The sequence below is a fragment of the Cyrtonyx montezumae genome, unplaced genomic scaffold, assembly GCF_038088225.1.
Source record: "Cyrtonyx montezumae isolate F1298 unplaced genomic scaffold, pur_monq_1.0 scaffold_9, whole genome shotgun sequence".
In the NCBI taxonomy this organism is placed as follows: Eukaryota; Metazoa; Chordata; class Aves; order Galliformes; family Odontophoridae; genus Cyrtonyx; species Cyrtonyx montezumae.
This window is the reverse complement of record NW_027072100.1, coordinates 9,407,457-9,469,571: the sequence shown is the minus strand read 5'-3', so window position 1 is coordinate 9,469,571 and position 62,115 is coordinate 9,407,457. Positions and strand designations below refer to the sequence as shown.

The window sequence follows — 62,115 nt, the reverse complement described above, 5'->3', positions numbered from 1 at the left end:
TCCTGAAACACATATGCAGCCACAGGTGTCCACCAGCAGTTTTTCCTCTCTGCTGGGTGTCTGCAAGCTGCAGGCTCTGGAGGGTCCTTCGTAGAGCACAATGATTGGCAGGGCTTAGGACAGGCTCATGGGGATCGTGGAGGAGAGGACATGTCCGCTGGAGCTGCAATGGTGCTTCTGCCTCATGCGGGTAGACTTACAGGGTGTTAGAAGAGAGGATGTCCTTCCTGGAGCTTTGTAGGCATGAGACAGAGCTAAAGGGTTAATAGCAATTAACTCTGCAAGGGACAATAGAGCATGATTCCCAAGAGCAAGGTCTCTTTGAGGCTTCGCTGGACACCTCATAGAGCTTACAGGGTCCTATCCCCTTCAGAAAGGGCTGCATATCTTAAATGGGGGAAGCACGCACACCCGTGTGATGGTTCACCCAAACTGACTGGCATGGTTTAATTCTGAAGGGCACATCATTGGGGGGTTGATAGACTTTGTACCACCTAGCAGTTCGTTGTGCCAGTATTTGATTATGATGATAGAGCTAACAGGCACGCTCGCTTGTCCTTTCCTAACGAATTAGCTGTGCTGCATAATAGAGCGGTTAGATTCATGTTAAATGGCAGCTTTGGGAGCCATCACTGTGAGATGTTATCTTCTCTGAACTGGCGTCCTTTATTGCAGGGAAGGGAATTGAATGGGTTTAAGATGGTATACTGTAAGTTTATAGGTGTGCTTAGGAGAGCTCTTCAGCCTCCTCCAGCAAGTGGAGAGTGAGAGCTGCGCAGCGGAGTAGAGCAGGACTTTCACCTCAAGGTTGTGAGAGGAAAGATACTTGGGTTGGGTTGTTTCTATAAATCATGGTTGTTGTATAAATCACTGACCAATGTGAGTGTCATTTGGCCTTGTGTGATACCGCTGTTAATTGTTAAAAGCTGCTAATGACCCATCCCTCCATTCTTCTGCTCAAGTGGTGCCTTCCTCTTGCCAGAATTCACTCATCTGCTCCTGGAGAGCCATGGGCTGCAATGAGGGTTTGCAGGGGGGAGCAGGGAGGGGATTCTTTGTCAGACTCATTCTTTCTTCCTGTTTGTCTTCCCCCTTCTCATAGAGCTCCTCTGGGTGATGTCTCAGGGCTGGGTCATTCTCGCTGTGGGGACACCTCTTTCTCCATTTGTTTCTCTACTGGAGGCAGAAGGCAACCATGCTCTACAGAGCTGCCATTTGGAGTTGAATTAACTGCTCAGGCCCTAGAAGATGGAGATGAGATCAGGGAGCAACTCAGTGTGCTGTGGAGGCAGTATGAAGGGCTCTGCCTTGCACTTGTTAAGTACTTGCTTCTCCTACACTTTTATGAGAAGATATATCCTGAAACAACCTCCCGCTTTGTGCAGAAGGACTCGTGGGACCAGGGCTGCATTCTTCAGACAAATAGCTCTCGTTATTCCAGATGCCTTCATCCCCTTCCTTCAATGGGATGAATAAATCACCAATTGTAAAAATGGTAGTATCAGATTTAAAGATGTTTTCATCCCTGTCAACAAGGAAGTATAACAACCATTAAAGTCTGCATTCATTTATATAACTGCAACACTCTTTTGTTTGAATGTCAGTGGTTGTCTGGGATGCTCTGCAGATCTGTGAGCCATGAAGGGACAGAGGAAGGACACACAGTCTGCTCAGCTCCAGGGCCAGCACAAAGGCTCAGAGCACACCATGAGAAGCCTGATCACACTGACATTTGAAGTCTGACCCTACAGCCCATATTGAAGCCAGGATGTGTCAAAGCTTTTCTATTCATCTTTCTACTCACAGAGAGTCCTGGGGTCCACCCCAACTAACATAAGTAGTGACCAACCATAGACTCAAACAGGAGATAACATGGACTTTGCTCCAGCTCAATGGCACTGGCCTCAGGGGACCTGATTTTGGCTTCAACCAGCACAAGCTGAAGCTCCTTAGATTTTGCCATTTGCCAGAGCACTCCTTCTTGGGCTTCAGTATATAATAATCCAGCCCAACCACGCTGAGAGTGTTTAGCAATTAAATAACATAAATCCAGAAGCTAGATTAATAAACAGTCTAGGCTGTCTAGAGCAGTCTGCAGTTTGGAGAGAGAAAACTGTAAAATATTTATTACTGGTTTGGGGATGAAGTCGTTAATTTAATAACTACATGTTGCTTTCTTCTTACAGTTGTTAGTAGTCTGGAGGTTACAGAAGATTAGGTGAGAAACTCACTGTCTCCCACTGAGAGGAGCCTTTCCCATGAAAGCCAGAGCCCAGCTCCCATCTGTCACCCCATTACATTTGGAGGTGGTGAATATATTACCGTGCCGTTCAGAGAACTAAAACAAAACCAAATTTCTTCTGGCCACATGGCAACCCTCCACGAAATTTAATGAGGACGCTGCCCATTGTGTGCTGGGCCACTTCCAACAGCTGTAGAGATAAAGGCAGGAAGATCTTGGCTGTCGCTCACAGTGGTGATGTCTTTGAGCACCAGAGCTTTGCTGCCTGAGATCCTGTGACAGCAAAAGCAATGTCAGTGCCTCCCTTCCCTCTGATTTCTCAGTGTGTCTTCACATTTTCAGGAGAGGGAACATGAGCATTATTTGTGTTCCTGCTGTGATCTGATATTGGGGAGCTTCCAGACCTGAACATCAGCATCCTCCTTAGAATGATTATAAATGGAGCTCTCTGATGAGCTTGCTCCCACCACTGACAACTGCAATTCACTGTGGTATTGCAGAGAAAGTCAGGCGAGGGGTGAGAGAAGGCACCTGTTGGTACATCCATGGCAGAATTTGTCATCATTTCACTGGGGGAAAAGCAGAGCTCCCATCTCCATGCAGTGCCTGGGGGGATGCAGGATGCGATGCTGCTGCCAGCTGCTAATGCTCCTGTGCTGACTGCAGAGGTAACCAAATCGCCTACATAATGGAATGGAATCATTAGCCTGCTTTGGAAAACAAATAAAATACAAATAGGCATATTCCATGAGCATGCAATGCAGAACAGAGGCTGAGCACACACACAGACATGGGGGCAGGCACCCAGTCCAGCTGCAGCCTCCTTGGGAGGACCTGCTCCAGCAGGACTGGGTATCTATCCCTGACCTGTCCTTGTCGTTGGGGGAGGCAGATGCCAAAGGGCACAACAGGTACTGCAGGGCTCCTGTCCAGCTCTGTCCCAGGCAAAGCATTGCCAAAGTAGAAATGAGTGGGAGTCCTGAGTGAGCATCTCCAAGAAGAATGAGAGGTCAACAGGAAGATATGGGAGCCACTGCTGAAAGGTAATGAAGGTGAAAGGCAGCCACGTGCTCTTGAGCAAGGACAGGCATCTGCAGACAGAGTGACGGACAGTGACTTTCAGCTTGCACCATTTGGTGTGACTGTCTTTCTGCTAGGACTGCTGTGAGGACTAAGTCACTTTGTTTTCAGGTCACTTGCAGGTAATCTGTTTGACTCAAATTCTCCTTGGTGACCACCCAGGGGAGAAAGAAAAATAACATCCTTGAAATAAATGTTTTGGCTTCTCCACAGAGGAGGTGCTCACCTGACGTTTGTGAGTGGTTCAGGTCTGAAATTGAGTTTCAAGGCATTGTAGATGGGAAGCTCTGGACGGATGTATCAGCTGCAGCATCTTGGCCACGATGTAATGCTATGCTATGTTATGCTATGGCTTACTGACATCAGGCTGTGCTTTAGCAGAAGCAGGAGGGGACAGGGATAGAGAAGGAAAAGGTTTGTCCATCAGACAGGCTGCTGTAGTGCTGAACAGCAGGGCAGACCTGTAAGATATTCCCACTGTCACACACACACACACAAAAAGTAACAGGAACACTTCTGCAGAGTGCTAATCTCAGTTTTCTCCCCACAACAGACTGATTTGCAACTGCCAGCACAAGCATCTTTCTCCTGACCATCCTGTACTCTGGTCCACATTCTACACAGGCTGGGCAAATGCAGACACCCTACCCCAGGATCATGTCACTGCATTTCCCTTTCATTTCTCTTATCAGTGCTGCCATTCAGTTCCGCTCCTTATTGCCAGCCATTATCACAGTGAGCCAAGAAAGTGCACAGGAGGAAAAAAAAGAACAGGTGAAATTCTGATGTTGTCAGCTAAAATAGCCTCCAGATGAGCTCTGCCCACAAAGAAGCTGCATCAGAGTGAGTTAGTTGCTAAATTTTGCATTTGCTCCTCATCCTTCCTCTCAGCTTCTAGCTCAAAGTGGAGTCCTGACATTGCAACGCGCTGATAGAATTAGTCCCCTACAAACTGCTCACTGGGGCTTGTTAGCTCAATTGTTAATGCTAAATTCTTATCAGAGCCACCTAAAAGAACATTAATCAAGAAAGGCTGAACTCCTTGCCTGGGTCACAGAAATTTAATTAAACCCCAAATAAAACAGGAAAATCATTTTGAAAAGAGATGAATGCAAAATGGTTTTCATCATTTAACTCTACATCTTCACAGTTCAAACCCTCACCCATGATTTCAAAGAGAGTTTTGCTAGTCCAAACGCTGGAGGAAAGACAGCTGAGATTCATGCTCATCCAATACTGGGAAATGGAAAGCAGAAAACCACCAATGACGGCCTGCTAAGCACCAGGACCCGCAAATGTAAAGGAGCACAATGCCCTTCCAAGTTAAACACTAATCTTCTAGAGTAAGTCTGTGTTGTGGATTTGTGGATTTGTATCCGTTTTCCTTTTGTTGTGCAAAAGGACTCATGCAACCTTCAAGCCATTTGTTCTGAAGACACAAGTATTGGTGTCAGCTATAGGGTGCCACAAGACTTGGTGGGGATGCTGTGGGCAGTTCTGGGATCTGTCTTTGGGAAAACAAATGATGTATTCATCCTTGAACAGGTGCAGGGAAGGACTGGTGAGGTGATTAGCAGAACAGAGAACCTGTCTTAGGAGAGAAGATTAAAAGAGCTTGGCTTGTTTAGCCTAGAAAAACAAAGGTTAAGAGGGGATATGATTACTCTTCATAAATACATTCAGGGTAGGAGGAATGGGAACGATTTAAGTTAGAGGATAATGCTTGTAAGAGATCAAATAAGCTGCACCTTGGCCAGGAATAAATTCCCCTCAGAAACGTGAAGATGTTTTCCTATTGCTGGAGGATGGAGAAAGGTCTGGGGAAGGTCTGACAGCTGGGCAGCCCACAGGGTTTGTGAGGGATCAAGCACTTAGCTGCTCTGTGTTCCCAGATGTAGGGAATTCAGTGATGCATTTTCACCACCAAACATAGTGCAGCCAGGAAGCTGCTGGCTGCTCTCTTTCCTTCAAACACGCAGGATTACCCAGCAGCTCTCCTCCTTTCAGTTCTGACATCTCAGCTAAGTGAGATGAATCCAGGTCTTTATGGGTCCTTTTTCCAAGAGGCAATGGTTATGCACAGGGCAACACAGTGGAAATCAAGACATACGTTCTTCCTCCTGGCCCAGCAATTACTCACAGAATCTTTTGATGAAGTGAGGCTAGAGGGAAGCTCTAGGATACACACATGCACATATACCTTCTACATAGGCAGGAGGATCCAAGGTGATCTGCTGCTGCTGTGCTCATAATAATAGTGTAAATTTGTATGTCTGCATGATTTACATGTATGCATACACATGTGTGTGTTATATATGGAAAATCATCTGAACACGGCACAGTGCCAAGGTGACTAGAAAAGGCAACAGAACACACTTGGCAAAATCAAAAAAAGGGAAATGATGAAAACATAACCCTATGATTTAATGCTCCTCCAACTTTCTGATTTATGGTCCCGTTGACTTAAACAGCAATCTGCATTGCAAAGCTATAGGTCAGTACAGCTGAAGCTCAGCCTGACGTCCCCTGGCTTGCATTCTAAAAGCCATTTTTACTGTTTGCTCTTTCAAATGGATGAAAACATCCCGTTTTAACCGATCATCGCCGGAGTGGAATTCTCGAAGTTAAATCACCGATCCCACTGGTGAGGCTCACAGCCGTGCCCGTTCTGCTGGAGACACCTGGCGGTGTGAGGCTGGCAGATGCTCTGTGTGCCTGCCCAGCGAACACAGGCACTGCCTTCTCCACCCCACTTGGACCAGAAGCATCTGGGGCTGTGCAAGCCAGGGGAGCTGCCCACGAGCCTTAGATTTACTCTCCAGTTTGCTGCATAGCAAAGGCCCCGGTGAGCTGTAAGGACGGAGGGAAGGTCCTTAAAAAGCACAGGGAAGGGAGTAGCACAAGGCATCAGCAATTGCAGCAGACTCATTAAGCCACTAAGGAGCTAAAGAGCTGCATCAAGGGAAGGCCAGGTCGGGTATCAGTGCACTCCAGCAGGCTCCCCATGGCAGTTTTTACCCAGCTTTTAACAGTTATTTGTGCGAAAAAAAAAGGGAAAAAGCTGCTGTCTTTCAGGCAGCTCTGCTGGGAAGAGGAGTAGATGCTCAATGGAAGTGCTGGAACCATTTTTGTGTCGAGTTTGTCTGTTCTGCATTTGCAGATTTCAACCGTGTTGCTATTATGCTTGAGTGCTTTTCTTATTAAACAAGACGAGGCAAGCACAGTCAAAATGTCCTGTTTTGGTTGAATCAGCAAGGAGGAGTTTCAGTGCTCACTCTCCACAAATAATCCCATTCTCCCAGGCAGCTCTCTCCTGTGAAATGAAAGTGCAGACATCTACAGTATTACCCCGTTAGCATGGAGTCTGCTGTTATCCTGTTAATGAAGCGAGCTGAGATAATCACCTTAATGCATAAATACATCTCTGATGCTGATTCACTTTCTTCCTATTTGAGTCTCATTTACCAGGGCATTCTCTTTTTTTCCCCACTGTAGTCTTGTTGTGTCTGGAAGGATGGCTTCCCCCCATCCCCCATAAGAAATTTCCTCTCTAATGTGGTTAACCCTTCTTGTTTTGCAGCCATATACAGGACCAAATCTTGGATCGAGGGCCAAGGAATGCAATTTTGTTCGATCTGCAGCCTTGGAGGTCACACATCCTAAAACCTCAGCTGACACTGTATAGGCCACTTGTATATGAAGAGACACACACTATTAGAAGATAACATGTCTTATCCTGAGGTGGGTGATAGAAACAACCTCTCACCAGTGTCTTCCTGGACCTTGCCATATTGGTTACAACCAGTGAAGCAGCCTGCATGGCTGGGTATAATCCAAATCAGGTGTGTCATGCTCAGGAAGATTATGTTAGGGAACAGGGACCTCTCTACTGCACAGATGGTGAGTCAGATATGTGGCAACCTTGTGATGACACTCTGTGGTCACAATATCAACTAGCCTTTGGTAACACTTTCTTCCAGGTTCCCATGATTTTTTCCCAAGTCTGGCAGATGACAGCAGGACATCTGGTGTCGGCCAGGCTTCATGCAGGACACTCAGCAAGGGCACAAAGACCACATGTGCCAGCTGGGGATGGCCATGTCCCCACACTGCTGCTCCTAACACCGAGCTGTGCCCTGGGGACCCCCGTCCTGTCCCATTCCAAGAAAAAATTCCTCCTGATTTGCAACCTAACCCTCCCCTGGAGGGACCCAAAGCCATCAGCTCTCGTCCTGTAGCTGCTACCTGGGCACAGAGGCCAAGCCCCACCTCGCTCCAAATTCCCTGCAGGATCTGTAGGGCACAATGAGGTCTCCAGTAAGGACTGGGAGGTGTGCCCGCAGGCTGTGCAAAGGGAAAAAGTGGAAAAAAGAGTGTCTCGGTCTGTATTTAAATCTGGCGCACGCTTAGGCCATGTCTGTAGTTGCAGGGCGCAGTCCCTATTTACACCTGGCCTGCACTTCAGCCGGGCTGCTATCCGCACTCTGCTGACCCTACCAGCCTGCCGCCCTCATCCCTACTTACACCCGCTCTGCACGCAGGCCTGCTCCCTTCAGCCACAACCCCCAGCTCTGGCGCGACGACCTATTCTCCAAGGCCCCGTATGTACACCCCATATACCCACTCAGCCCCCGCCCTATACACCCTCCCCCGCCAGTCCTCAGTGGTACCGCCCAGGCCGCCCCCTCCCCCATAGCACTCAGCGGTGCGCTCCCCTTCCTCACCCCCCCTCCCCTTCCCGGCGCGGTGGTGCGTGCCGCGCATGCGCAGTGCGCGGCCTGCGCTCGGCGGGGCAGTGTTTACAGCTGCGGAGCGCAGCGGGACGGCCGGGCCTGGAGGGAGCGGGCAGAGCCGGGCCGTGCTGCCGCCCAGGTACGGCTCAGCCGGGCGAGGACCCTCGTGCAGTGCGTGATGTCAAAGCGAGGGCTGCCCCGGAAGGCGAAGAGCTGCGTTGTGTGCGTTGTTCTGAGCGCTGGTTGCGTTGGAACGGACGGCTTTGTTTTTGGGGTTGCGTTTCAGGCGTCTGAGCGCAGATTCTGGCGTCGGGGTGGGGAGGAGGAGGATGAAGATGAGGATGAGGGCGGCAGCTTGCCGGTGGATGGCTGTGGTGCTGGAGGGCGGCTTGGTGCCTGTGTTGTGATTTGCTCGTGCTTTGCTCCATCACTAAGTGCCTCGCAGGGCGTGCGGGAGCAGCCGTTGCTCGGAAAGCTGAGCTGAAAGCGGGTCAGACCAGTTGTCCCACTGGGATTGCACGCATCGGCAGCCATTTGTTTGGGATCCAAAGTGCGGTGCTGTTAAAAGGCTTTATTTCTATGCTTGGAATCTGTATTTGTCTAACAAAGACCGCTTAAGTGAAAAAGAGAAACAAGCACGTATGCTTAATGCACTAAACAACAAAAAAAAAAGGGAAGAGAATTAACCATCAGGGAAGAGCATTTCAGTGCAGAGTGGTCCAGAGTGTGTAGTGCCCAGAGACAGACCCGACCCTCCGAGTGTGGCTGCAGTGTGTATGGAAGAAGAGAAGGAGGGATTACATAGGCTGATGGAGCCCCTGAAGTCTTAAATTTGTTGTGACATCGATACAGTTCTTTGTGTAGAGAAACTGAAGGGGTTCCTATAGAAATGAAAGAGGTGTCTTTTATTTTTTTCACTGCAAGTCTTACCAGTGGTCTGAAATGGGGTTGGTGTGTTTCAGACTGTGTTAAAAGAGTGTATTAAAATTTGGCTCCGATTCCCTGCACAAGTATGTCTTATTTTCTGTCTCTCTGTGGGTGATCAGGCTGGTATGTTATTTGGATAACTGGAGCTTTCTTGGGCCCTTGCAGGTTTTTTGTTTCCTCTGAAAATGAAAGTGTGTGATTTTCACTTTGCTGAATGTAACAAACCCCAACAATTTAGCTGTAGGCAGATCTTCTGATCCCTGGAATGAATTCTAAAGCTGCTGCTTCTGTGGTTATTGTGAGCAGAGTAAATAAATGCATTTAAAAAAAGAAGTTGTGTTTTCTGAAGAGGGTTGCCTTTTTTTCCTTTTTCTTTTTTTAAGATGGGGGCAGGGGAAAGAAGGCTAGAATAATTTGGAGTAATCAGTTCAATGTCCTTTTCCCACCTCCCCCATGTTTTCCTCTTTAGAACCTACTGATATTTTACATCCTGAAGTATGCAGTCACACACGGTCTCTTGCATAGCCAAGGAGACTGCTCACTTCTCTTTACCCACACCTCAGGGTCTGAGTTTACTGCTGGTGATCATAGTGAAATCAGAAGCATTTGTAATTCTTAAATCTGTGCTGCTGGAGTGTTCTCAGATTGGGGGTTAGCTCACTTGAGACTTAGGAGGACCTAAGAAATTCCATTGGCTTCAGTGAAAACTCTCTCTGAGGTTGCAGTCATGGTCCTTCACTGGTGATGCCCTGAGTTCTGACCTTGAGCTGTGTGAAAGTGTATTTGTGAAGGAAAGCAAGCTGTACCTATATTTAGGCCAGAGATTGTGACCTCTGCAAACACCCACTCCTCATGTTTTCTTTCAGCGTGCAGCTTGTGGTTTTCTGATTCTCTCAGCCTGTTTCTTAATTTCCTCTTGATGCATTAGAAATAGACTGCATATGGCAGGAGTTCTGGCTGACAGACTTAACTTATTGCTTGGATTTGCAATGAAGAATGACCTATGAGCATAGCAGCTAGAGTAATCCCCTGTTTAAAGGGTTCAGTGAAACAGCTGACATGCTGGTACTATGTCCAGTATTGTTTGAAAGCAAACATCTAAGTTACTGTTCTAGTTTTCCTTACTGGTGTCAGGTACTAGATGCCCAGTCTCATCTTATCTTCTTCATGGCTTGATTGGCTGGGGTGGTGTGGGTGTTTGACCTTAGGTACGTACGGATCTCTCACAAAGAATATGCAGCAGCATAGCTCAGCTCAGATGCATTCTCTGTACCTCACCTCTTTATTCTTCTTCAGTTTTAGTGCTTACACAAAGGTTGAAGATGGGAGGTGCAGTGAGTGCAGGAGAAGACAACGATGAGTTAATTGATAACCTGAAGGAAGCACAGTATATCCGGACAGAGCTGGTGGAGCAGGCGTTCCGTGCCATTGATCGAGCAGACTACTACTTGGAAGAGTTCAAAGACAATGCCTACAAGGACTTGGCGTGGAAGCATGGAAATATTCATCTTTCAGCACCCTGCATTTACTCTGAGGTGATGGAAGCTTTGGATCTGCAGCCAGGGCTGTCATTTTTGAATCTTGGCAGTGGCACTGGCTATCTGAGTTCTATGGTTGGACTCATCTTGGGTAAATAACTTTTCAATCATGCTAACTATTTTCATTTGGTTATTTTTGTTGTTGTTTTTTTTTTTTTAAGAAAGCTTTGAGATTAGGAAAGAAGCATTCCTCAAGTAATGAAATGATATCTAGCAAAGTAAAGACTGTATTGATTCATCTGGCCAATTGATCAGGATTTCATGCAGCCATCTTTCTGGAGCTGGATGGTGTCCAGATTTCTGTGGCAAGTTGGAGCAGGTGACAGTGCAGTTATACAGGTGATTCTCATGGATTCCTGCAGAACTGGGCACAATCTTTAGTTTATTGCTGCTTAAGCAAGAGCCTAGCTCAAGAATTCAGGAGCAGGAATGCTGTGTTGTTTTAACTAGGTTCGAGCATGCCCAGAGAAACCTCTGACTATAGCTGCTCAGTGCCTTGTTGGTTTTTTTTTTCATGCTATCCTGTCTAGACTATAACATGTCCATAACATTTAAGCTGCTGGAATGTTTCTTGTCAGGATAGAGCCCCACTCCTACATCCCAAGGCCTTCTATGGCATCATGTTTGTGGTTTTCTGCTAGGTTTGTTAGATTACTTTGGATGCCAGTGTGTTACTCTAGTAGTTGTTTAAATCTTCCTCTGGGAAAAGTTATCAATCAGTTATGAATAAAATTCATGAGTGGTGAATAGCATCTGTATCTTCCTAATTTATTGTTGTTATTATTTGAGGTACAAATTTCTTTGATGAGGAGCTTTTTAGCTTATTGAGAAGAGGGTATAAAACAGTGAAAAGATTTCAGAGGGATTTATTAAAATATGTGCTCTATTGTTCTACTCTTTGAGAGTTTTCCCTATGTGATCAGCTTTAGAGCAACAGTATTTCTTTACTGTGAGTGTTTCCCTTCTGCAGTAGACTTTCCTGCATAGTTAAGCCCAAAGATTCAAAGTGGATGGTGCACAGCACCTTTATTCACTGCCAGAAGTGTAGGGTTGTACTTCCCACTGTATTAATAAGATACCTGACTCTACACAAACACTGGCTGCCTCTCAGGGAGTAATCTGATATGGGAAGTAACCAAAACTGTGGTCAACTCTGCTGGATTTTGTGTTGCTGCCTGTTAGCATTACCTGTTGCCTGTTCTTTTAAATTTTCAGGTCCTTTTGGTGTTAACCATGGTGTGGAGCTTCATTCTGATGTGATTGAATATGCAAAGCAGAAATTGGACTTCTTCATCAAAACAAGTGACAGCTTTGACAAGTAAGAGTTTTGAATGGCCACTTAGTTCCATCCTTTGTGCTTGGCTTCAGCCGTGGCAGCTCTGGATTCAGGGTAATCTGAGGATTCTGGCTCCTTAGGCTTGTTGAGCTGCAGTGTGTGACCTCCTAAGCTCATATGTGTTGTGGGGGAGTTTTAGAAATTGTTGTAGTGTTCCTGATGGCAGTTCTGATGTGGCAGAGCTTGGGAGAAGCTGAGAACAGTTACTTATTTTACCATGCAATTACAGATAACAACTTGGAAACTGCAATTGGCAGTGATAATTATGCTTGTGATCTGTGAGTTATCAGAAGAAAATGAACTGATTTTGGTAGTGACCTTATATGTTTAGTCTCAAAAGAAGAAAAATGATATTTAAAACAAGAAGGTATTTTTATAATGATGAAGTTAGTACTAGAGCTGCTTGGGAGTTGATTTACGTTCTCCCTTACAACATCTACTCTGCTGCTGTCAAAATTAATAACTTTCTAGCAGGATAACTGTTGCCAAAAGCAACCTCAGCAGTAAAAGTTGTAGCTGTCTCATTTTTGGATCTGTCTCACAGTTCCTTCAAATATTGAAGGAAAGCATCTCTGGCTACCTGAAAGTCATGATCCTGTTGTGGGAGGAATTGAAGTCTTCAGTGATGGAATTCAGACTAGTCAGTTCTGTGCTGTTACTGCAGCACTGGAAAGCTGCTGATAAGAGCCATCTCTTCTTGATGTTGGCAGCAGACTGAAATTGTTCTGCCTGGGAAGTGCTCACACACAGATGACTCCCTGCTTCCCAGAGCCACACTGCTGCTGTTTGAACAGGAGTTTTAGGGAAGGCTTTTCCTCTCTTTCTGGGCAGATAGTCATAAAGCTTAAGTCAGCTGAATTCAGAAGTCACCATGACTAGAAAGCTGGCATTGCTGGGAGGAATGGCTGCTGGGTTAATAGACTGTTAGAGCACCACGTGTAGGGACTGTTAGCCAGCTGCTGTGATATCTAGAGTGACTGCCAGAGACAAGAGCTTGAAGTATGTAGGAATAAGTAGGTACTATATTGAGGTACTGGTAGAAGAATGTGTATAGCTCTAAAATGTAGGCCTTAAAGCTTTACATAGCTTTTAGAGCATGTAAGAAAAACAAAAGCATTGTAGAGTTACTCAACTTGATTCTAAACTAAATAAAAAATGCAACAGACAAAAATTGTATTTCGTGAAGAGTGAAATCATGGCTCTTTGGAAGTGAATAGCAAAACTCCCATTGTCTTCAGTACGTGTTTCTGAAGCATCAGAGTTCCCCTGAGCACCTGAAAAAGTATTTAAGAGCTTCTGAAAATGTTGGAGGAACCTGGTGCAGCAGTTTCAGGACTCTACGTGTAGAACTACAGGTCTAATGCTTATATTTGGATATTGTAACTGAAAGAGCAGTAGGTAACTTATAACTTCAAGACTACCTAATTTTATGCAAATCGGGTATGAAATTATGCATTGATACCCTTCAGAAATGTTCATCTGAGAGTTCTCACCTCGCTGCTTTTGTGGTTTTGAAACTTCAGCTGTGGTTTGTTTTGATCATCTCTAGAATACAAAGGCTTGGGAGGAGGAACACCATGGAATATTTCTCAAGTACTTTTCATTCTCCTCATTCTTTCAGAACCACAGAAGGAATTCATTTGATAGATTTTAATATTCTTGTGTGATATGCATTTTCTTGTTTTTTAGATTTGAATTTTGTGAGCCATCTTTTGTTACTGGAAACTGTTTAGAGATTTCCCCGGACTGCACTCAGTATGACCGTGTTTACTGTGGTGCAGGAGTTCAGAAGGAGCATGAGGACTACATGAAGAACCTCTTGAAAGTTGGGGGAATTCTTGTCATGCCCCTTGAAGAGAAGGTTGTGTACCTTTCTACCTGTTTTTCAGTTATTTTTAATTCTGGTTTCAGCGTAGCCAATAACTCTTCCTTTGGTTTGCACTTCTGTTCAGCAGTGATCTGGCAAATTGGAGGGAGCATAAAGTGTGCTGGTTTTCATTCAGAATTGAAGCAGTGCTCTGCCTGCTTTGTAGTGTTTAAATTCGACCATAATATTCATAGTGAGTGCTGATCTTCTGTTGTTAGTTGCAACTTTATTTCCATGCTGCAGGAAAGTGTAAGAGGGCTTTGTTCAAGTTATATAACCTAGCATTGTGCTTATGACAAAGTACAAAATTGCTTTTAGAAGGTTTTGTGCTCTGACTGGCTTATGAATGAGCTTATAAGGTGTCCCTATTTACAAGTGCTGATGGCTTTTAGTAAAGAGTGGGTAACTGCTCAGTCTGCAAACTCAAGATTGTAATTCAGATGATCAATTTTGGTGTAAAGTTGGGTTTACTTAATAAACTTGGATAGTCCAGGTGTAGGTATCTGGTGTTCTACTTCTTGTAAGGTAGCTGGTCTTAACAGTGCAGAACTTGTTAAAATGCATTAGTGGAAGATTTAACAGAAATCCAATGTGTTGTGGACTTCCTTCAAGAGTGGGTGTTTGTCAGAGACTGATGCTTTTTCTCACTGGTTGGATGTAGCTGTTCTGATTCAGAACTGGGGAAGAACTGGAAAGCAAACTGCCAGTGCACATATTCTCTTGCATTGGGCAGGGCTACCTGGGGCTAATTCCATCAGGAGGCTTGAATTTTCTAGAGGGAAAAAAAAGCAATTCCTGTTATTACCTACCATTCTGCTGTTGCAGCTTCTAGTACTGTAGCCACTGGTAGAGGCAGAGGAGTTGTTGGTTTGTTTTCTGTTTAGAAATCTTAGTGTATTTCACGCTAAGGACAATGATCTCCTTGTTTTGCTTTAGCTAACTAAGATAACTCGTACTGGTCCTTCTGCCTGGGAAACCAAGAAGATTCTTGCTGTTTCTTTTGCACCTTTGATTCAGCCCAACCATGCTGATTCAGGAAAATCAAGGCTTGTTCACTTGCGTGAGTACAAACATTTTTGGCTATGGGGGGGATTTTGTCTTCTATTTGATTGTAATATTTAATATTTCTTCCTTAGTCGTGACATTGCTATGCATTTTTCCATAAACATTACTCCAGCTGGTTTCCTTCTTGGAACAGTTGTCCATTTAAGACTCTTGGTTTGGAACTCAGTCCGTCTTTGATCCTAGCAGCAGGCAGACTCAGAATTTCTTAGTCTAAAATCTAAATATGAATTTTCTGTTAAGAAATTATACCCAAGCTTTATGGAGTGATTGGTCATTATTTTTGCCTGTTCGGACATCAGTTTCAACCCCAGATCACCTTTTTCCACAGTTTGTGGGTACTGTGCTGTGGTGATGGAGAACACACAAATGGTACCTGTGAACAAATGTTATCCTACCCAAAGCAAGTCAGAATTATCCTCAGCCTGGAATGCTCGAGGGATCTAAATTGTGCCATTTTTGGGTAGCTGCTCCAAGTGCAGTTGTATGCCATGGCCCCAATCTTCAGATTAAGACTTTGGTGTAAAGCGGCCTCTTAAGAACATGCAAAGACAAAGATACTCATAAAGAGATTAGTCAGGCTTTGTTCTTATTCTGGAAAGGTGTCTTTGTGTGACAAAAAGCAGCTCAATAAGCAATCTGTACAGTACCATAAAGTCCCCTGAGTCTGCATTTAAGTGTGCTTTGTATGGTGCCTTTGTAGGCAGATCTGCATTGATGCTATATGAGTTGTACTGTGAATTTACATACTGGCAGCAAATATTCATAGAAGAATGAAGTCTTCCAAACCCTTAATGTGGGAGGGTTTTTTTTAAACACAGTAAGTTATTGTATGTTTCTAAAATTACTTTTACCAAGTGGTTTCCAGCCAGTCTTCACCCGCTAAGTCTGAAACAGTTTTTGATGAGCATAAATAGTACTCATGTTTTATAAATGAAGAACTTGGCAAAGCTGAAATAATTTCACAATAGGCAAATCATTTGTGGAAGAATTGAATAGACTTCAGGTCTAGATATTATACAGCAGGAAAATATCTGGGTTATTAAATAGTCACAGCATCAGTAACTAAGTCTGCATTCTTATAATCTGTAAGATGTGCATCTTAAAATAATAGTGAGGACTTGACATCAAAATGTGAAACTCTCCTTTCATCCTGTTTTTTTCTGTCTGGTTAATGAGAGAAATGCATAATTAAATTTAGTTTGGAAAGTTACACTACAGTTTACCGGAGTTGACAGGAATTGAATAGAGCTGTTTTTGTAATCGCAGCAGGGAATTCAAGTGGCCTGATTTAATCTGAGCAAATGCAGCTTTTCCTGGGAGTGCTCTTGGGCTGAGTTCCTCCGTATCTGTTCACGATTTTCGTTTTGTTTTAGCCCCTGTGGCAGTTCGTAGCCTCCAGGATCTGGCTCGCATAGCCATCCGAGGAACCATTAAGAAAATTATCCATCAAGAAACAATGAGCAAAAATGGGAACGGCCTGAAGAACCCCCCTCGGTTCAAACGAAGACGTGTGCGTCGCCGTCGCATGGAGACTATTGTGTTCTTGGACAAAGAGGTCTTTGCTAGTCGGATCTCCAACCCATCAGATGATAACAACAACTGTGAGGAGACTGAGGATGAGAGACGGGAAGAGGAAGAAACGAAACCCTCTGAACTAAAGCCAGATCCCCCTGTAAACTTCCTGAGAGAAAAAGTCTTGAGTCTGCCTTTGCCTGATCCCTTGAAATATTACCTGCTTTATTACAGGGAAAAGTAATTTCCTTCTAGAGTATGGGAAGTAGGCAGAAAATTAAATACTACTTAGGGCTTGACAAATGTGTACCACTTGCTTGCCTGCTAATACGACCACCCAAGGCAGTAGGCTGATTGGGGAATGTGGCTGCTGTATACTTAAACATTATAGCTTTTTTTTTGTTTCCTCTTTCTTCTTGGTTGTTTGCTATAGTTTTATTCTACAGCAGGGGTTCCTTAGGTAGCAAGTTGGTGAAGTGCTTGACTGCTTACTGAAAGGAGGATTTAATTCCCCAAAACTAACTGCACGGAGATGGCTGCTCTACTGAATTGCAGTTTGTAGATGTTCTTACATTCTTAAGCAGTTCCCCAAAGACCTTTGCTGTCTGTGCTCTTTCCCACTCTACCTGCCATGTGTTTACCATGGTGTGTATTCAATGGAGGATGAAGATGATTAGTAAAAACTGACCTGGCAAATCTTTTTCTTCCAGAAACGTGAAAAAGCACAACTTTTACAGAAAAGAAGTTTTGGTGTTACTCTTGAGTCATCCAGAATTTGAATGCAGAAGGAAGGCATCAGCTCCCCTTTGATTGGTCTCAGCTTTGCTTTTAAATTACAATACTGATTGACAGAACATTGGTTTTCTTGATGGGAAACACCTGTTTTAGAGTGCCACATGTGAAGTTTTGTTTTGTTTTTTTTGTAAAGCAGTGGGGTCAGGTGAGGAGTAGTGAAGCTGATGAACTTTGAGAGGATGCTCAAGCATTCAAAGTTGTGACTGTTCTCTCCAGAAATGTTTACAGAGTAATCCTGAATGGGGATGAGGGCAGGGAGGAGATGGGCAGCAAGAGCTGGTGAATACTGGCTGTGAAGGCAGAACCTGCAGGTTTTATAGTTGTGTGAGAGCTAAAATCTGTTAGACTGGAGTGGAGTGCAGAGCTCTGGCCTGGACAGAGTGGTTTATATCCTGGGAAATGAGCCTAAGAGTTCTGTGGAGGAATGTGGAAACTCTGGAACACCAAATTGATGCAGTTTTAACTTAGGTGTTCCTGTGTGCACCCCTGTCAAAGCAGGGTGGTTGGGATACAGCTTGTGTACATGTAGTCCATGTGCAGTAAGTGGAATGAGGTTGTCTTGGTAGTTTATTTTATTACTGCAACAAAGAGATAGATGCTTTAACAGACTTGCATTGAGGGACAGAAGAACAATGCAGTTTTATGGGTGTGGACTTTTTAACTTTTATTCTCAAGTCTTCCTGCAACGCTGATGGGAGGAGATACCACATGTGGAAGGGGAAGTTGATTTGCTTCAGCCTGTTTGAAAGATCTGCATAGACCAGCATAGTTTGGAAAGAAACCCTTGAGCTTATACTGATGTGTACTCCTGTAGCTGAGGGTAAAAACAAAGAGTGACAGCAGAAAAACCCCTTAGTAAATGATGAAGTTAAGAAAGATGTTACCCCATCAGAAGCACTTAATGTTGGTATCACTTTGATATCTATTTTAAGCTGCCTTCTCAGTTCCTGAGAAGTAATGAATAAGATTCTCTTGCCAAAAAAAAAAAATGCTGGATATTCATTTAGTCCTGTTATGTTGCACAACATCATAAGTAGAGTTTCAAAGTTCTCTGCAGCTTGAAAAATACAGATTTTTCTTATGTATCTCAACCCAAGCTGGAGAATCTTTCCTTGTTTAATGGGCTTTTTTTTTGTCTTTTAGATTATTATCTGGTAGGTGTGGTGTGGCAGGTGGCCACATGGTATGAAGCAGTTGTAGGCTGTATTTTGCCTGTATTGCCCCCAAGCTATCTTGCTCCTTTGTTTATTTTTATTTATTTTGAGTGGGGCAGTTCTGTGGCCACTGAGCTGATGGCTTCCTGTAAACTTCAAGCACACATCTTGTACATCTGGCAACCACAAGGAATTTCTTTCTGCAGATGAAAATTCAGAGTCTGATGATAAATGGAGGCGTAATAGAATCTGTGTGAAGTTTCTCTTGTGCTTCCCACAAAGGCTGTCATCTCTGTCTTCGTTAGTTGTTTCTTTAGAATAACTGGCATACCAGGCATGCACCTGTCTGTGGTGGCACAGCTTCCACTCCTCTGCATGTACAGGGTGCTTTACTTCTGGCTGGCAGGTCATCCTTTGGTTTATTAATAGCAGAACTTTTCATGGGTGTCATAAAGAAGTTACTTTGAAAACTGACATCTGAAGTTCTGGTCATGCTAATGAACCTGGCTGAGATTCTGTTAAAATTGGCTGGTTGATGGAGAGCATCTTTTGTTTATCTATGTTGTTGTCATTTTAACCATTTCCCAATTGTTGAAGATATTTTATCAGATTTTCACCAGGTTTGCCTTTGTATTACATCTGCTAGATTTCTGCAGTATTTTGTTTATCCTGGATAAGGTTGAGTAAATAAATATATACACAGAAAATGTGTTCTAGTTCGTCCCCTTGCCAAAAAAAACCAACCAACCATCCCCACCAACTGACTCGTAGTAGAAGTTTTCTATGTACTATAATTGTGAAATAATATTGCTTATAACATGTAAAGGAAGGGTGACTGTAAATGCGTTTTCCTGTGCACAGGCACTTGCTCTGTAGTTTTCTGTATGTGTTGTTAGTAATTATGGCATCACTGTTTGGTTTTATTTTTTCCTGTGTAGTCTGTAAGCTGTCTAGGAATTTTACCTGCTTTGACTGTTCCTTTTTTTCAGTCTTTGCTTTTATTTGTGTGTGACTCCTTTTAGGTTTAGATAGTGCAGTAAAATTGCACAAAAAAAAAGAAAGAAAAAAAAGGACTTCCAGCTGCTTTAATCACCAGTGTGTAAGCTGAAAAATCTGTGTATGGGAATGGATTGAATTGGCCTGAGGCACACAAAAGTGTTTAAACTTTCTTTAATGAGTGTTTCTGTATCAATAAATTCAGTAAAGACTTTTTAGCCTTCGTAACGTGGCTTTGCATCGTGTTGTGATTAGAATACTTTGTAGATAAGTACTGATTTCCATAATTGAAGGTGAAGACACTAAATGCTAGTTAAGAGCACTTAATCATATGGTGCAGGTGTGTAGTTTGTAGTTGACCTCCTCAGAATATAATCAAAAGAAACCTTCCCATCTGATAATTTCCAGACCTTTGTGTAATGGAGTTGTGTAAGATGTATTTTGGAATTAGCATACATAAGCACTGGTCTAGATTTTAATAGAATATTTAACGAGTGAGTTCACTTACCTGGCTGGTGGGCTTGCAGAGAGTGGAGGTATCAAGAGCTCAGTGTGTTTCTCTGTTTCAAGAACTCTAAACCAAATGTGACAATACCTTGTTTAATGCATTTGTAACTACCACCAATTTTGCAGCTGTTTGCATTTTTGCTCTTGCCTCCTATGCTGTGTTTTAGTTCTTAATTAATGCTGATTTTAGGAGCTTGTTTCAAGGTTTTCTTCTCACTAGTGTTGAGAATAATACTTTGGCTTCAGCTGTGGTAGGAAACTGTTTTCATAATAGCAAATCCAGCTGTTACTAATCGAGGGTATCTATTGACCTTCATTCCATGTGGTAGTTATTTGTAGACTGTTTCTTCCTGTCGTCTGCATGTGTGATAATGTCCTTTTACAAGCTATAAAATGGAAATAGTACAGTGTTAATGCTTTCCTTCATGTGATGCTTACTAGGAAAAAAAATCCCTTCCTGCTTTGGAAAGCTGTGGATGTGTCATATCAGTGGTATCAAGTAGATGAAATTTGTCAAGACAGGTAACGTTTATGTTCATTTCAAAGTAAAATACACATCTTAGATCCTTGAGAAGTAATGAAATCTTCATGAGGTGTACTCCAAAATCTTTCTGCTGGGACAGAAGTGATAGATGAAGACAACACAAGGGTGTTTAAAAACAAACCTGCCCAAAACTTCTGCTATGTTGGTGTGGAAAAACTTCTAGCACAGGCTAGAAATCCTTGAGGAAGGGGCACAAGCAATAACACTCATTCCTGTCACTTAGGAGTTAACTTTTGGTTCTTGTTCAGAGCTGCATACTCCTTCTTAAACAATTTGTCATGTTAATGCAAAATAAAATGAACTAATGGATGTGTAAGGGAACGGTGATTGGTAGTGCTTCACAGCATCTCACAGACATCTCATTTGTCATGGAAAGGAGATAGGCAGAGCAGGAAAGATATCCCTCAACTTCAAGCAAAGATCTGCTTCTGAGTAGATTTAGGGTTGCAGAACTTGTTTTTTGCCCTCCAGTTATTCCCTTTCCCATTATGTTCATGTGGCTGTTGTTAAATCTGCTGACTTTTCTGTGAGACTTGGATAATTAGTATAAGTAAATACTCATCAATCCTTCCAGAAGCTGCCACTGACTGCGTACCAGCCTGAATGAAGAGTGCAGATCGTGTATGGAAGCATGACTGATGAGCAGCACGGCTCTCCTGTTAGCTATAGAAACAAACCTGGAAGGAAATTTGTTTTGCAGGTGGTCGGTTTATGCTGTGGCACATAGCTGAAGGCAGACGCATTGTTTCTGTGAGCTGTCCAGATGTGCCAGGGAAGGTGATGAGGACTGGTTTTGTGAGAGCATGTTGAGTGGCCACTAGAGGACAGTGTGCTCCAAACCATGAGTTGGGTGCACAGGGGAAATAGGGAGGTGTTCAGCAGTAATGCCTACTTTCCTAAGTGGTGCAAATGCAAACAGACAACGGATTCATTGAGTGTTAGATGCTGAAAACTTGCTGCATAATGCCTTTTTCGTGGCTAGAAAAAAAATAGCTTTTACCAAGTTTGACACGCCTGCTGCTCAGGCTAGTAAGCATATGAGACATCTATGCTGTGTAATTGTAATTTGTCCAGTGTTTCTGTTGACACATGAGACTAAATACCTGGAAGATTTGAGTGAGAAGTATAATCTTAATATATTCTGGAAGGTGTTGTATAAACCTTGGTTTACAAGGTCACTGAGGGGGGCTGGCAAAAATAACCACATTTAAAAAAAAACAAAACACTTTTACTCCAGGTGCTCAAGTGACCAAGTATCTGAAGGGAAAAGCAAACTGGGGAGGTAATTACAGTACAAAGCACATCTGCAAGTTCATGGGAAACTGGGTTGATCACACAAGTGATGTGGAATGATGTGATGCTTCACACTTGTGTCTGTCTAAAATGCACACGTAAAAACACGCACAGGAATACCTGTAAACTTAAGGGCAAGCTGTTTTCATTCTAAGCATCTTTATAATGCTAAGAGTGGTAAATTAAACTGGGAACTTGTCTTCCTTTTCTTTTTTTTTTTTTGCATTTGTTTTAATCCTCCGAAGAGGTGAACCAACTGTGGTCTGTGTTTTCTGCAGGAGTTACTGTGCTTCAAATGTGTTTGGTTTTGTTGTGTCTTTCCTCTTCATCCCTCAATTGCCCTTCATTTTTCCAAAGCCCCTCTCCATTACATCCTTGTAGTATGCAACTGTATTAACTAAAAGGTCTTTGGGTTAAAACCTGATTGATTTTCTATAGCACAACAAAATTCGTCCAGTCAGGGTGGTTTTGGTCTTTCTTTCCAGGTTATTTGTCTTTGTTAGTGGTCTCTATTAGCAGTAGTGTTCAAAGATCCCAGAGGTGATGGGAAATGTATCTCACCAGATGTTAGACATACATGCAGTTAGCTATCCCCAAAGTCATACTTTGTGCTATGTTTGATGGAGGCTCTTAGACAAGATGCTACCCTTAGTTTTCAGTGTGTGCTAAAGCAAACATTTTGACTGAGAAGCTTGACTCCAGGCCCTCTGAATCCCAGTATCTTTTTGGTCACTGTCCATAAAGATGCATTCTGTGTGCTTTGAGATAAATGCCTAAGGAGTTAACCTGCTGTTCAAAATAAGAAACAAGGCGAGAAGAAATAAAAGATTAGAACTTAATATTTCAACGCTGCAATTAAAGAGGGGTGGGAACAGTCAGATCTGCAGTGATGTACATAATGGCAGAGAGGGTGGGCGGTTGGACTGTCAAACTGCCTTAATTTAATTGCAAACACATGCTGATGAGTCCCCTCCTCCTGGACCTCAGGGCTGGGAAACTTTTTTTTTTTTTTGTCAGCTCCCTGCAGCTCAGAATTGAGGAAAATACACTCCAGCAAACACCATGCTGCTCAAACCTTCAGCTCTTCTGGGCTTTGTGTGTTTTCTCCTCCTGCCTCGTTTCTCCTGCTCCTGCCCTAGTCGCTGCCTGTGCTTCAGGACTACAGTAAGATGCATGCATCTGATGCTGGAAACCATCCCTGACATCCCACCTCAGACGAGCATACTGTGAGTACCAGTTTCAATTTGCTGCCTTTCTTATCTGCTTGGTGTTTAGGAAGGAAAAAGGAAATGCCTTTTGTGTTTTATTTACTCATCCTTGTTGCAGGATTGTCTGCGCTTGAATCTGTTTCGTGTTTTTAGAACATAAAACAGAAACTGCTGCTTTTGGCATCAGTTAATTGCTAATGGGGCAATCTGTTGGGAAAATGCATAGTAATAATGCCACACGATCACTGGAAGACAGATCTTGGGAATCAGAGGTCACAATTGTTAAAACGGAGCTTATGGAATCGTACAGTTTATATTTCAGAAGGATACGGGTGTAGGAGAGAGAGGACATGTTGCACTTTAGGCTTTTGTCTCTAAAAACAAACAAAAAAAACCCACACAATTTTTCATAAATAAAACCCTTTTTTTTCCCTAGGCTTTTAAGTTATGGCTTTTTTTTCTCTCGGTTGTGCAAACCACATGTAAAGCTTATCAAGAAAGCAACACCTGGGGCATCTCAAACTCCTTGAGAAATAAAATATACCTGTTGAGTTGGCTGTGCCTTTTGGAGAGGGAGCTGCTGGCTGTAGGCATTCAGAGAGAAGGTGGAGGAAAAAGGCCTGAAACACTTGGAGGCTCCTAAACAGCTCTGACCACCAGGTCTAGGAAAGCACTTTTCTGTTGTTCAGTGGCAGTAAATCCTATGCTTAAAGGTGCCTTTGAGGTGCAATGCCACGTGACAGAATTTGGGAGATGTTTTTTGTTAAATATCAGGAGAGACTTGTCGAACGTTAATCTTTACACTTATTTTCCTTACATCACTGCTATTTGTGAAACCTGTCCAACCCTGGTGGGTTGGGAAGCCTGTCTCTGTGCTGCTAACCAAATCTGGTCCCAGCCAGCACAACCATAGCAGTGTATCCCTATAAACATTTCACTAATGTTGCTAATGCAGTTTACCTGCTGGCAGCAGGATGTTGGCACTGCAATTGTTGCATCCAGGTCTACTGGGGTGGATGGGGAACGCAGAGGTTCTAGCAGGAGTGGCACACAGGGAAATGCCTGCACTTGCTGCAGCTGCCAGAACTGCCACCTTGGCCTCACAATTAAATGGGACGGAGCAGGACCAGGACTTGCTTTCTCTCTAGGCTGGTGTGATGCTGTTGTTTCTGTACACTGTGATAATATCTCAGTGTTTTTTGCTTGCTTCTTGGGTAACGGCTGTCTGCTCTTCAGTAACTTTGCAGTCTGACTCTCCAAATTGTCACCAGACTTCTTCCCCTTGCACATTTTTCTATGTCTTTAAATAATTAATACATGCATACTCTGTTTCTAGCAAAGCAGTTTGCTGCTTCTTGTTTAAACATATGTTTTCTGGGGGGGGGGGGAAATGTGGGTGTTTTTCTTCAACTTTGATTCTTTGACTGCAGAGTGAGGGAAGTTTACTGTGCTCACCAAACTTTTTTCAATACAGGAAGCGTGTATCTCAAACAACACACTCTATACTGTGGGGAGTAAGATGCGACTGCTTGTCCTTGCAGCTTTAGTAAAAGTTCTGGGAGTATCTGCTTGCAACTTAGCTGACACTGAGCTTTTTTTTTTTTTTTTTTTCTCAACCTTAACAGGTGACTAGATTTTCCAGCACAATGTATACGGTCACCATACTTCTCTCTCCCTTGCCATGTCTCATCTATTAACCAGTTGGATGTATGCTGCTTATAAATGGTCCATGATTTGTTTGCATACTTAACCATTTGAAAAGCTGGTTCGTTTAGTTTAATGTGCTAACCAGAGGTTTGAATGGGAAACTGAGGTTTTAAGCATTAGCAAGGTGGTATAGGTGTGCAGTATGAAAGTAGTAATATTTCAGAATGAGATGGCTGTCTTTATGGGCTGGTATTTCTGAGTGAGATTTATCTGGTATATTTTCTTCTGATTCTCTGTGTAATTATAAGTAAAACCCATAGTGACAATTAGTGATCCCCATAGAGAGCGATATGAGCTGTTAGCAGATCATGTGCCTTTGTGTGATGTGCAGCAAGCAAAGACGCTGACTTTCTGGCTGTCTTGAGGATTTAATGTATGTAAATGCATTTGCCAGCAAGCATCCCATTGTATCTGTTATAAATAGCATTTGAATAATTAAACTTTTTTAATTGTGAAGGATCGAAGACTGCTTCTTAGCCAAGCCCCTGACTGCTCCAGCTTTTTGGTATGTTAATTTTTTTTGTGCTGGGAGGAGAACTGTTCGTTCTCAGTTTGAACACTTAGAGCTACGTATAGCAGGAGTAGTCTGATGGTGCAGCCATTCCGAGTCAAAAAATGTGGGATCGTGATATTTTCCACATTTGCCCCTTGGTACGAATAGGACCAAGGCTGTGACTTGTGGATTCTAGCCCCGATCAGAGGCTCCAGCTCTGTTCCCTCGCGGAGCAGCTGCAGCTTCCAGATGGAGCGTTGCTTTGAAGTTGGAGTTTGAAGAGAGTTGGAGTTTTCTGACTTCCGTGACTCCGTGCCACCCTCTCTGCAGCACTCCTCGTGGAGTGGGGACGTCTCCTCGCCAGCACACGCTGTGCCTCGACGAGCCCTGCTGGCGGATGGCCCCCGGGGGTGCTCGCCAGCTGGCGGCCCTTGGAGCGGCCCGTGGTCCTCTCGGAGCGATGCTGGGGTTGGCACGGGCCCAGCCCTGGGATTGATGAGCTGTTACTGGCTCCTCTTCGGTCGCTGTTTTCGCTCCTCCCTTCGCAGTCCCAGCTGGGTGCAGCCGAGGACCTGGCTCGGTGTCTGGTTTTAGCAGCAGACTGCTTGTCTTCGGTAACAATGCCTGTTGGTCCTGTCCTGAGCGGAGGACAGGATGGCGAGAGTGGCTACACGTGTGCGGATAAGCTGTAAAAATTCATGATGTTTAACTGCAGACATATTTTGGCTGCTGTTTGTTCGACTGGAACACGATTCTCCAGATGTGATCTGCTGGTTACTGCTGGGATTCACGCCGCTTGTTTAGCCAGCAGCCCGAAGAGGGGAACAGCTGTGAAACATACACTCTGAGAATTTCAATAGGTCTTTAACCTTCAAAGCTGTTTGTTCTATGGAGTGACATTTGAAACAATAAACTTTGAGATGTGCGGGCGTGAGTAGAAGAAATGTATGGAAAGAAGCTCCCCTCTGGCCGGCAGCTAATGGATTGCAATCCAATTATCCGTGGGTTATTCTCCTTTTTGCATTATGCATAGCACATAATGAATGAGCACTTCTGGAGAAACATAGCTGAGGGCACCAGCAAAGACAGCACAGTATCTGGCATCTGAATGCATTGCTGGCATGAGCCGGAGGTGACCCAGTTGCTCACAGACCTGGTTGCTAATTGGGCACTGTGAGCACGGCCAGCTTGACGAGTTTCGTTTCCTGTCATTGCTGTATGTGCTGTGTGCTTGGTGGCTGCTTGTTTCTTCTCCTCCTCCTGCACAGCAGTAGGGAGGGCTGTGCTGGGGCAGGGTACAGCACTCTGTGTATCTTAAGGAGCAAAACTGTTTGTGTGGGAAAGGTTCACTGAGAAAAACGAGTTCTTGGAAATGCTGCTCCCTTTGTGGTCTTCAGTCTTTGGGATGAAGAAGGGGATTACTCATTTCCTCTGTGTGTGATGGTCTTATGTGCAGTCATGAAGTGCACACCCACACATTCTGTGTGTTCCAGGTGTGATCTCTTTCTGACTACTTCTGCTGTAGTGTTTAATCCCCATTAGACCTTTCCAAGGTGACTTAAGTCTTCTGCATGTCCCATTTATAGCAGTCACTTCACCGGAAGGAAAATGGGGAGGGAAGGTCTTCAAAGATTTTTTTTTCCTTCCTAGAAGCACTGCAGCATCTTCTGCTGAAACCATCCTCTGTCTCAGGGCTGTAGTTACCTCTGATGTTTGAAACTCATGGAGCTGTCATGCCCATCATCTGGCACTCACCTGAGCGTCTGTGCTTTCTCCAACTCCCTTGGCTTCACCACATCCTTCTTCTCCTCCCCAGGACTTTTTCCTGTGCACTGAAATGCAGCTTCCTCAAGGTGGGCTGTGATATTGCAATGGTTGCAGCCCATATTTTTCAGTGAGGGACTGCCTTTGTATTCTGGGTAGAGACTTCAATGTTTGTGCTCTTAGGGAGCTTAAAAGCTGGTACTCATGCTCCAAGAGTCTTTGGATTGAAGAATGCTGTAGCATTTCACTTAAGCTGATGTACTACTGCTTTCTGAAGAAGGTATGTATATCTTTTGCACTCTGAAATGTTCTTTCCCTGCTTCTGGATCAGGGTCAGAGTACAGTTGAGAAAGAGGGCAAGTTGTCTTTATTTGATGTGGGCAATATTTTGAATAGATGGTGCAAAGGAAACATGCATCATGTTAGGACACTCCTGCTCCGTGCTGACATGAATATCCAGGGTTAGATCTAGCTTGTTTGATTAGGATCAGACCCTAATCCCCATGCCAGCTGTTAATACATAATAGCTCAAATTATCAGAGATTGGTGAGGTCAGTGCTTTGCTGTGCAATCTTCCCACTTGAATGCGTGCACTTGAATTGGAGGTGTTTGTTGCACCTCCTGTACTGCTGAGAGCAGAAGGGGTGCTGGGTGGTAGGAGGGGACAGAGCACCAGCAGACACCCTGTCATTGCCTTCAGAAACCACCCAGAACCACAGCCTGGAATTGCTTCCATTAATGCTAGCTTGTGTGTGCTCAGAGCAGTGCGGTAGGCTGAGTGCTGAATTACTGACTGGTTCTTGACCCAGCAGACAAAGAGGGATCCTTAAAAACCTGACCCGTTTGTGGGTGCTGGGACTTTGAAAATCTGGTTTCAGGAATGCCTGTGGTAATTCTTTAGTTCTTAATTAAGATCTGCTGTGCCCACTCTGTCTTCAGTACACGAGCACAGTATGGTGAGCTCTGCAGCATGGGGCTCTCTGCTTTTACTTGCTCTTCTGTGTTTCGTCCATGATCTTAGTATCTTCTCCATCACTATTTCCATGCTGCACATATTTTCACTCCTTGAACAGTCAAAATCTTGAAGTCTTAAACTGGTACACCCCAAAATAGCAGAAACTTGGATTCCCCCCATGGTCTCCTCCTCTCCCTTGCTGCTCAGTTCTCCTTGTAGGGATTTGGAGATGAAGGCTGTCATTTATTAAAGCCATTTGGGGACTCGTGTATGGGAGGGACATTCCTGATCTGGGAAGCTGATGACAGTGAATCTGGAAGGCTTCATTCCCAACACAGCAAGGCTGTTCTCCCTTCCTGCCAGGGCTGTTTGGCAGGATGGGGAAACCTGCAGAGCTGACTGCTATGCTCTGCAGTTAATACATAAACAAGCATCCTTCTGACAAGTGTTCTGGCTCTTCTCATGAGGGAGGATACTTGACTTAAAATCATGTTTAGGATATCTTTCGTGCTCTCAGTTCTTCAGGAAAGATTGGATGAAACCTCAAGTGTCTTAACCCTGTTTGTAAGACAACTTTTGCTCTGTGTCGTGGTGGTGATGGTTGAGTGGCTGCTGCTTACACATCCACTTTGGGTTAAACAATGATTGCCATGCACAATGTTTTGAACACAAAGCTTCAGTGATGCAAACACAAATTTTCATGGAACTACAGTAAAACACCTCTTGCAGCTAATTATCTGGTTAGCTAACATGGTGATATATGATTCATTAAAAGCCTAAATAGATTAAGCAGAAATGGGAGTTTGTTGTAAAAGCTGTTGATTGCTTTATAGGCTGTTAATTAGTTAACACAATGATAACAGTTGAGAGGATCTGAAGGATTCGAGTGTCATTCTGTGAGTACCTGTCTCTCATCTACTTGAAAATTCTCTCATTCTTGATATGCCTCAGGGATGGGGCTGAGCCTCCTGGAGCCAGGAAAAGTCAATTACTTCCATAACAGCAAGCCTGAGGTTATTCACATTACCCATCCTGGCAGAGCTGTGGTGCTTTGACACGAGAACTTGGGGAGATGTTCTGTTGAGACAGTCTGGAGGGATCAGTGCTGACCTCAGGCCATGGATGCATGAAGGATGTGGGGTCCGCAAGCAGCAGATCCAGACTGCCAGACTTGAAAGTATGAGGGATTGTTAAATCAGAAGGGAATTCCACCTCCTCCCTTCAGGTTTTGCATGTTCCAAGGTGGAGGGATGCAAGTGGGAGTGAGGGAGCCCAGCTGCCCATGTACCCAGCAGCTGGGACAGGCCGGCACGGAGCAGATATGCAGTGGATGCCCATGAAAACCACACTTGTTTGTTAAAAGAAATGCAAAACCCTCAAAGCGAACACTCTGGGAATAGGAAGAAACAAGGGTTTCTGTATACGAAGGACCTAACTCTGCAGGGAGTGCTCTCAATCACTGCACAAGCCAGGAATTTCCCAGTGCAGCCCTACATGGTGTGCTTTCACCAGCTGAGCTTCAGGCAATGTCTGGAGGAAAATGCTGCAGATGAGCCAAAGTTAATTTCTTAGGAAGGGGCAGGATGTTCTCTATATCAGTTCTCTCATTGCTTTGCTTGAAGCTGAAGAGTTACAGAAAGGGGTAAAGACAACAGGAGACTTCTTCCACTGTGATGTGTTCTATCCCATTCAGTGATAAAAGGGGGTAACAAGACGGATCTAGTCTTTAATTTAACTTGAGTTAGACAAAAAAGCTGTACATTTTCTGCCTAAAAAATAAGAAACCTTAGTGTTGTTTTTTTTTTTAACACAAAATAACCTATTTTGCAAAAGGTCAAATTGAGAAACATTACATCTTAGGCTAATTTTAACTTTACTTGTTGTGCATCTTCCTCTTGAATTCTTGCTTGAGAGTCTTTGAGTCCCTTTGGATGTTCACTCAGTTTGTTTTCAGCTACCTGCAGTGCATGTGTCTCTTTCTAATCTTAGTTTTATAAGGGCCACGATTCTGGTTGAAGCCTGTTTGTAAAAATAATTGTTGAGCTTTTAGCAGTGCATGGATTTCTTGCTTTAAACTGTGACTTCAGATGCTCTGTAGCTCACCCGCAGCACAATGGCATTTCAGCACATTAATTCACTTAAAATAAGTGCCCTTAAAAGGCTGTCTTAAACAGAGAAATAGCTGTGTGTTCTCTAAGTGTGATAGTTGAGGCAGAAAGAAAGAAATAAATGGTTGTGCTTTGGATAGAAACTAACAGCAAAAAGCATTTGTTGGTCCTGTTCAATTTGTTGCAATGTGCTGGACCACGCAAGGCACCCAATCAATGCACGTTCCCTATAGAAGCGTTTCTACTTGCTTAACTGGGTTAACCCACTTAGCTCTTATTTTATTATCTCATTAGCAATCAAAAAAACCCCATGTTTTAGGGTTCCAAATCAATGCAGTTACGTGGACAGCCCTTGAAATTTGCCAGAATCCCCTGGACTCCGCTAATTCTAATTGAAGTTGGCACAGATTTGAAATGCAGGCAGCGATAAGCTGCTCAGAGTCTTGGAGCACTGTGAAGAAAAATGTGAAATGCTTATTTTATGAGGCTATTTGATCACGTTTAACCATTTTAGGGCAAAGATAATTTTGTTAGAGACCTAAAAAGTGGCTCCACGCAGTCATGTGCGTTCCTCTACAGATCAGCACGTAGCGTTGTACGTGAACGTGGGGAGCTGAGCAGCAGACCTTGGCTGCGATTCATGGGAACAATCACTCGAATCCTTTCAGCCTTCAGTTTTCTGTGCATTGAAAATACACACTGTAGGTTGTGCAGGCTGGTGGCTGACTTTGCAGGTAACGGTAGCCCAGTCATCATTCGTACTCCTCTTCCTCCTCCCCGATGTCATCTCCATCGCTCCCAAGGCTGTGTGCATGGCACACACTCTCCCAGGAACCTTCTTCCCTTCAGTGTTGATTTCTACTGGCTCATTTGTGTTACGAGTGCACTGATTGTGTTTTCTGCTTTCAGAGATCTACGTTTCAACCGCATCAGGGAGATACAACCTGGGGCCTTCAGGAGGCTGAAGAACCTCAACACACTGTAAGTCCCACTTGGTGATGCAGCCATGATGTTTCTTATTTATGACTTCTGTTGGTATTGACTGCTATAATGGCCTATAGGTGGCCTTGATTTTACTTAGTTATTTTAGCCAAACTGCACGTATCCAGCTAACGTGTCACGATTGTTCTACCCTGGATCGTGTGTGCTACCCTTATTAATCAAATGTGCAATTTAATAACTTATGTTTTGCAAATTAACCCATCTTTTAAGAATAATTCCTGATGCATACTCTTACTGCCTGAGGGTGTATAGCTTTAGAGTAGCCCATAAAAAAAAGTTATGGCCTGGGGTCAAGATGATAGAAGGATGCATTAAGAGCTTCTTCATTTTCACAGTGCTTCAAAAGCATAAACAGCATCAGCTGCTCTGCATGATGGTTACTGAAGTGAGACTGCATCCTACCAAATGCCAGATTGTCACAATGCTTTGCCTTAAAATAAACACCAGCACCTACCTTATTGCAGATAGGAATGAGAGGCAGTTCCTTTTGTCCTTTATCCCAGCCAGAGCAGGCATGCTCACTCCAGTGTGATGTACTGCTTTACTAACGTGGTTCTCACTCTGATCAGAGGAAGTAACAGGAGCCTTTGCTGCTTCTTGCTGCCATAAGGCTGAAGGTTTGAAGATAGATACATCTGCACTGTGTAGCCAAGGAGTTGAATTCAAACCAGCTCCCAAATCAGAAACAGAGCTGTGCTGGATGTAATTGGCCTGTCAAGGCTCAGATCTGATTAGTCGAGCTGTAGTGTGGTGCTAACAGATATGAGATTTCCAAGTTTGTTCTCGAGCCTGTCTGTGAGGCAACCAGCTAGTTTGGGATCTGTACTGCATGGCAGACGTGTTCCTATTTTCTGGGTTCAGATGTCTGTGGGTGCAAACAGCAAGAGATACTTGTTTTTTGTCTGACTTTGGGAAATCTGAGGTCCCCACTCCAGTGGAGATGGCAGTGCTGAAAGAAGGAATACCTGGGCAGTAAGTTCAGTCAGCTGGAAGTAGGTGTCGAAAGAGTAAGAATACAGGAGTGCTGTGTCACAGAGACTTGTTTGATTGCTATGTTTTAAATATCAATGCTTGCTAAAGTTTGCTTCACTGCATGCTGGGGACTGACTGGCCAAACCCTGCAGGACAGCTGCAGAATGCACTTGTCCCTGCTCACGGGGGAGGAGGTCAACTTGTAGATTGGTAGAAAATGTTATTTCCAAAGACTCTGCTTGGCCAGAGTACATGAACAGCCCTCATTAGTATCTCAGACAGCACCTTGTGGTACTTAATGACCAAAAATAATAGAGAAGATCCAGAAAATTAATATTGATGTATTTCTGTAATTGAAGATGATCTTATTTCGTACCCTATCTGAGCCTAAAATATCAAGGGAAAAAAAATAGAGCTGGGGTCCGGAAGGCTTTACCTTATCACAAAGTTCTTCTGAGGCACAGTGATTTCCCATCCATCTCCTCCACCACAGAAACTTTCCCAAGTCAAGAAGACCAGCTCTTCCCACTGGTGTCTTTTTGCTTGCTGCCTCCACGTGCTCCTGGATAGGAACCTCAAGGACAAGACTTCCATGAACAGATGTTAAAGGAAAATAGGCTTGAATGTACCCTCAGCCCCTCATGACCCTATTCTCATGATGATGGATGCCATGGCAGTAGGAGGGATGTGTTCTATGCAGGTGGTGGACAGGCTCACGTGCTTTCCCTGAATAGCATCCTACAGCTGTTACCAGAGCTAGAATCTTGAGCTAGCTGAAAAACACCACTCTGACAAAGCATAGCATTTTAATATTTCAATTCTCAATATCAGCTGTTTTTATAAATGAAACCTTCCTAATGCAAGGTTCTCTCAAGGAACTCTGGTATGTCTAATTCCCACATCAAAATTGACAAGAGCTGAAGAATTTACTGATGTTCTCTAGACGATAACCTTTTTCCTCAGGATTTATACAGGCTTTCAAATGATAAAGAGAATAAGTCCTTAAAGGTCCCTAAGAGATGTGCTGGGGAAGTTTGGCCAGAGTACTTGAAGCATGTGGCTTAGAGGACAGTAGCTCAGGTTCCATCTGTGGGAGCTCTCAGACCGCAGTTATCTGCCATGGGATTTTCAGAACTAAACGTTCCTTAACCAAAAATATGCTTTTGAAAGAGTCTTTTCCTGCAGCACTCTGTCCTAGTAGAGGAAGGGCAGTACAGCTGGGTGCATTTTCTGTTTTGTGTCTCCTTCCAGGAAGGATGGCTGTGGAATATTCAAGTTTGACAGTTTGTAAACCACCCTGATTAGGAAACCTTTGTGCCTTGCATTGGAGTGATGCAAGGAGGTGAGCTGAGAGGAGCCTGTCCTGAGGGCCCATGGGGCTTTTAAACATCCTGGGTAAAGTTCAGACCTTCCCCTGGCTCACTTCCTTCCTCTCCCTGATGCAGGAAATTTGATAAATTACTGAACACTACTTTAAAATTAAAAGCAGGAGCCCTGCTTGTATGTGGAGGGACTGCAGACATGCTTCTTGTGATGCAGCACAGGTAGCAGGCAGTTATCCAAAATCCTGCCCTGCTGAGAGCTCACTTGTCAGCTGTCTGCAACATTGTGTGCCCCAGGGGAATTATTTGGGGCCAAAATTGTTGGAAGTGTAAGGTTTCCTCATCCCTTCCTTCTGCTTCTTCAAATCACAGAATGGTTTGAGTTGGAAGGGACTTTTAAAGCCCATCTGTTCTGACCCCCCTGCAGCAAGCAGGGACACCCACAGCTCCATCAGTGCTCAGACTATTTAGGAAGCATCATGTGAGAGCAAAAGGCTTTGGTGAGCTCTGCAGCTCTCCTTCAGATGCTGCTCGTGAAGTGCCTTGGGGTGAGTGAGGGAATAACTGATGGTGCTATCTGGAATCCTCAGGTGCTTCATAGAATAGTGAAGGTTGGAAAAAACTTCCAACATCCCTAAGCCCAACCTCAGCCTACCCCACCGTGCCTGCTGCCCATGCCCCTCAGTGCCACATCTCCACGGCACTGGAATACCTCCAAGGACAGTAACACCACCTTCTTGGGCAGCTGTGCCACTGCATCACTGCTCTTTTAAATAAATTGCTCCTAATATCCAAACTGAGACTCCCCTGAGAACACAAGGCCCCGTGAGCAGGGGGGATGTCAGAGCTGCTGAATCTCAGAATAAAAGTTTCATTCTCAAATGGCTATTCCAGACCATTCCGTCAGCAAGGGAGAGTGTATGGCTCAGTGTTAAGCTAACTGCTTCTCCCCCTTTAGATAGAGTACATGATGATTTCTATTAATGATGGGAGGAAAAAAGAAGCTGTTGTGTCACAGTGGCTGCAGCATGTGGTTTGTCAAATGAAAAGAGGAAAGAGTAGATATTCTGAGCCTGAATTCTGTACTGTCACATCATTTAACACACGCTTCAAAATAGAAAAATGACTCACTGAATGCAACTTAAATCTATGCTTGGCAACCTGGAGACAGGGTGGGGAAGGGAGAGGGAGGGACAGACAGAACATAGAACCTAAAGGAAACTCAATGTGAAATGTTCCCATAGTGAATGCAGGCCAGATTGCACGGTGCTTGTGTATCTCAAGGTTCCCAGAAGGATTTTTAGGAATAAAACCTGCATGACTGAGTACATCTATTCATTCTGAGCCAAATTCACCAGCTGTCATGGAGAGGAGTGCCACATCATTTTGCTGTCTTGGTAAGCTCCAGGAAATGTACTTCTGATACTTTTAATATAGCTTTTTTTGCTGCAGGGTATGCTTGAGACATGCATCAATAATGATCTTTCCAGCTTCTGTCTGCCAGAGCACTTATTCCCGGCAGATCTGGTTAGTAGTTAGGAGTTTTCAATTCTCTGTAATGTTGCCAGGAATTTGGGCGTTTTGCTGTTGATTGGAGCTGGGATCAATATCCAGGTCATGCAAATCATGGCCAGGATTTTGCACGCTTCTTTGCCTAGGTGAAGTGCACAGGAGTCCAGGAACAGACAGCTGTCCACAAGCCATCTGAAGTCTTTCTAGGATCCAGATGTGCTGTCTTGTCCATGGATTTCCCTGGAAGTAGCTCTTCGGAATATGTGCTGTGTGATAGACTTCATAAATTATCTCAGTTTTGAGTGTGTTCCAGGATATATCCTTCTATTACAATAGGGAATCCTGAGTCAGGAAGCAGAGACTGCTTCTTCCCTACACTTGTTAACCTTTACTCAGGCACTGAATAATTCTTCTAAGTATCAGACGATGAGATAAGAGGCCGGCATAGCGTGTGCCATTTGAACTTCCAGAGCTCCTCTCATTTGGCTCAGATCACCATCCTATTGCCGAGAGAACAAAATGGATTTGATCAATGTTTTTCAACAGCACCAGAATTCAATCGGCCAATGTGTCGCAGTGTGTAATCTCTGTGGATTTCGGTGCACGTCTAAGCTCTCTGTGTTAAAAAGGTCAGCCAAGGAGCTCAGACCGTGGTAGAGCATGGGGTAACTCAGGCCATCGGTGTTCCTGTCCCCAGGGTCTGGTGCTGGCAGTCCTCCTGTTCCCCATGTAACGAGCAGTGGATGCATGGCAGGGGCCAGGTGCTCTGTGGGGATGATGTTGGAGCTGGCACCTGCTTATCAGCCCATCCAGCATCCTCAGAAGTGTGGCCAAGGATCAGATAGCAGAGAACAAGCTGCTTTCTTTCTTGTCTGGCTGCAGATGAAAGCGTGCTGAGAGAGCAGGGAAGGGAGTGTGCATGGTTGGTGCTTGTGTTGTCTTTGTCCTGTGGGTAAATAGACAAAAGCCCTCTCCTGCACTGCTCTCAAGCAGTTATTTCCTATCCTTGGGTGTTCAATTAACAAAAAAGCCTTTGGGTTGGTTTTCAGGGGCTGTATTTCCAAGCAGCATATTTGGCTGTCAAAGCGTGATTGTGTGTTCCAAGAGCTTGACATCATTTTTGCATCCTTGTGAGCAAAATGGGGTTATGTAGCCTCAATCATGTACAGAGCCATTGCTTCCAGCTGTGCAGAAACTTTCCAGCGTGTCTCTGCCTTAACCTCTTCAGGTTGCTTATCCACAATGCTGACAATGTGCAGTTAAGCAGTGGCACCTGACTTTGGGGTAGCTGAATAAGTCATCGAGAGACTACAGGAAGGGGGTTCTCAAATCCTCATTGCTTTGACTTCCAAAAGATGAGGAGGGTTTTGCACTCGAGTACCATATGTACTTTTTGGGCCTTTAATACAGCTCCCCACCTGAAAATAATGCCAGTGGAGGGCTAATGTGGCTCAAGTGGCTGATGGCATCTTGTGAAGCTGCTGTAACACACCTGTGCTTCTGGGCCATTTGATTACCTTTGTCTTCTTTTCCAACATGCTTTTTTTCATTTCTCCCCACTTCTTTGTCTTTTCTGTCCCTCCCCTTTACCTGTACAAACCCTTCCTCCCAGTAAGGAGCCTTTATTCATAGTGCCAGAGGCTGTCTGATGTGCTTTCTACCCTAATTTCTCCATCAAAGAGAGGCAGAAGATTGGTCTTTCCTGCTGGGGGATGACTGAACTGTCTTCTTGTGTGCTGTTAGGTGGCGAATTGCTTCTGAGGGGCATATTTATCCCCAGAAAGGAAAAAAAAATCAGCTTGGAAATTAAGCTCCGTGAGCATTCTGAACTGTTCTTACATTGAATTTAACCTGATATTGTAAAGTCTGACAGCTTACAGGGAGAGTAGCAGCATTTCCTTCAACACCAGAAAAACAAATCTTTGCAGTATGAAGTCACAGCTCTCCTTTTTGTCCACATCTCCAGCTTCAAAACTCAGGTAAAATTCCTATTCTGAGCCACTGGGCTTATGACATCCACCAGTGGCCGCAGTAAGCTTTGCTGGATCTGATGCTATGGGGAAAGACCCAAAGGAGTGGTGCTGTTAGGCAGCCACGACGTATAGTTAAATCCTGTCCATTAAATTGCTATTTGTAAGTGATTTATTGAGTTTTTGTGGTGTTTGGTTTGGCAGTGGTTGCAGAAGGACTTTTTGTAGCGTTCAGCTGTGTGGTCACTGCTGTTGTGGTGGTTACAAGGATGAATTGACTTTCTGGTCACTGGCACAGGCATTCATTTGCATCCACAGTCATGGCAACTGCACATAAAAGCCAAAGATGCCTGCCAACGTGATGCTGTCCGTAGATTTTATATTAGAATCTGGCACAAGGCTCTCTAGATGGAAAGTCTGTTTCTGCATAGCAGCAGAGAGGGGATACGTAGTATTTATTTATTTTTCATATGAACATGTTTGTTTACAAAGGGGTTAAGCCAATGCTTTACCATTTAACAGTTCCCATAACTCATGAAGTGGCGTTTTGAACTGCTTTCATAGTTACAATCTGGCTCTGCCCACACGTTGTTTAACATGACAGTGTGCTCCAAAAACCTGAGCACTTATATAGAAACGGCAGCAATGATTAAATTTGGACTTCCCCTCTGCTTCCAGCTGTCCGTCTCCCTTTCCTTCATCCTTTTCCTAACCAAAATCATAATTTTTGGATGCAGACCGCTGTGGTGAAGGGTAAGGAACCATTTTTGAATGTTGTACGTATTAGAAGCACTTGGCAACTCTGGGCAAGAGATGTTCTTGTGTTATCCGCTGTGAGCATCCCAGCTTTGGCCTAATAACCTCTTTAAATCTAAAATGCTGTGCATTAAGGATTTTTCCGTGGTCACCCAGCAATGCAAATACCCTGAGCCTCTCACACTGTGATTTCACCAGCTGTGTTTTTGTTTCTTGCTCTGAACAGGCTGCTGAACAATAATCAGATAAAACATATCATGAGAAGATCCTTCGAAGATCTGGAGAACCTGAAGTACCTGTGAGTTGGTAGCTCAGTAGTCTCTTAACCTCTCTGAAGCTGAACAGCTCTAATGTTTTCCAGTGAAGGGTGTGATTTGTGTGCTCAGAATTTCTGGATGTTAATGTTGCAGCTGTGAAACATTGCTCTTGAATCCAGTCAGAAAGCTCTGCTTCAGCTGGAGCTTCGTATGTTTCCTGTGTCTTTTCAGATACTGCTGCTGAGCAGTTATTCTGATGTGTTTTTCTCTCTCTTTTTTGAAAGCTACCTTTATAAAAATGAAATTCAGAGCATCCAGCAACATGCCTTCCATGGACTGCACTCCCTGGAGCAGCTGTAAGTATAATACACAACGCTCTTTGTCGTTGAGGAGCAGGGTGTGCGTAAGCTGAGCTCTTGGCTGATCTAACCCTCATTCTGCACTTCCAGTTGTGGAGAGCATTTAGCAAGGAGTGGGATGTCCAGCTTTGTTGTCCAGCTTTGCAGCAGTGCACTGGCTTCATCTGCATGCAGCTGGTCCCAGAATTGATCTGGGTTAGGCAGTACGAGGACTCTTCCTACAGACATCCTGTATGTTTTCTCCCAGCACCAAACTGCTGGAGCATAGGAAGAGCCCAGCTGTGCTTCTGAATGCCTTTGCATCCACGGACTTTCCAATGGGAGGAAAGCTGGGTCGTGTTCGGTGGCTCAAAATAAAGTGCAGCTGGCCTCCTGTGTTTGTCTGCTGTGTCTCCTGGAGCATGATGTAGGGTCTGACTGCTCTCTTCAATTGAGAGCAGCAGTTGTGTTTCTCTCTTTTGCTGGAGGCAGATGGATGAAGTGCAAGGTGAGAGCTGGTGTGGGGTATTTAAGAAAGCCACCAGGAAGGTGGTGCCTGCGTGCACTAAAGCTTCTGGGAATTCCAATGAGAAGAAGTTGATGGAGGTGAACAAAGTGATGACCTTCCCTCCAAGCTGCATGGCACTCAGTGATGAAAGGAGCCTCGTGTGTTCTGCTGGCAGCTGGAGCCTGTCACAGTGACATCTCTGCATCCCTTAATTGTTCTGCTTATTGCAAGCCTGTGTCACTTACTCTGTCAAAGTGGTACCGTTTTTTGACTGTGCTCCATGCTCAAGATGGGAAGACTGAGGTCTGACTCTTGTAGAATGTGTCTTACTAAACTGGGATTTGATTTTTCATGTCAGGTGTCACAATACGTTACGTGTAACGTGTGTGCTGGATAGAACATAAGCACGGGGGCTTGAAGCACAGGCATTACTTGCATTGTTGGAGAACATTTAGCAAAGGTGAAGCCACTAATTTGTGGATTGTCCCAGGTGACAGAGTTCGTGTGGCAGGAATGTGACTAGAAATTTTCCTGCCAAAGGAGTAGGATGCAGGCTGACAGCAGAAGCGGAGAGGGCATAAAGGAAGTTCCAGCAAGCTTAACGCTAGCTGTGCTCCCATCCTGGTGTATGGGGTGGCTTTCTTTCATCCAGCTCTGCAGTGATGCCTGGAAGAATACATAGGAAGCAGATACTGGCTGTGCAGAGATGGTGCTGGCCACAGCGGTACTTTAACAATGGATGTTCCAGACTTGATGTCATGAATAAAAGGAAGAAAAAAAAACAACACAACCACAAAAACAACAAACAACCCTCTGAAAGGCCCATCTGTTTTCAATCTCTCGGGCAGGCATGGTTCCAGAAGAATTAGCTTTGCTCCAAATCCTACTCCATTTTCCTGTACCCCACAGGCCAGCTTTTCAAGGAAAAGTATAACCCAGTTGATGGATGGTATCAGATGTTTTCCTCCAGGTCCAAAGCAATGACAGCAGCTATCTCAAACTTATTATCACACTTGCCTTCCACCACAGAATCTGAGTCAGTGTGCCATGGTTTGTGCTCTGATAGCAAACCGTGCATTGCAGCTCCTTCCATTGCAGATCAAGCAGCCATGTGGAGGCTTAGGCAATTATCTCTTAATGCGGTCAGCTACAATAGCAGAACGGGTATTTGTAGATCCATGATTAATCAGTTTCCGCTGTGAAATTTATGCCTGTGTAAAATCAGGGGGAAGAGTTTTGGCAGTGTTCAAAGTGCACTGAAATGCCTCTGAGGGTCAGGAGCGTTTCAGTTATGTTAGTAATGTCACAGCAGATGGGAAAAGGGAATCTCGGTGCTCTTGGCGTGTTGCTGCAGACCTCAGGTTTCCTTCCCTGATGGGAGGAGGTGACCTGGGACAGTGCAAGAGGGCTCCCACGCCTCTGGAGCAGCAAGTCAGCAGTACTAACCTTCATAAACAGGAGCAGGGATGTTTACATTGATGTTCTGTTTAGAACATGGTGTTCCAGCTGACTGCATCTCTCTCTTTGGAGAATGTGTTTTTTGTGTGCAGATGCTGCACAGCCTGATGGCAGCAGGTTCTCGTTGTGTCTGCTCTCACTGGGTGGATTCACTTGTTGGGAGCTTCTGTGAGCACTGCAGAGAAATGTGGGCTGGAAGAGACCTCTGGGTGTCCCCGATCCCATCTCCAGCTCTAAGCATGACCAATTTCAGTTTTATCAGATTGTTCAGGGCATTGTTCTTCAAGTGAATCCTGAGCAAACTCATGAACCCTCTCAGAAAGGCTGACAAGTGCTTTGTAGCATGGCAGTTCCTCCCCAACAATCCAAGGGGAGGCAGAGGATGGAGAGCAAAGTGAGCAAAGATGCAGTTACAGTGGCTGGATTGGGAGCTGCAGCTGCAGGCTGTGTGAGAGCAGCTTCATCCTCACAGCTAACAGCGCAGCAGGTTCACAGTGATGGTGGTGGTGGAAGTTTTGGTTTAGCAGAAGAGCAAATCCAATCTCTTCAGCATTTGCTGGAGTTTGTAAAGAGTGAGAGTGAATTGTTTTGCATAGGGGAAAGATAATGCTGGCTATTTTTGCATGGGAAAATTGGAGTCAATAAAGAAAAGGCTGGCTTCTGAACATCTGCCCTAAAGATGTGTGGTGACCAGCTAGGGGATATTAGTGCAGCGATTTGGAAAGATCTTCTGTCTTTTGAATTGTGATCTGTAACCCCGTACTTTGTGATTTTCTGTGGCAGCTACCTGCACTTCAACAACTTGGAAACCCTGGAGCCAGAGACATTCAGTGACCTGCCCAAACTTGAAAGGCTGTAAGTAAAGATGGGACCTTTCATGTAAGCAGTGGGAGAGAAGGGGAAATAAACCTTCACTTTCTTTAATGTGAAGCAAGGTGTCGTGATCTCCAAAATGGAGAGAAATGGAAAAAGCATCCTTAAAGATGCAGATTTTATGCACTTGCAAAGTAGGATGGTCACTGAGATTGCAAAGAGTTTTCTCATCTTGTGTTATGTTTCCATGTAAGTAGGGGTAAATCTGTAGAAAGTCTTTTTTGTTCCAACTGTAAGGTCAACATTAGTCACTGCTGGGCAGTGTGGACAAAGTCCAGAGGAAGTCTAACAAGAAAAACATGCATCCTGCTTGAAAGCAGTGAGGAGTCAAAGTCCTGTGCCTCCTGCTCCCTAGTGCTGCTTGGAGTGACAGTACAGCCATGAGGAAAAGAGCACACACAGTGATTCCTGCTCCGTAGTGGAACCAACAGACACTTCTTTACTGCATGCAAGTGTGCCTTGTGTCCATGTGTGGTGGGAAAATAAAACTGAGGGATCCAAACACCCTCGGGAAAAGGCAGACCTGGATCAGTCTGCTGTGGCTGATCTCAGCCTCAGTGTTTGATCCAGCAACAATTCTGGATTTAGATTTCAGAGGAAGGTTTGTCAGCCTGCAAGCCAGGCAGCTAGGCTGAATGTGCCCGTACATGTGTGAGCAGGCAGCTGCGTGCAAGCACACTGCTTTTGTGTTTCTTTTCTGTTCCATCATCTACTACAATGGATACTTACCATTTGTAAATGGTCTTTTGTATTAGTTGTAATGAATAACTGAATTTTCTCCTCTAAGGAGAGTTAATTATTCCATCCTGGTCCCCACTGCTGTGTTTCAGTGCCATCAGTGGTTTTTTTTCTAACTGGAAAGCATGAGTCGGATCTGCTTTTGGAGTTGGGTTAGTAACATTGAGTCTGGGGCTGCTGGAGTCTTATCTAGTGGCTGCCCTGTACAACTCCATATCTTGTGCAGGGGGAGAAGCAGGTCTTCTCTAAACCAGAGCTGACCCAGGCACAGAAATCACAGGGTGGGTCTGGTCCGCAGGGATATCGTGCCCTTTCTCTTCCCTTTGCAGAGCATGGAGCAGATTAACTTTAAGGTTCCAGTTTAAATCCGTTACATCACGCCTTGAGTCACCGTTTCCAGTACACACCCGCTCTCTGCTTTGGTGTACTGCATTGCACTCACAAATGAACAAAATCTCTGTAGCTCATGGAAGCAAACACGGTGAATGTAGAAAGTGAGCTCCATCTTGGTGAACAGCCTTTGTACTTCAGCTGAGTTTTGACCTGGGATGTTACCATCTGTGTAGTGCAAATACTGAATAATGTTTTGGCATGGCTTCTTCCACTGCAGATTCTTGCACAACAACAAAATTTCCAGGATTCATCCAGGGACATTCTCTCAACTGGAATCCCTCAAACGGCTGTAAGTGAAAAACATTGCCTGTGAAGAGCATTTGTTTATCTTTGATCAGATGGCCAGGACCTGAGGAAAAATGTGCCTGGTTGGCAAAGCTCTCAGTTGTTGCACTTCTAAGGCCACTGTTAAGTTTATAAAACAGTTTTGGTTGGACGTGAGAGCCGCTTTAACCAGTGAGTAGTTACTTCACACTGGTGTCTAATTAAAGTCTAGCTCTAATCTTCTTACAGCTCGCTAATGCCCCAGGAATGAGCGTTCCTGGAAAGTCATCCCAACCCTCTGCTGCCCTATGTGCTCTGATCGCATAAAGCACCCTGCAGGAATGTGGGATGTCCAGGCTGCAGGTGGGATCTCAGTCGTGTCTTCAGATCAGCACCCTAACTTGAAGGAAAAGATGTGCTCAGAGGGGTGCCACAGTGCCTGGTTCTCATCTCACTGAGGAAAGCCCTGCTGTGTGATTCCCATGTAACCTGATGGTCTCTTAGTCTTGCATTATGCTCACTTATATCCCCTAGTACTTAGATTGGTTTATGACCTATGGAAATAAATTCTATGATGCCGTTGTGGTTTTTGGGGTGGGGGTGGGGATAAAGCAAAAAAAAAAAAAAAAAAAAGAATTTTGGCATGTTTCTGCATATGTCAGAGGAAAAGATGTAGTGTCTATAAAATGCCCTATCGTGGCCTCGTGTGAAATCTCACTTTCTCAGATGTTTGTCTATTAAAACGTTAGGCCTTTCCCCCACGTATTTATATGGCTGAGACCCATCTACTATAAAACTGTCTGTGGGGAAGGAGACATAAGCTAATCCCCCAGCAGCCTCCTTTATCCTTGCACATAGCCCCGCACGTCGTAATGAGGTCAGCAGGAGGTCAGCAGTGCTCCCATTTCACATGTGCTGCAGCAGTAGAAGTTCTTACAGTGGTGTAGAAATGCTACAACCTCTAGGAAAAGGTTGATCCCGTGCACCCCAAAATCGTGGAGGTGTCTTTGCTGATTTTGGTATATTCTGGTTATAGCCTATGCAGGATGATGTCATGGTGCTGTTACTCCCATGTGGTTACTTGAATGCATTGAGTCTTGAAGGCTATCTGGTTGGAGAAAAAAGGGTGACCTTGTAGTGCACGTTGTGCTTTCTGCTCCTGCAGGATTGGATTTTAGCACTGGGGCAGTTAGGTGCCCAATGCTACGGTTGTGGGCTAAAAGGAATATCTGCACATCGTGCAGTGAATAACTGAGCTGAGAGCACAGGCAGCTCTAGTAGAGGCCGTGCTGTCAGCCATTCTCAGACTGCTCCAAGGTTAAAATCTCCATTTTATGAGAAAATTCAGCATTTCCTATTTTCTTTCCCTCAAATTAAGCAAGGAATGCCAGGCAGAGCATGCACGTGGGAAGCTGGGGGCTGACATGCCTTCCCCTGCTCTTGCAGGCGCCTGGATTCCAACACGCTGCTCTGTGACTGCGACCTGCTGTGGCTGGCTGAGCTGCTGCAGAAATACGCCGAGCTGGGCAGCATCCAGACTGCAGCCACCTGCGAGGCCCCGCGGGAGCTGCACGGCCGCTCCATCGTCACCCTGACCGCCCAGGAGTTCAACTGCGGTGAGTGGGATGCAAAAAAACCCCACGGCCTCAGGACTGGAAATGCTTTGTCTGTCTGGGAGTGCTGGTGGGCAGTGGGCTGACCGTGAGCAGGCAGCGTGCCCAGGTGGCCAAGAAGGACAACGTCATCCTGGCTTGTGTCAGAAACAGCCACAGCCCTGTGAAGAATTGGCACAAATGAGCCCATAACCTCTAGCATGTGGGAGGAACGGAAGGGGTGTAAAGGCAGCAGCTGGGACACTGGGAACCTGCTGGCTGCCATGGACTGTGCTGCACTGTGAGCCATTCCTTCCACCGCTGGAAATCTGTCCTGCTTTAGGCATGGGCACGCAGTGGGATGTCTGTCAAATTAGCTAGAGCACCTGTGGTGGGAACATTTTGCTGGCATTAGGCTGTTACGCTGGTATTGTGCCAGCTGGGGAAGACAAATGATGCATAATGCAGCATAAAGCCCTAACGATGCAGAGAGCTGATCTCTGAGTCAGGATGGAGCCTGCTGGCATGAAGCTGACCCACCACTTCTTAGCAGATGTCAGCCAGCAGCACAGATTTGCACTGGGTCAGCATTTTGTGCCGTGGCACTTTTGGTCCTGCATCAGCATCCTGGAGGGTGGTCACCAACTTGGAGGCTGAGGAATAAGGGCACAGGCCTTTCACTGAGCAAGCTGGTTCTGTCTTAATCTTATGAATAATCCAGCTGTTTTCCCTGGATTACTGATCAGTGTAGAGATCATTACACAAGGAAGTATTCTGCTGAAATGAGATCAAGTGCTTTAGACCATGTGCCTGAATTCCTTCCTATTTTAGCACATCCCTTGAATGTGTTTGGCTTGCTCAATGCGTGAGTACATCTTAAAATGAAGCACGTAATGAAAACCTCAGCTGAATAGGGTTGGCCCCATTCAGGGACATAATGAATGAAATTTTGTCAAAAGGGAAGCAGCGTGATTTGCAGAGGGCTGGCACTGTTCGGATGGAGCCGGCAGTCAGTGAGAGCAGTGGGCTGCCAAGGGCAGGAGCATGACCCATGTGAGGATGCCACCAAGTCTTCGCTTGTTTCGAGGAGCCAGGGGCCGACTCAGTGTTTGTGCCTGGGCTGTGGAGGAGGCAGCCACTGGCAATCAGGATGGTCACACCAATCCTCAAGGGCACTTCGGGTTGGGAGAATGATGCTATTCCACTGCTGGCATTGTTTGTTTGGCTGATGCTGGTAAGGAGTGTTGGGCTGGGTGCTGGTGTGCTCTGCTGGGCACTGGTTGCACTGGAAGTGGTTTTGTGCTAGTTGGATGAAATGGTCTTTTGCAGAGAGGCCTCGTATCACCTCAGAGCCCCACGACGTCGATGTCCTCTTGGGAAACACGGTTTATTTCACGTGCAGGGCAGAAGGCAACCCAAAGCCTGCAATTATCTGGCTCCACAACAAGTAAGTGCCATACAATGAGTCCGGGGGTAGCAAAGGTTCGTATGGACTACTGAACTCTTCTGTGACTGCTGAGATTACAAAGACTGTTTCACACAATGTTAAAAAAATAATAATAAAAAAGAATAGAAACGGGTATGCCATGGGTTTTATTTACTTTCTTTTTAATGGCATTCTCTGATGACCGTGTAATGCAAGTTATCTGCATTTAAAAATGTTTCATGTGTGTTGTAATGGGATCCAAGAGTTTATAGCTCTCCTGTAAACATGCTCTGCAGGCTGAAAGCAATCGTCTTCTGATTAAAAAAAAAAAAAAAAAGAAAAAAAAAAGGGATTTCACGTTGCTCTCAACCACCATTTTTGCCATTTATAAACTGCTGAAATGCTTCTTGTATCTGGGCTTTTTCCTCACTGAAGACCCAGGGAAAATTACTGTGCTCCACTGAAAGACAGACCTTGCAAAGCAGTGTATAGGTGAATATTCTGTACAACAATGCTGGAAAAATATATGGCTATGCTAGATGCCAAAACATTTCTGATCAGTTCTACACAATAGAATATTCTGTGCTCAAGCAGTTACCCACTGAGGAAGTGAAGTTTCTGAGCTGCTTTACGAGCTCCTTGTTCTGGGGGAGCTGGATAGGGGCTGGTTATTAATAAAAATGATCAATGTGTGCTTCTTCAATTAATTCCTCACTAGGCGAAGTTTCAGCACAGAGCAAAAGTTTATGTCTGAGTTAAGCCCCCTTGGAAGGAAGGTTTTGTTGGGGAAATGCTGGCAGGCTCCCAAAGATAGCATTGTTAGAGGGGTAATGATAATAAATGTTCAGCAAATGAGGTATGACTACAATGGAGAGACATTGGGGAATTAAATAAATGCCCAGCAAACATGTTAGTTTGCATAGTGGATTCAGCCTTTGTCCTGGTGGGAGTGAGGTCCCCTTTCCCTTCTCAATCATTTGCAGCCATCCAAGTCTCTGTCATGCTGGGACAAATGGGGTGTTGCAGTGGGACCTGCTGCTGTGGGCTGGGCTCTGGGGACTGGAGCCACTGCAGCAAGAGGAAAGATGCTTTGCTGCTCTTACAACCCAGACTGGAATCCAGTCTGTGGTGGGGCCCCATAGTGACTTGCTCAGAGGTTTTTGTCTGCTCTGAGGCTTTTGAGCCCATTCAAATAGGAACGGCTGCACACAATAACAATATGCATCTGTTATGATATTTACGTTTAGTAAATAATAGGAGCAAGCTTTCTAAGCTCAGAAGCAGGACAATAGCAACAGTGCTATTGCATGGGAACAGTATGCTCTCCTGATGGGCTGTAAACGTCGCATGTAGACAGCAGTGAGAGAGTAAATAGCTCATCCCATCCAGGATGTAAATCAGAGCTGGTGCTGGAGTTCAGTACTCTTAATCATAACCCTTACTATAAATGTCATGAAGTCTCAGAGCGGTGTCAAGGAACGCCAGTTTAATCTAATGCATGCAAAGCCCCCTGGCGGCTTGTGGGAAGAACACTTTCGGCTTTCCCCTTCCGACTTTGCCTGTTTGTGGCTGTTTTTCAGTAATGAGATTGACATGAAAGATGATAACCGCTTGAACCTGCTGCAGGATGGCACCCTGATGATCCAGAATACCAAGGAGTCAGACAAAGGTGTCTACCAGTGCATGGCCAAGAACATCGCTGGGGAGGTCAAGACCCAAGAAGTCGTTCTGCGCTATTTTGGCACTCCATGTAATCGAGACTTGGGTACCCCTTGATGGCTTGGGTGTGTGGTCGGGGCTGGAAGTGGAGCTGATCACTAAATCCCTGCTTTATATGTGCCAAGTTGTTCTTGGTGTGCTGGGGAAAGAGTGGCTGACGGTATATCACCATCTGTGGGGTGGTTCCCTTGTGGGAGTTCGAAACAGGGAGGTTGGAGATGGGATGTGATTTGGGAAGGAGCTCAGAGGCTGTGAAGAATTCTACAGAGTGATGGGGACACAGAAGTGGGGAAATGTCGGGGCGGGGCAGGGGGAAGGAAGAGGGCTGGGGGCATTGCTGAGGGTTTGGAGCTGCATGAAGGGTCTGGGCGGTTTCTGTCCATAAGCAAGCAGGCAGAGTGGCTCCTGGTTTCTGAAGCACTCATTTCCTTCCAGCCAAGCCCACTTTTGTGATCCAGCCACAGAACACTGAAGTGTTGGTTGGGGAAAGCGTCACCTTGGAGTGTGGGGTCTCTGGGCACCCCCACCCTCGCATCAGCTGGACACTTGGCACAGGCTCTCCTTTACCGCAGGATCCCCGCTTCGCTATCACCAGTTCTGGAGGACTCTTCATCCAGAACGTCACCTTCTCAGACCAGGGACAGTACAACTGCAATGCCAGCAACACTGAGGGATCCATCCGGGCGACAGCGAGGATCATAGTGCAAGGTGGGGAGCCCCAGGCTGGTGCCATTTCTGGGATGAAGTGCTCAGTGTGTGTTTAATCCCTGTGCATCAAGACTAGTTAATTTTCATGCTCCCATGGCCTGAGAATTAATCTGAGTTTGCACTGTGACTTTTTTGCCTGCTGTTCAGTCACTGCTTTCCCTTCCAGATTCTCCCAGGTTTCTCCTTGTCCCCACTGATCAGACAGTAACCGAGGGACAAAGTGTGGATTTCCCATGCACTGCTGAGGGTCACCCCCCCCCTGTGATTGCCTGGACAAGAGCAGGTATGGCCTCACTTGACTTGGATTTTCTCTCTTCGCCACCATCCACAGGGTATGGGTGAGAAGAGCTGTGTCGTAGATCACCAAAGACAATGTTAAGCACTGAGGAAGGCTGCCTAGAAAAACTGTGGATGCCCCATCCCTGGGGGCATTCAAGGCCAGGTTGGATAAGGCCCTGGGCAGCCTGGCCTGGTGGAGAGGCAGCCTGCCTGGCACTAGGGGATCTTTAAGGTCCCTTCCAACCAAAGCCATTCTGTAGAGCATATTCTCTTAGGTCTTTGGTGTGCTAGGTCATTGTATGGAAAGGACGGGGCATGCCATTTTTCTTCGGTATTAAACCTACAGAAAGCCTTGAGCATCCTCCTGCTGTGGCTTCCTACCTCATTTGGAAGGGCAGAGTCTGGACACCACCATGTACCAGCTCTCTGTCATTGCCATTGCTTTGCTCCTCTTGAGGAAAACATAGCAGGAGAATGCTGGTCACTGCTGACACAGTTCTGAGGTTCATTTTAGCTTAGGAAAAAGCACTTTGGACCAACAGGTGGTGGTGAGCTTTTAAAGTCTCAGATGATTGTTAACGCTGGCTTCACCAGACTGATCCCATCCAACGTTTTCTGGGACAGAAGCCAATAATGCTTGGCCCAGAGGCCTTCCAACTTTTCCTTATGCTTCACAAGCCATAATTAATGGTTTAGAGCTGTGGAGGATTCATGGCTATTGTATTCCAGCTTCCACAGCAATAGTCCTGACACGGGGTTAAGAAGGACCAGCTGAAATTCTCTACCACGCTCTCTTATCTTCTTTAACCTGTTTTTCCTCTCCTGCCCAGATCTCTGTTAGAGATGTGGAAAGGCCTCAGCAAGAAGGAGTAAGATTAAGAAGGCAGTTTTGTAAACTGGATTTGCGAGGTCATTCAGCAATGCAACAATTAACCAAGCTTTGTGGCACTTTCACGTGTTACAGCCAGGACAAGAGGGCAAGGTGGGGTGGAGCACAGCTCATCCCCAGAGTCACTTCTGACAGTGTAGGGAGTGTTCAGATTCCTTGTGGTATTTGAGATAAATAAATAAAGCCCTTATCTAGAAGAGAAGGAATATGTAACAACAACAACGACAAAAAAAGTCACCAAAGTTCTAATGTTTTTGAGGAGGTTAACAAAATGCTGAATTAAAACAGAAGCAATGCTCAGCATTTCCATGTATTTGATTATCGCTCTGTTTGGTTAATTGAACACAGAGTTGCTATCCATCAGGTGTCAGTGAGTCTGCAGTTTTCATTAAGTAAAGGCTTACAAGGGAGTTAAAAACATCCCATCTCCTTCCTATTGCTTAGATAACTATCATAATCCTGGGTGTGGGAAGATCAGCATCTGTCCTGTTCCCCTCTCCACGAGATGAAGGCTGTATTTCAGTGTGACTGATGGCACACTGGGGAGGATGTGAAATGTTGAACTCGTGCAGATACACCAATGATGGGAAGAGAAACCTGAGAAGCAATTAACAAATTGTGCTGCTTGTTGGAGCAGGAGGGCCACTGCCGAGTGACCGGAGGCACAGCATCCTCTCCACAGGGACCCTGAGAGTGATGAGGGTGGCCCTGCACGACCAAGGGCAGTATGAGTGCCATGCCATCAGTGCCATCGGTGTGAGGACTCTGCCTGTGCAGCTGACTGTGACCCCGCGGGGTAAGCTGGGATAGTGGGAAATTTGGACCGACAAGTGGCTCTCAGTAAATAAGGCAGTTAGGGAATTGTCCTGATTTCTGCAGAATGGGGTTGTGCTTTTTCCTGGGAGCAGTTTTCCTGGGAGCAGAAGTCTGGCCACCAGAGCTCTGTCAGTTGGTGGGAAACGTTAAGGAAGTTTCCAGAGTGCTAAGATTTGTAAGTTGGAAGAAGCTGCTTTGGTTTTCCTTCCTTGGAAATTTATCAAGCTGTCAAGAAAAAGCATAACTGTGGGAATGAAATCATCTGGGGTGGCCAGCGAATGGGAGAAGGGCTTTTATGTACCCCACAAACACCAGGCAGGGCTCTGTGTCCAAGGAGTGGTCTTGTACTTTAACACCCATCAGATAAGCTCTGGTATCTGACCCATTTGGGTGAGAAAATGGAGACCTTTAATGTGTTTGGAGCTTTTACTGAGAAAATGATTTTGGTAAAGGAAAGGAAACTGAAGAATTTCATTGGGAAATTTACCGACGCTGCATTAATTGAATTCTCAGTAATCCTTCTTTATTTATTTAATTTATTGCTTTTTCTTTTGTTTTGTTTTAATTTGGGCTTTCCTATAGAATGAGCAGTGAGATTCTTTTTTCTTCTTTTTTTTTCTTTCTTTCCCTTTGTTAAATAAAAATTCTAAAGAAAAACACCTGGTTCCCCCCTCAGCAAGGAGTAACTCTGACTCCAGAGACGTTTATCTTAAACGTTCACCTTACAAGGTCACAGGCTCATCCCACGTTTTGGTATTCTAAAATATCAAGCCTTTGTAAAAACACAAGTCACCCAGGAATGTGTTTTCATTTTCTTTTTATTCCCATGTAAATAATCTTTCTCCTTGAGCAAATATTCCTGCTCTTCCACAGACTTGACAGAATTTGACTAAGGATGGAAGGAAACTAGAAATATGAAATGAGTAATGCTTAAAGAAAAGAGCTCACAGAGTATTTTAAAAGTGGGAAGATCAATAGAATTGCTTGATCTGACCCAACAGTTGCCAGACAACTTCATCTCATAACTCCTGAATCAGTTCATAATCATCACCTCAGCTACTGCATCTTTCCTAGAAAGTCTTTTAATAGAAGATTTTAAGTGGCAGAGAACCAAGCACATTCCCATATAACGGAGATGCTCGAGAGTAGAAAGTAAGAAATGTGAATTATGGAGGACGTGGTGGAGAGACAGAGAACACGCTTTGGTTTGGGACGGCCCGTGCAACAGCAGAAAGAGCCATTTTCCCAGTGGTGAGATGTTTTGCATGCAGATTTGTTCTCCTTCATGCCTTTATTGTGACTCTCTCCCCTGTGCTGTGCAGTGATTCCTGTGTTCCTTCACCCCCCCCAAGATGTGGTGGCAGAGACAGGCCAGGACGTGGCGATCACCTGCGCTGCCCAGGGGGACCCACGGCCCACCATCACCTGGGTCAAGGTGAGGGGCACTGCACTGCAGGGCCAACATTTCAGCTGCTTTGGGTTCTTAAAGCTCTTAGATGGAGCTCTTCAGGCATTTTCCTGCTGTGCCTTAGCACTACACCTGGGACCTTCCCTGGGATCTGCCCTGGCAATGAGCACAGTCAGGCATGCAATAAATTGTAGGGGAAATAGCTTGAGCCTCATGTCTCCTTTTGAGATCTGTTGGGAGGTGACGTGCAGCTTGCCAATGGTGGAGCAGAAGGAGAGAGGAAGCATTCAATTAGACCAGGACAGCAAAAGGATGTTAAGGGAAAAGAGAATAAAGAAAAAATGAAGCTACCAGCCAGGCTGAGAGGTGGGGTTGAGCGGGCTGCTGCACAGAGCCAGCAAAGCCTGCAATCTGCAGCCCAAAGCCAGCAAAAAACCCTCATTTCCAGGTTACTTCTAAACTCATTTAGACTTATATATCTGCAGCACTGAACTTCTACGCCAGCCCATCTGTGTGCAGTACAGAGCAACGGGTGCAGTGCCCATGCCCTGCAGGTGTCAGAGCAGGGTCAGGAGCTGAGCACGATGTCCTCGCAGTGGCTCCAAGCAGCAGCAGCTGTCCTCGGATGGCTTTCTGCTTTCTCTCGAAGAGCAGTGCTAACATCTGGTGGCCACATTGGCTCATCGCATCCATCTGCGAGTTCGCTGAAGGCTGGGATGCTGGGGAGCCTTGCTCATGCTGAACACAGTCTTTCTTTTTTGAGCAGGAGGGGATTCAGATCACAGAGAGTGGCAAATTCCACGTGGGCCAGGACGGGACTCTTTCCATCCAGGATCTTGGCGTGGCTGACCAGGGCAGATACGAGTGCATAGCGAGGAACCCCTTTGGCTTCACCTCCAGCACCATGCAGCTCACCATCACTGGTAACGTACCCCTCCTGCTGCTCCTTTTTGCCCTCGTGCAAGCAAGGATTATGTAGTATTGATGGCTGCACTTTGAATGAAAACTCTTATTTTTTTAGCTCTGCAGGCAGGTTGCTTGCAAGCATGAAGGGGAGAAACTTCTTAGTATGTGCCAGCACACTTCCATGTCTGACCCCAAGCTCACACGCTGGAGAGGGAGAGGAAGAACAGCATTGTTACTGCAGATCTGGAGCTTTAAACATTCCCTCTGTCCCCAGGGGGCTGGGCAATAAGCCGCTGCTTCTCAAGCAACTGCTCTGTGCATTAGGGAAAGTGGAATGAATAAAGAAGAGCAGCACTCTTCCGCTGGTCAAAGCAGAGGTCAAGTGTGGCATTGTGCTGCACAGAGGGAAGGGAAGAACTGATGAGGGGTAAAAATGCAAAGGCGAGCAATGAGGTTAACGATCTGTGTAGAGACCTTTACTCGAGCACGTAGGAATAAGCAGCAAGAATAGTGAGCAGCTTATTAGGTGAATTTAATATCATTTTCAGGGGCTGTAGGCGAGGGGATGAAAATAATCTGAATCCGCTTTGTTACTTGAAATTATTCCTGAGATAACTTCTGAGATTTATTCTTGGTTTGTACCTCGTGTTCCAGCTGCCTGCTGCATATGCCAGTGCTCAAATGAGGACTGGTTTGCTTTGCTGTGAAAAAGGACCTGGCTCATAAAAGAAATGCATTTTTTAGGAATATATCATTGACTTCTGAAGGTATTCAAGCAACAGCAGTCATTTTTGGTCTCAGATGGTAGTGCTGCTGTGCTAACACTAAGTTTGAGGGGAATTAGAAGTGTCCCACAAATGACAAAGGAGCGTGTGAGTGATGCCTTCAGACGAACGTCATGAATTTTAGAAATGTCCCTTGTGGGAAATAAAAGCATTATTTTCAGTTCACCCACTGAGATCTGCACGTTTTGTTTCGTTGGTGGTTAAACTGGAGAAAGAGGTGTTCACTTGCAAAGCTCTACAGCAGCAGACTTTGAATGTGTGTTGCACAGCAATCTCCTGGAAGCATTGCCTCTTTTTTCAGTCAGTTATTTTCTTCTTTACCATATCTGTGTTAGGACAAAAAGAAAAGAAAAAGTCATCAAAGTTTAACGGTGCTTAGGTTGCAAATGGAAATGCAGTTTGACCTGCAGTAGAGTTAGCGTGGTGCCTACACTCAGGCAAATTTTCTTGAGCTTGGAAGACAGATTAATATCCAAGTAAATGCACAATGTTTTATTCTCTCTTTCTGCTTTGGAAAGCCACGGATGTCGGTCGGAGCGGGGACACGTTTGTAGCCACGTCCCTGCGGGAAGCCATCAGCAGCGTGGACCACGCCATCAATTCAACACGCACTGAGCTGTTCAGCAGGTAAGGGCATGAAGAATCAGGCTCTGAGATGTGGGAGATAGGAACCAGAGGCACTGAATGAAGCTTTCTGAAATCTCGTTTTATTGTCGACAATCTGATAATGAAGGCTACAAAATATTGAGAAAATTAAATATGTTTACTTTCCTGGGGGGAAGGGAAATAGCCTGTCTTAATCATGCAGGCAAGCTACATGTGTGTGTGCTGATTTGGGGGGTCAAGCAGCGAGGCAGGATGAGAACCTGATTCCTGCAGGGTCCCATTGCTCTGAGCACAGCATATTTATTTTAATGCTCCTCCATCTCTTCTAATTCCTTGGGACAGACGCCCCAAGACACCCAACGACCTGCTGGCCCTCTTCCGTTACCCACGGGATCCTTACACCATTGAAACAGCCAGGGCAGGTGAGATCTTTGAGAGGACTTTGCAGCTGATTCAGGAGCACGTGCAGCAAGGTTTGATCGTGGATATGAATGTCACAGGTGAGGAAGATTTTATTTCCCATCTTAACCACATGGGTAGAATCAAATTAAAATAACAACGTGTAGGCATCTGGAAAATTGATAAAGTCTTGTGCAACACTGTGCCAAAGTGTCTCCATCCATTATAGGTATGGTGAGAAATGTGTTGTCTGGGTTGCAGTTCTATCTAAGATGTAATGGGTTTCATAACAGCCAGAGGGTCATGCGGTTGCTGAGCCAGCTCAGTGCTCAGGAGAGTGGTTCAATTTTGCTAAACGTTTCTTGATTGTCTGCGAAGATAATAACCCTTATAAACATTCACCCATCTAACTCCTCCAGCTCCACAGTGGGTCTGAGTTTTGATCCTTCAAGAGAGACATTTCATAGAATAATAGAACTGTGAAGGTTGGAAAAGACCTTTGAGATCCCAAGTCCAACACCAGCACACCCCACCGTGCCCACTGACCATGCCACATCTTCATGGCTCTGCAACACCTCCAGGGACAGTGATCCCACCACCCCCTGAGCAGCTGTGCCAATCCTTCACCACTCTTTCAGATAGGATTTTTTCATAATATCCAACCTGATTTTTCTGCCTTCCAAGTGGCAACAAGTGAAACACTGAAAACTCTCGTGTGTTTGGGTTCTGTAACAGAGAAAGGGGATCTCACTCCTGATTTTTCCCCCCTTGTGGTCTTTTATCACTTTGACCTCTTAGCTACAAACTCCTACATGTACCAGCTGCTCAGATTCCTCTTTTTAGGACAGAATAACACCACAGCAGTGGAACACCATAATGCTGCTGGCCAGAGATCACAGAATTGCAGAACACCCCAAGTTGGAAGGCACCCTAAGGATCATTGAGTCCAACCTCTGCCTCCACACAAGACCACCCAAAAATCAGACCATCTACCTGAGAGCAGTGTCCAAACACTCCATGAATTCAGGCAACACAGGGCCACGACCACTGCCCTGGACGGCCTGTTTCATGCCCACCACCCTCTGAAGCAGAACCATTCCCTGACATCCAGTCCCAACCTCCCTGCAGAGATCCAAGTGCCCTGCAGTGGTTTTCCTGTGTTTGGACATTTCCATCCACTGCACATTGCCACCTATATGTGTTAGTCATCGTGTAGCAGGCATGTATGTTTGGGCCTGTAAATACTTTATGCCTGCCTGGATGCACTCCAGGCTGCAGGGAATCTCCCTGCAAGCTGCAGGTCAGGTCTGGGCTCGTTGCCCTGCCAGCCTCTCCCTGTTCCTGCATACACTGCAGCATTATTCAGCACATCGCAAAGTCACCGACAGCTTCCCTGCTGCTCGTCACGTAGAGTTTGGGTGATCAGTGGTGCTCAAGGTTGCAGCAGTAACCCAGAGAGATGTGAAACGACCCCAGTGCTGACTGCAGAACGGGAACCAAGCCACCTTGCTGTTTGATCTGCCGTTCTCAGCAGTCCTGATTTCCATCTCTGCACGGTTCACACAAAATGCTTTTCCCTTTCTTTTATTTTCTGTAGGTCTGATATCATCTTGTGCTTCCATACGTTCTGTAAATCACAGATAGCTTGGAAATAATGGTCTTCCTGTGCTCATTCTGGGAATCCCAAAAGCAGGCTTCCAACAGCACCATGGCATGGGAACCAGATGGCACAGCGACTGGCTCTGACTCTGTGCTGTTGGTTCCCTTTGCAGGTTATCGTTACAACGATTTGGTGTCTCCTCACTACCTGAACATGATTGCCAACCTGTCTGGCTGTTCTGCTCACCGCCGCACGCCCAACTGCTCCGATATCTGCTTCCACAAGAAGTACAGGACCCACGATGGCTCCTGCAACAACCTGCAGCACCCGATGTGGGGTGCTTCTCTCACCGCCTTCCAGAGGCTCCTCAAACCTGCTTACCAGAATGGATTTAACCTCCCCCGGGGGTTTTCCTTGGTAGAAGATGCCAGGGACCTGCCCCTTCCCTTACCCCGGCTTGTCTCCACCGCCATGGTCGGGACTGAGACCATCACCCCAGACGAGCAGTTCACTCACATGCTCATGCAGTGGGGCCAGTTTCTGGACCACGACATGGACCAGACGGTGGCAGCCATCAGCATGTCCCGCTTCTCAGACGGGGCACCCTGCAGCCAGGTGTGCAGCAACGACCCACCCTGCTTCTCCGTCCTGATCCCCGCCAACGACCCACGCGTCAGGAACGGGCGCTGCATGTTCTTCGTGCGCTCCAGCCCCGTGTGTGGCAGTGGGATGACCTCCCTGCTGATGAACTCCGTCTATGCCAGGGAGCAGATCAACCACTTGACCTCTTACATCGATGCCTCCAACGTGTATGGCAGCACCGAGCAGGAATCGCAGGAGCTGAGGGATTTGAGCACCCAGAAGGGGCTGCTGAAAAGAGGGAGGATGGTGCCCAGCTCAGGAAAGCACCTCCTACCTTTCGCAGTTGGGCCTCCCACTGAGTGTATGAGGGATGAGAATGAGAGTCCTGTGCCATGCTTCCTGGCCGGAGACCACCGTGCCAACGAGCAGCTAGGGCTCACGGCCATGCACACGCTGTGGTTCAGGGAGCACAACCGCATTGCTGCTGAGCTGTCGGTGCTCAATCCCCACTGGGATGGGGACCTCCTGTACCACGAGGCGCGGAAGATCGTGGGTGCCCAGATGCAGCACATCACCTATGCCCACTGGCTCCCCAAGATCCTTGGGGAAGCAGGGATGAAGATGCTGGGTGAGTACAAAGGCTATGACCCCAATGTCAATGCGGGGATTCTCAACGCCTTTGCCACTGCTGCCTTCCGCTTTGGGCACACTTTGATCAACCCCATCCTGTACCGACTGAATGAGACCTTCCAGCCCATCCGCCAGGGCCACGTCCCCCTGCACAAGGCCTTCTTCTCCCCTTTCAGGATCACGCAGGAGGGGGGGATTGATCCACTCCTCCGTGGGCTCTTTGGGGTTGCTGGGAAGATGCGAGTCCCCTCGGAACTCCTCAACATGGAGCTGACAGAGAAGCTCTTCTCTATGGCACACTCTGTCTCCCTGGACTTGGCTGCTATCAATATCCAGAGAGGGAGAGACCATGGCATCCCACCTTACAATGACTTCAGGGTCTTCTGCAACCTCTCATCTGCACAGGAGTTTGAGGACCTCAGAAATGAGATAAAGAACTTGGAGATCAGGGAAAAGCTCAGGAGGTACTGTAGCCTGGACTTAGAAGGATGAAAATCACTGGAGTGAAAAGCCCTAGTAGAAAGCTTTTGCTCCTCCCAAAGCATCAATCAAATAACCTTCCCATCTAATAACCAGACATTGCTGCCCACAGATGTTGGGATAAGTTAATAGCTGTGGTTTGAGAATGGAGTAAGTGAAATAAGGTCTCTCCAAGTGATCAGGCTGCTTGTGAGCTAAATGTCATCGGGCACTGCTGCGGTGCAGCTTGGGAGCAGACTGAGCCTTGAAGCTGTTTTCCAGTGAGGCTAAACTGCAGCGTATGTACTGGCTGCTATTGGTTTACTCTTTCCATGACAAGCCTTTATCCCATTGTCTTTTAGATAACACCAGATTATAAGTATGTTCTAGACTACTTCCTGCCACTCAAATCCCTACAATGAGATCAAATTTTTGTCTTTACTCTTTGATAGTTTTTAAATGATTTTTTTGTTTGTTTTAATATATATTTCATTTATCCTTCAGCTTATACGGAACTACCAAAAATATTGACCTGTTTCCAGCTCTGATGGTGGAGGATCTTGTCCCTGGTACCAGAGTTGGGCCAACGCTGATGTGCCTGTTAACAACACAGTTCAGAAAGCTGAGGGATGGAGATAGGTATTACCATCAAAGTAAACTCAATATTCTGTTTTGGGAAATTTGCTCCCTGAGAGGAGCAAAGAAGGAACAGAACCTGTCATTTTTGATTGTTCTTTGACTTATGATAGCAGGAAGGGTTTCCTCTGCCCAGTGTATTCGCAGGCCTTGTCACAGTTACTTTCAGTGCATGCTTTCATGATTTAACAGTTCCTTTTCCACTGAGAATGTGTCCAGCATCTCCTCAGAAGTCTAGAAAATATCTGTAGGAGCTTCATTGTGATTCCCAATTTGCTCCCTGTGCAAGTGCCTTGGGATTTCCCTGCACAGAGCTGTATGTACGAGTGGTTGCACTCTGCAGCTCACAGGGTTTCCTGGGTTCGCAGAGCAGAACTTTGTGTTCACAGCTGCCTGATAGCAGAATAAAAGCTCCTCTGGAGGTCTGGGTGCTGCCGTGCAGATGTAGAGGGACTCTTCTACCATCTTCCTCTCCTTACTCATGCTGTGATTACAACCCCTGCAGATTTTGGTATGAGAACCCGGGAGTCTTCACGCCAGCACAGCTGACTCAGATCAGACAGACATCCCTCACTCGTGTCATCTGTGACAACAGCGACCACATCCAGCAGCTCCAGAGGGACGTCTTCCGCGTGGCATCGTACCCCCAGGGCATGGTGGGCTGCCAGGAGATCCCTGCCGTGGACCTCCGCTTCTGGCAGGACTGCTGCGAGGGTAGGGAGGAGGTGGTGCCAGTGTTGTGGGGTGGCATCATCACGCGGCATCTCTTTATGTGAAGGGTCAGGATCTGGGTTCATGTACAGCGTGAGAACTGTGTGCCAGGCAAAGGAGAAAATAGCTGCATTGAATCTGGCCAGAGGTCCACCAGGGCTGTTCAGGGTTTCTCTCTCTGGCTGCTTGTGCTTAGGGAGTGAGGCTGAACAGGATAAAGGCATGGGGATCCCATAACTGAACTTAGGTGTTTGGGAGTCTGTGAAGCTCCTCTATTAAGCTGAGGATCCTACCGTAGTCTCTTTATGCCGTATTCTGGCTGTGAACACCCATCTGAGACATAAGAATCCATGCACAATGTACGCCCTGTCGTACACCTTTGCTGTCTCCTTCACTCTGCTGTAAGAGATGCATCAAAGCTGGGTGGTGAAGGAGAGCAGCACTGCCCTGTTCACACTTCATTTTAAGCCAAATGATTCCATTTTCAACATGAGTGCTAACACAGCCATTCCCTTCCTTGGTCAACTATTGTCACAGGCTGCCCAGGGAGGTGGTGGGGTCACTGTACCTGGAGGTGTTCAAGAACTGTGGAGATGTGGCAATGAGAGGCATGGTTAGTGGGCATGGTGGAATGGGTTGGGGTTGGACCTGGGGATGTTAGAGGTCTTTTCCAACCTTAATGACTCAATGCTTCTTTGATTCCTTCCCCAGACTGCCAGACACGTGGGCAATTCAGGGCTCTTTCTCAGCGGTTCCGAAGTAAGAGGTCTCCAGGATTCAGCTACCCAGAAGAAAACCCTGCCAAGAACAAGCCTGCCTCCCCCAGGTCACTATGAACACTTTTAACCTCTGTTTTGAAGTGTAAGAGAAGTTTTTAATTACTCAGTCCATTCTTGCCTTTAAGACTGGCATTTTGTACAGGCGTCTGAAATTGGGAGTGTTTCAGTAAATAAATGCTGAATTTCATCAAAGTCCTCCAACACTTTAGCAGGAAACAGGACTTTTTAAATATCTGGACAGATCAGGGGTGTTGCTGAGTGTCTGTTTGACTGACATCCCTTGATAGGCAAAACCAGCAGCTGGGCCCTTCTGCGCACATCTTGTTATTTGGAGGCTGATGTTGGAGAAGGGAGAGTCATTCTCAGATACAGGAAGTCAGCATTTCTGTAACCCCTTTCCCTTTTCATCCCTCACCCCAGAAATGAGGCGCCTTCTCCAAGCTCTTCTTCCAGAGAGAATCTTGAGTCCCTTGTGGCTGAACTGGAGAAGACAGTCACTTCCCTACGGAAACAGGTAAAACTGTGTGCTCCAATATTCATCTTCCATGGAGTCAACCCAAGAGCAGGACTCAGCTGTTTGTTATGAGCAGTTTCTGTGCCCTCCAGATCCAGGAACAACCAGGGTAACCTAGGATCAGAGGAAAACTAGCAGCAGGTAAAGAGTTGGGAGAAGAGATAAAGCTGAGTTCTTTGAGATCAGACCTTGACAACTGCAGGGAAAACACAAGTTTTGAGCCTGAAAGTGACTTGAGCTAGCACTTTTTTCTCACATTTGGGACAAGTTAAAGAGAGTTGGCACTAGAAGATGTGATTAGTGGTAGGACTTGATAGGTCAGCTTGGTTGGACTTGATGATCCTGCAAATCTTTTCCAACCCAAATGATTTTGTGATTCTGTCCAATAGTGTGGGCTCCACTTTGATCTGCTGCTTTTTCATCCCCACCAGGTGAATGTGCTAGAGGGCCAGCTGAGGTGGCACCATGGAAACACCAGCACATATGGACAGGGGAAGAAGACTGGGGACAAACGGAGAAAAAGTTGACCACACTGCCTGCTCATACGAGGTCAGTGTGTTTGTTGTGGACTCAGGTCCTGCAGGTGGCTCAGTACTTGTGGAGGGATACCTGAGCAGCCTTCATATACAGAAAAGACTTGCAGAAAGGAATGGAGCAACCCGGTGATGAATAGGACAAGAGGTAATAGGCTTAAATGCAGCAGGTTAGACACCATTTCTAACAGTAATGATTAGTGACTCACTGTAATGAGTTGTCTGGGGACCTTGTGGCATATCCATATCTGGAGGTCTTTTAAGAACTGGTTTGGCAACGATGAGGAAAGACATAAATATAGGACTTATGTGGACTGGATGAGGTGTCTGAAGTTTATTCTCTGGGGACTGTGGGTAGGTTTCTTCTAGCAACGCTTAATGCCACAACCCAAAACCCTACAGCCTCCAGAGGACCTCTGTGGGGAGAAATATCACGAAGTGCAGATGGACTGGTTCTTCCTCAGGGTAACAAGGACATCTCGGCACATGGAGCAATCCATTATTTGCTTACATATTGACAGCGATTTCCCCCTTGACGACTGAGTCACTGTGCATCTTTGTGCTGAAAGCATCAATCCTCTGTTTGCTCAGCTGTTGCGTTTCTCAAGTCAGGGTAAGCACTGCAGCTGTGGAAGAAGTCAGAAGTGGAAGAACCTCTGGTTCCCTGTGTTCAGGGTCAAAGGGAGCACAGGCTGAGCTCCCTTCCTGCCACTTCCATGATTATCCCTGCAGCCTTGAACAGCTCACTGGAACCTGACAGTCTGGAGGAGGTGGTTGATAGTTTTTACGTGTTGCAAATTACTACTTCATGGACAAGGGGAGTTATGCAGAAGCATTGCCCTGCCAGGCAATCTGTGCTAGTAGGAGTGTCCACTGGGAGTCAGATTAATGGGGAGGGCATGGCAAGCCTGATCTGTGCTGATAATCTCTGTGAAAAGCAGGAGAAGCCTGTAGACTGGCCATGCCATTTTCCAGCCTGATTTGGTATGTGGATTTGTACATATTTTCTACTCAAATATCGATCTCATTAAGAAATTTGATAGCCATAGGCTGCTGCATTGCCCACGTGAATCAGCTTTTCCTTGACATCATTTGCAGATCCTTGAAGAGCACTGTAAGGAGTGTTCAGGGCTCTCCCTGACATTTTTGTGTGGTTTTCAAGGATTGTTGCTGTTCTTGTGCTGCAATCAGACATACCTCAGGCACAGTACAAATGGTGATCTCTGCCTCTCACTGAGTTTTTCTCTTTTCTGTGCTGTTCCAGGTGCCTGGTGACCTGTGCTCTTGCTCTCCACCAGCCAGTCCAACCCACTCTTCAAGGGCTCTGAGCAACCCATGAGCCCCCACGATGCTCTGCCACCTCTGTCCCAGAACAGCTGTCCTTCTGCCTGTATTGAGCCCTGCACTGCAGCCCCTCAGCCCCTGCACTGCTCCTACCTTTATCAGCCTCTAGGGATGGGCTCTGCCACCGTGCTGTCCTGCTAGAAGGTGCCGAGATGCCACCTCCTTCCACAGTCCCCAAGAAACAGAGGGTATTTGAAGCTGCCTTAGTCTCCCTGTTGTGCCCTTCTCCTCTTCCCACCCATCCCTGACATCATCTACCGACCTCTGGTCTGAAATACCAACTGAAACAATTCATTGCAAGACAAAACCTTCCTCAGATGCACTATCTCCAAGCCAGGAAACATCCAGAAAAATCTGTGCGTTTTAAACAAAACAAAAACAAAAACAAAAAAAAAAAGAAAAAAGACAAATTGAATAAGCATGAAATATTCTAATGCTAACAGAAAGACCAAAAGGAACCTGAGGGCCCTGGAAAGCACTGTGTGGGCTGGACTGGGACCATGCCAGCAGCAGTGAGCTGGATGCAGAGCCTGGGGAAGTCTTGCAGCTGCTTGGGTGCTTTGGGACAGGCTGTGGCAGCCCACCGTGCTGTGGCCTGCAGCCATGC

General features: G+C 45.6%; 2 protein-coding genes across 2 annotated transcripts; both read left to right on the top strand.

Annotated features, from left to right (window-relative positions):
- The first annotated feature begins 8,110 nt into the window (after positions 1 to 8,110).
- PCMTD2 (protein-L-isoaspartate (D-aspartate) O-methyltransferase domain containing 2) lies at positions 8,111 to 18,159 on the top strand. The gene is made up of 6 exons (XM_065754620.1): positions 8,111 to 8,194; positions 10,279 to 10,611; positions 11,736 to 11,838; positions 13,546 to 13,717; positions 14,660 to 14,783; positions 16,162 to 18,159. The coding sequence occupies exons 2-6, from the start codon at positions 10,305 to 10,307 to the stop codon at positions 16,542 to 16,544; spliced, it is 1,089 nt and encodes a 362-aa protein (XP_065610692.1). The 5' UTR covers positions 8,111 to 8,194; positions 10,279 to 10,304; the 3' UTR covers positions 16,545 to 18,159.
- Positions 18,160 to 22,637: 4,478 nt separating this feature from the next.
- On the top strand, positions 22,638 to 61,859 carry LOC136060042 (peroxidasin homolog). The gene is made up of 23 exons (XM_065754303.1): positions 22,638 to 22,815; positions 30,734 to 30,805; positions 37,585 to 37,656; positions 37,900 to 37,971; positions 40,703 to 40,774; positions 42,141 to 42,212; positions 43,634 to 43,803; positions 45,109 to 45,226; positions 46,786 to 46,955; positions 47,360 to 47,632; positions 47,799 to 47,915; positions 49,438 to 49,596; positions 50,939 to 51,051; positions 51,791 to 51,947; positions 53,234 to 53,342; positions 53,664 to 53,821; positions 55,493 to 56,996; positions 57,496 to 57,630; positions 58,133 to 58,341; positions 59,050 to 59,164; positions 59,538 to 59,631; positions 60,063 to 60,180; positions 61,429 to 61,859. The coding sequence occupies exons 1-22, from the start codon at positions 22,652 to 22,654 to the stop codon at positions 60,156 to 60,158; spliced, it is 4,221 nt and encodes a 1,406-aa protein (XP_065610375.1). The 5' UTR covers positions 22,638 to 22,651; the 3' UTR covers positions 60,159 to 60,180; positions 61,429 to 61,859.
- Positions 61,860 to 62,115: the final 256 nt, after the last annotated feature.

Bases quoted from the DNA above. Each gene is read 5' to 3' on its own strand.
- PCMTD2 (XM_065754620.1), top strand. From the start codon at position 10,305: ATGGGAGGTGCAGTGAGTGCAGGAGAAGACAACGATGAGTTAATTGAT. The intron at 13,718-14,659 runs GTTGTGTACCTT...GTTTTGCTTTAG, and splicing joins TCATGCCCCTTGAAGAGAAG to CTAACTAAGATAACTCGTAC. The intron at 14,784-16,161 runs GTGAGTACAAAC...GTTTTGTTTTAG, and splicing joins ATCAAGGCTTGTTCACTTGC to CCCCTGTGGCAGTTCGTAGC.
- LOC136060042 (XM_065754303.1), top strand. From the start codon at position 22,652: ATGCTGCTCAAACCTTCAGCTCTTCTGGGCTTTGTGTGTTTTCTCCTC. The intron at 51,052-51,790 runs GTGAGGGGCACT...TTTTTTGAGCAG, and splicing joins CCACCATCACCTGGGTCAAG to GAGGGGATTCAGATCACAGA. The intron at 58,342-59,049 runs GTAGGGAGGAGG...TTCCTTCCCCAG, and splicing joins CTGGCAGGACTGCTGCGAGG to ACTGCCAGACACGTGGGCAA.